Here is a 72,089-nt window from a genome sequence, read left to right as displayed (position 1 = left end):
AAAGGGTATCAGTATGCATTTGGCATAGCAGCCATAGACACTGAGAATATGAAACAGCTGTCGACTTTGCCTGGTCTCTCAGAGGACCTTTCTGTTGTAGGACTGCTGATGGTTGACGACCAACAGGTGCCAATTGCTACCATGACGGTGCATCACCGGCAATATCGCACAAATAGAGACTCTTTGATTCCTATCCAGAAGCTGATCCGTCAACTGGAAAGCCAGGGTGTGATCAGTAAGACTCGCTCACCTTTTAATAGCCCAATTTGGCCAGTGCGTAAGTCTAGTGACAAGTGGAGACTAACTGTAGACTATCGTGGCCTGAATGAAGTTATGCTCAAGTGGAAGAGAAGAGTATATAGATCATGGAAGGAGGGGCTGACCACTTGGGGAGAATATAAGGCTGTTGTCAGAGGGTGTAGGGAGGCAACTAGGAAAACTAAGGCCTCCTTAGAATTAAACCTTGTGAGAGGGGTCAAGGACAACGGGAAGAGCTTTTTCAAATACGTGGCAGATAAAACTAACACCAGAACCAATGTAGGTAAACTGATGAATGAGGTGGGTGCCCTGGTGACAGAAGATACAGAGAAGGCACAGTTACTGAATGCCTTCTTTGTCTCTGTCTACTCTGCCAGAGGCTGTCCTGAGGAGCCCCGTACTGCTGAGGCCCCAGAGGAAGTCAGGACAATGGAGGAGTTTGCCTCGTTTGATGAGGACTGGGTTAGGGAGCAGTTATGCAATCTGGACATCCATAAATCCATGGGTCCGGATGGGATGCATCCGTGGGTGCTGAGGGAGCTGGCTGAGGTCATTGCTGGACCGCTCTCCATCATCTTTGCTAGGTCTTGGGTAACAGGAGAGGTGCCTGAGGACTGCAGGAAAGCAGATGTCACTCCAGTGTTCAAAAAGGGCAAGAAGGAGGACCTGGGTAACTATAGACCAGTCAACCTCACCTCCATCCCTGGGAAACTGATGGAACTACTTATCCTTGGTATCATCTCAAAGCATATCAGAGATAATAGGGTCATTAGGGGCAGTCAACATGGCTTCAGCAAAGGGAAGTTGTGCTTGACCAACCTCATTGACTTTTATGAGGACCTAACAAGATGGATGGATGATGGCAGAGAGGTGGACGTGGTCTACCTTGACTGGAATAAGGCATTTGACACAGTCTCCCACAGTATCCTCACAGCTAAATTGAGGGAGTGCAGTCTGGATGATCGGGTAGTGAGGTGGACTGTGAAGTGGCTGAAGGGAAGAAGCCAGAGAGTCATGGTCAATGGGGTGGAGTCTAGTTGGAGGCCTGTATCTAGTGAAGTGCCTCAGGGGTCAGTACTGGGGCCTGTATTATTCAATATATTCATCAACGATTTGGAGGAGGGAATAGAGTGTACTATCAGCAAGTTTGCTGATGACACCAAGCTGGGAGGAGTCACTGACACACCAGAAGGCCGCACCGCCATCCAGCGAGACCTGGACAGGCTGGAGAGTTGGGCAGGGAAAAATTTAATGAAATATAACAAGAGCAAGTCTTGCATCTGGGTAGGAACAACCCAACTACATTCCATGTAGTTACCAATGATTTAACTTCTTTATCTCCATTGCTGAATTTATCCCATAATTTCTGCCCTATATCGTCCCAAAGTTCAAGTTTAAGTTTTGAGTCACTAAAGCTCATAACAGTCTTTTCAGATTTTAGTTGCTTCAGTGTAGTAATCATCAGTTTCCAGGAGGTTACAAGGCCGAGAATATCTTTTTCACTGCGACTAATTGCCTTCCACAACACAGTTCCCACTTTTTCCCAAATCTCTGTTTGAAAAGCTCCTAACTGATCAGCAGGAAACCCATTGCCTCTGCACCAGATTAATAGTCTTTTGAGGTTACTCTCCTCATACTTCACCCCTCTCTTAGAATATGCGAGAGGAGCCGCAGTATTTCTTCTTCTTCTTTAAAAATATTCTGCCCCATCTCCTCTCGCCCCCAGCTGTTCACCTCTTTGGGTGTCTGTTGCAATGATATCAGATCCTTTATCCCTCCTCTGTTGCTTCTGTAGCGATCAATCAGGAGTCACGCTGCCTGCAGACTGCGTCCCGGTCACAGTCCGGCCGCGCCGTTCCAGCTGGGGCTCTCTCCCCGCAGTGGTCATCCCCCTTCCGTAAATTCTCCTTATGGATCATGTTGGGGTCACCACTTGCGAGGGCGAAAAATCATGGACTCCACACAATCCAATATGAATTCAAGCGAAGCCATTTATTACAGAAACAAGCCTCCTTATATATGCAGTTATTTCCTGATCACGCGTCCACACTCCAAGCATGCATTAGTTGATTGGATATTGTCCATATTCACGAGCTGTCCATGCGCCCAAGTCACTGCTAATAGGTCTGTTGATTTACATCTTCTTGAGGCCCTGTTATTGTAGAACTGCCTCACTCCCACAGCAGGTCTTGTTTTCAGCTTTCGAGCTGACCTTGAAATTCCTTTGAGCCTGGTTAGTTCAGAAATAATTCTCCATCTAATAGAAACCCATCCACACAACAACCTCAAGAAAATCCCTCACATCTCTCACAGGTAATTGCTCCATAATACCATACACCATACTAACAGTATTCAGTAAGTACCTTTCAGGTCAATGAAGAATGAACTTCAACAAAACTGAAGAAAGCCCAGCAATCATGAAACCAGAGCTGTCTTCAACAACTGGCATCCAGCCACCTCCTCAGGGTTGACACCTTTGACCTGCAAACCACAGGCATGAACTACATCAGATACACAAGCTATGAGTTCCAGATGTAGCATGCCACAATGCAACACTCCAACATGGCACTCCATCTTTCTTGCCCCAGGAGACCATCTTGACAGACAGAATACAAAGTCACAGACTAAGTGGACTTAATGAACATTTTAGAGGGATGAGATGATGCTGTGGACTAAGGGAATAATATCTATGTGCACATATATATATAAAGTTGTAGTAATTAACTGAAATGTATTGGTAAGTCTAAGACCTGAGCATGACAGAAAAGGTATAGAATAAGGGGTGGAATATACTGAATCTCTCGCTGCCAGGAGTGTGACAGTCTGGGGCACTCTCGGTTCTCTCTGGACCACACGATTTGGTGCTATTGTGTTTAGGGAGTGAGCTGCTGTCCGGGACAGGGGGAGGTTTTGGCGCAGACTGTGGTCGGGAGGAGGCGAGCTGCAGCCACATGGTGAGAGATTGTGTTGTGTATCCATCGCTTTGTGTGTTCTTTCACTATTGTCATTGTTATTGTTGTGGGTTTTGTTTTGCTTTGTTTTGTTTTGTTTTCTCTGTTCCGTTAAACTGTCCTCATCCCATCCCACAAGTTTTGCCTTTTGTTTCCTGATTCTCCTCCTCATCCTACCAGGGCAGGGAAGGGGTGAGTAAGTGGCACATGGTTTTAGTTGCTGGCTGGGGGTGGAACTGGGGCTAAACTGCGACACTGCAAATTTTGTTTACCTGGACTTTAATAAAGCTTTTAACACTTTCCCACAGCATTCTCCTGGAGAAACTGTCTGGTCATGGCTTGGATGGGCATATTCTTCTCTGGATAAAAATCTGGTTGGATGGCTGGGCCCAATGAGTTGTGGTAAATGGAGTTAAATCCAGTTGGTGGCCAGTCACAAGTGGTAATCCCCAGGGCTCAATATTGGGGCCAGTTCTGTTTAATATCTTTATCAGTGATCTGGATGAGGGGATTGAGTGCACTCTAAGTAAGTTTGCAGACGCCACCAAGTTGGGTGGTGTCACATACATACCTTGACTCAGATTCGCTGATCCCCTTGGTTGGAATATACTCAATACCTGAAGTCCATAAACAAAGGCTTTTATTTTGTGGCTCAGCTCACATGGCAAATAATTTGCTAATAGAAAGATTTACAATGCTTGTGGGGTTTATACTTTACATGACTTATTACTTATTAAAAATAAAAGCAAAAGAATAAAGAGAGAGGGAGAAAAAGAGATATCACCACTCTCAGATCCCACAATGTGTATGATGGGTGAAATAGTCCTCTGGTTCTCAGATTCCACTATGAGAATGATGGGCAAAGTAGTCCTCCAGTGGTGGGTGCGCTGCCAGTGCTTGTATATGTCAAGTTCTTGCTTCCGGATTGCTTGCTTACATAATCCTTGATCTTCTGCACAGATGCCACTGTGGGTGTTGGTCGCAAAAAGTGGAAGGGTCAGTACTGTTGAGGGTGCACTTGGTCTCTTCATCCAGGTCACTGATGAACAAGTGGAACAGGACTGGACCCATTGCTATCATGGAGACGTGGTGGGACAGCTCACATGACTGGAATGTTGTCATGAAGGGCTATGTACTTTTCAGGAAAGACAGGCCAGCAAGGCGAGGTGGAGGAGTTGCACTTTATGTGAGAGAGCAACTTGAATGTCTTGAACTCTGCCTGAGGGGGGTTGACGAGTGAGTTGAATCCCTATGGGTAAAAATTAAGGGACAAGCTAATAAGGGTGATACTGTTGTGGGTGTTTACTACAAGCCACCTGATCAGGAAGAGGAAGTTTTCTACAGACAGCTGGAAGTAGCCTCACAAACACATGCCCTGGTTCTCATGTGTCCTGGTTTTGTTAAAAACAAGTTTCTCTTTTAGTGAATTTGCCTGTCAGCTAAAGCTTTCATATCAGCTGCATTTTCCTGGAAAACCAGATACATTTTTGGTAGACATAGCAATGGAATGCGAGGTTATTGATAAAGAACAGATTCACATCTCACGAGAGGGGCAATGAGAAACAGGTGACCAAGAAACTGACCAATGGAGTATAACATTCCATTCACGTGAATACTTCATATAAAAGTGGGAGATCACAAGGATCTCATCCCTTTTTCCTTATGGCCGGCATTAGGAGAGGACCTTGCTAGTCGTCCCTGCGAACTGAGGCCTAGTGACAGACTGAATCCAGTTCCGGTTGGCTGCAGAGTCCAATCCAGGAATTCAGGTGCCAAAGCAGTTGCTGGGACTCTCAAGATTGGTTTTGTGTAATTTGTACTATTTTTCTCTATTTTTATTAGTAGCATTAGTAAAACATTTTTAATTTTTCCAACTCTCTTCTCTCTGTCCTTTTTTCCCCTCCCAATCACCTGTACTTAGTGGGAAGGGGGGAGAGAGAGGGGCTGAAGGGAGAAGGGGGGGAGAGGGGGTTAACAATACATCTGCCACGGTTTTATTGCCACCCCGCAATCAAAACCTCAACATCATGGGAGACTTCAATCACCCTGACATCTGCTGGGTAGGCAACACAGCTAAGCATGCCCAGTCCAGGAGTTTCCTACAGATCCTGGTGGGATCAAACTCTGGCTGCCTGGGGGCAAGACCACCACCAGCAAGAAAGAAGATCAAGGGATTCCTGTCTCCTCCCCTTCCCTGACTGAAGAAGGCAGGTCAAGGGAAAGGGGTGAAGAGAAACAAGTCCACACTAAGGTTGGCAGGAGAAACATCCCCCTACCCAACCCACCTTCCCAGGTGCCTCTGTCCAACAGGCAAGAGGCTCAGGATGTGGAACGCAGCAACTTCAGGAACTAGGAGAAATGGCAGCAAGTTCCTGTCTGGTGCAGAATGAGGAGGGTTCCTACTGTGACCACCCCATCCTCCCAGGTTCTCTTGTAAAACAGGTATGAGGCCTTGTAAGTGGAACCAAACAACAACATCGAGGGAGTCAGTTCCACTGAGTTGGACGTGCTGCAGAGAATAAGTCACCCTGCATCCTCCATCAAAACAGCTCCCACAAAGAAAAAAAGGCAGGTTGTGGTTGTAGGAGACTCCCTTCTAAAGGGAACAAAAGGCTGTATATGCAGGCCAGACCCACTTCTTAGGGAAGTCTGATGCCTCCCTGGGGCCAGGGTTAAAGATGTTAGAAGGAAACTTCCTGTCCTGGTTAGGACCTCAGACTACTACCCACTAATAATTTTTCAGGTGGGCAATAATGAAAGTGAAAAGGGAAAGCTAAAGATGATCAAGAGAGACTTCAGGGCCTTGGGACAACTGGTCAAGGGATCAGGAGCACAAGTAGTGTTCTCCTCTATCCCCACAGCTGCATTGTATGATGAGGAAAGATGCAGGAAGACCCAGCAGATCAATACCTGGCTGCAGGACTGGTGTCACTGGCAGAATTTTGGGATTTTTGATCATGAATCAGCTTACATGGCACCTGGCCTGCTAGCAACAAATGGGATGCACCTGTCTCAAAAGCAGAAAAGGATCTTGGGGCAGGAGTTAGAAGGACTTATTGAGAGGACTGTAAACAAGATTTGAAGGGGGAGGAAACCAGGTGTGGCAGAGGCACACCCAAGGGTGACATGCCGGTATCTGAGGGTAGTACTAGCGAGGCCCTTCAGTGTGCCAACCCAGTGGAATCAATGACTCAGCTGAAGTGCATCAATACAAATGCATGCAGCATGAGCAACAAACAGAAGGAGCTGGAAGCCCTTGGGAGTCAGAAAAACTGTGATATAATTGCCATCACATGTGGAGAGTCTCTGGCTGTGTGCTGTGAACAAGCCAGGGCTTGATGCGGCTGTGCTACACGGAAGGATTTCCCTGAGACACCAGAGACAAAAGGAAAGTAAACAGAAGCTGCTCTGCCCTCGACCCAGGCTGCAGGAGGGGCGTTGCCGCTACGCATGAACAGTCTGTGAGCAGTGCCCTGCAGCCAATCGCCATAGTGGGGGGGGATGAGTGACTGTGAGTGTAACCAATTGTAGCCTGCACTTGCCGCATGGCCTTTTGGTATAGAGTATATAAGGCTTGGAAAAACGTGGTCTCGGGGACATTGATATTCAGTGTTGTTTAAGAGTTCATTAAAGAGTACGGATGGTAAATTCACATTGAATTAGACTCCTTACTCTCGCCCGGCCCGCCCGTTCGATCAAAGAGCTTATGCCGGCGTCTGGATTCGTCGAATTTACTACCACTACAATCACAGAAACATGGTGGGATGATTCTCATAATTGGAGCGCTGCAATGGATGGCTATAAACTCTTCAGAAGGGATAGGCAAGGAAGGAGAGGAGGTGGGGTAGCGATGTATGTTAGGGAGGTTTTTGATTGTCTGGAACTTGAGGAGGGTGGTGATAGGGTTGAGTGTCTGTGGGTGAGAATCAAGGGGAAGGGCAACAAGGCAGACATCCTGGTGGGGGTCTGTTACAGATCACTCAGCCAGGATGTAGAGGCAGATGAAATATTTTGCAGGCAGCATGGAGGACAACTTCCTAACACAGCTGGTTAGTGAGCCTACCAGGGAAGGAGTCCCACTGGATCTGATGTTTGTAAATAGAGAAGGACTCATGGGCAACGTGTCGGTTGGAGGTCGCCTTGGGTATAGTGATCATGAAATGATTGAGTTTACTATCCTTGGAGAAGTTAGAAGGGTGGTCAGCAGAACTGCTACTTTGGACTTCCAAAGGGCAGACTTTGATGTGTTCAGAAGGCTGGTTGGCAGAGTCCCTTGGGAGATAGTCCTGAAGGACAAAGGAGTCCAGAAAGGCTGGTCTCTCTTCAAGAAGGTAATCTTATGCGGCAATGAGGAACGACGCACACGGAGATGCAGACAAAGACACACACACAGGCAGAGGTTGTGTTCAGGAGGGAGCACAGAGCCAGGCAGAACAGAGAGAGCTGAGTCAGGCTAAGGCCCTCTTTATTAATCATCCACAATTTATAGGTTTACAGATATGGGCCTGGACTAAGAAGTTAGACAGGATGTTTTTTCAATAATTGTTATTCCAAACATACCACACTCGTGTTGCGTCTGTTTTCAGTCACGTTCCCACAAATTCACAGACCAGGCCCAACATCATTCACACGTCACATATACTTGGGGGTGGTTTTCCTGCCTGAGATACCATTCTCAAGAGCCTGGGCTATCACTCCTTACAATTATGAAAAACATACTTCAGTACAACTCGTCCAAGGCCCTTTATATTTTGACTAATTCCTGTGATTTATTCATGTTAGTATTATTTCTTTTTTGACCGTCTGGATGGTCATGTTAGTATCCATCTTCCTTTATCACACGTCTTGCTATTCCCACAATCTCAGAGGTGCAGGAGCAGGTTGTCCCTGTGTGCCAGAAGGCAAGCCGGCAGGGAAGAAGGCCAGCCTGACTGAATAGACAGCTGCAACTGGAACTTAGGAAGAAAAAGAATATTTATAACCTTTGGAAGGAGGGGCAGGCCACTCAAGAAGAATACAAGAATTCTGTGAGGTTATGCAGGGAGAAAATCAGAAGGGCCAAAGCCCAACTAGAGCTGAGCCTGGCTAGGACTGTGAAAGGCAAGAAGAAATGTTTCTATAAATACATTAGCAACAGGAGGAGGGCTAAGGAAAATCTCCATCCCCTGATAGATGCAGAGGGAAACATAGTGACAGAGGATGAGGGAAAGGCTGAGGTACTAAATGCCTTCTTCGCCTCAGTCTTTAATAGTCAGAACAGTTGTGCTCCAGGTACTCAGCCCCCTGAGCCAGAAGACAGGGATGGGGAGCAGAATGAAGCCCAAATAATCAAAGGGGAAATGGTTAGCGACCTGCTACACAACTTGGACACTCACAAGTCTATGGGGCCAGATGGGATACACCCAAGGGTGCTGAGGGAGCTGGCGGAGGTGATCACTGAGCCACTTTCCATTATCTATAAGCTAACTTTCAGCTATCTATCTATCTTGGCTAACTGGGGAGGTCCCAGTTGACTGGAAGTTGGCTAATGTGACATCCATCTACAAGAAGGACTGGAAGGAGGATCCAGGGAACTAAGACCTGTCAATCTAACCTTGGTGCCGGGCAAGGTAATGGAGTGAATGATCTTAAGTAACATCACACAGCACTTAGAAGAGAAACATTTGATCAGGCCCAGTCAACATGGGTTTATGAAAGGCAGGTCCTGTTTGACCAACTTGATCTCCTTCTGTGACAAGGTGATCCAACTAGTAGATGAGGGAAAGGCTGTGGATCACAGAATCACAGAATGATAGGGATTGGAAGGGACCTCAAAAGATCATCTAGTCCAATCCCCCTGCCACAGCAGGAACACCTAGATGAGGTTGCACAGGAAGGTGTCCAGGCGGGTTTTGAATGTCTCCAGAGAAGGAGACTCCACAACCTCCCTGGGCAGCCTGTTCCAGTTCTCTGTCACCCTCACTGAGAAGAAGTTTCTTCTCAAATTTAAATGGAACCTCCTGTGTTCCAGTTTATACCCATTGCCCCTTATCTTATCATTGGTTGTCACAGAGAAGAGCCTGGCTCCATCCTCGTGACACTCACCCTTTAGATATCTGTAAACATTAATGAGGTCACCCCTCAGTCTCCTCCAAGCTAGAGAGACCCAGCTCCCTCAGCCTTTCCTCATAAGGGAGATGCTCCACTCCCTTAATCATCTTTGTGGCTCTGCACTGGACTCTCTCCAGCAGTTCCCTGTCCTTCTTGAACTGAGGAGTCCAGAAATAGACACAATATTCCAGATGTGGTCTCACCAGGGCAGAGTAGAGGGGAAGGAGAACCTCTCTGGACCTACTAGCCACCCCCCTCTAATACATCCCAGGATGCCATTGGTCTTCTTGGCCACAAGGGCACAGTGCTGGCTCATGGTTATCCTGCTGTCTACCAGAGCCCCCAGGTCCCTTTCCCCTAAGCTGCTCTCTTAACAGGTCAGTCCCCAGCTTATACCCGAACCTGGGGTTGTTCCTGCTCAGATTCAATACTCTACACTTTCCCTTGCTATATTTCATTAAATTTTTCCCCGCTCAACTCTCCAGCCTGTTATGTACTTAGACTTCATTAAAGCCTTTGACACCGTATCCCACAGCATTCTCCTGGAGAAGCTGGCAGCTCATGGCCTGGATGGGAGTACTCGGTGATGGATAAAGAACTGGCTGGAGGGCCAGGCCCAAAGAGTCGTGGTGAACTGAACCAAATTCAGTCGGCCACAAGTGGTGTTCCCCAGGGCTCAGTATTGGAGCCAGTTCTGTTTAATCTCTTTATCAATGATCTGGATGAGGGGATTGAGCGCACCCTCAGTAAGTTTGCAGATGACACCAAACTGGGTAGCAGTGTTGATCTGCTGGAGGGTAGGAAGGCCATACAGAGGGATCTGGACCAGCTGGATTGTTGGGCTGAAGCCAATTGTATATAGTTCAACAAGGCCAAAGGCTGGGTCCTGCACTTGAGTCATAACAACCCCAGGCAGCACTACAGGCTCAGGGAAGAGTGGCTGGAAAGCTGCCTGGCAGAAAAGGATCTGGGGGTGTTGATTGACAGCCGGCTGAATGTGAGCTAGCAGTGTGCCCAGGTGGCCAAAAAGGCCAACAGCATCCCGGCTTGTATCAGGAATAGTGTGGCCAGCAGAACTAGAGAAGCGATTGTGCCACTATACTCAGCAATGCTGAGGCCCTACCTTGAGTATTGTGTTCTCTTTTGGGCCCCTCATCATAAGAAGGACATTGAGGTACTAGAGAGAGTGCAGAGGAGGGCGAAGAAGCTGGTGAGGGGCCTGGAGCATAGGTGATATGAGGAGCAGTTGAGGGAACTGGGGCTGTTTAACCTTGAGAAAAGGAGGCTGAGGGGAGACCTTGTCGCTGTCTACAACTACCTGAAAGGAAGTTGTAGTATGGAGGGTGTTAGTCTCTTCTCCCAAGTAGCAAGTGATAGGATAAGAGGAAATGGCCTCAAGTTGCACTGGAGGAGGTTTTATTGGATATTAGGAAAAAATTCTTCACGGAAAGGGTTGTGAAGCATTGGAACAGGCTGCCCAGGGAAGTGGTGGAGTCACCATCCCTGGAGGTGTTTAAATGGCATATAGATGAGGTTTTTAGGGACATGGTTTAGTGCTAGAGTTAGGTTATGGTTGGACTCAGTGATCCTGAGGGTCTCTTCCAACATAAATGATTCTGTGATTCTATGATTCTATGATCATTGGTGACAACCTTTTGACACAGATGGTGGAGGAGGCAACGAGGAGAGGTGTGCTGCTGGACCTTGTCCTGACAAACCAAGAAGAAATGGTTGGAGATGTCACGGTTGGGGGCAGCCTCAGCTGCAGCAATGATGAGATGGTGGAGTTCAGGATCCTGCGTGGATGTCAAGGTTTAAGGCACTGGCAACAATAAACCATGGCAGACACTCTCTGTTACCTCCTCACCCTCCATCCACCCTCTCCTTTAGATCGGAAAGATAATAAGGAAGATAAGAAGGAAGGAAGAGAGATTTAGACTTCAAGTTGGAAGGTTTTAAAGGGTTTTAGTAATGCTACTAATAAATAGAAAATATATACAAAATATACAAAACCAGTCTTGAATGCTTGATATGGAGTTGGCGTCACTCCTGCAGTGGTTGAGCTGGGTGGGTGTAGCTGATGTGGCTCCAGCAGCTGTAGGGCAGGCACCCGGAAGTCATGGGTGGAACTTCACAGCAAACTGGAAACTGGATTTCAGGGATGCAGGTCCTGAGGCCTTCCAGATTGCAGGCAGACAGACAGGGTGCTCTTCAGATGCCGACCATGGTCGAAGAGCACTAGACCCTTGTGATCACTCTCTTATATAGGGGTATGACGATTATGGGATGGAATACTCAGTTGGTCAGTTTTAGTCACCTGTTCCGTCTGCCCCTCCTTCCAAATATGTCCTGTTAGCAGTTAACCTTGGTTACCATAGTAATATATCTAAACACGAGCTTTTTCAGCATTCCATTGGTCCTCTTATCAGCACCAAGCACAGTATCCAAGAAAAATATGCAGGCACTTAGAAGGCACTTAGCTGAGAGGAAATTCACTAAAAGAGAACTGGTCTTGCTTTTAACAAAACCAGGATGGTGGAGGAAGCAGTAAAATAAGTAGGACTAAAACCTTGGACTTCAGCAGGGCGAACTTTGGTGTCTTCAAGGTTCTACTTGGAAGAATACCATGGGATAGGGCTATAGAAGGTCAGGGGGTACAAGAAAGCTGGCTAAATAGTCAAACATTGCTTCCTCCAAGGCCAATACTGATGCATCCCTATACGGAAAAATCAAGTAAAGGGAGTAAAAAGCCAGCATGGATGAGTAAGGAACTCCAGTCAAAATTCAGGTGGAAGAAGGATGTTTATGACATGTGGAGAAAGGGACAGACCACCTGGGAGGAAGACAAAGAAGATGTTAGAGTATGCAGGGATGCAGTGAGGAAGGCCAAGCTCCACTTGGAAGCAAATCTGACCAGGGAGGTCAAAGACAACAAGAAGGGCTTCTTCAAGTATATCAGCAGCAAAAGGAAGGTTAGAGAAAATGTAGGTCTGCAGCTGAATGAGGAGGATGTACTGGTGATGGATAATACAGAGAAGGCAAAGTTACTGAATGCCTCCTTCGCTTCCTTCTTTACTGCTAAAACTGGCCCTCAGGTATTCCAGACCCTAGAGACAGAAGAGCAAGTCAGGCAAAAGGAAGACTTTTCCTTGATTGAGGAAGAACAGGTTAGAGATTGTCTACACAAACTGGACATCCCCAAATCCATGGGCCCCGATTGGTTGCACCCATGAGTGCTGAGAGAGTTGGCAGATGTTACTGCAAAGCCACTTTTCATCATCTTTGAAAGGTCTTGGAGAACAGGAGAGGTGCCTGAGGACTGTAGGAAAGCCAATGTCACTCCAGTCTTCAAAAACAGCAAGAAGGATGACTGAGAAAACTACAGGCCAGTCAGCCTCACGTCCATCCCTGGAAAGGTGATGGAACAGCTCATTCTGGATGTCATCTCCAAGCTCGTGGAGGAAAAGAAGGTTATCAGGAGTAGTCAGTATGGGTTCACCAAAGGGAAATCATGTTTGACCAACCTGATAGCCTGTGAAATGGATCACGAACTGGCTGGATGGCAGAGCTCAGAGGGTTGTGATCAGTGGTGGACTCTATACTTGCCCTTGTTATATTTCATTAAATTTTTCCTTGCCCAACTCTCCAGCCTGTACAGGTCTCCCTGGATAGCAGCACAGTCTTCTGGCATGTCAGCCACTCCTCCCAGTTTGGTGTCATTGGCAAACTTGCTGACAGTGTACTCTATTCCCTCATCCAAGTCATTGACAAATATATTGAATAGTACTGGTCCCGGTACTGACCCTTGAGGCACTCCACTAGATACAGTCCTCCAACTAGACTCTGTCCCACAGACCACGACTCTCTGGCTTCTTTCCTTCAGCTAGTTCACAGTCCACCTCAGTACCTGATTGTCCAGACCACACTTCCTCAGTTTAGCAGCAAGGATGCTGTGGAAGACTGTGTCAAATGCTTTACTAAAATCAAGGTAGACCACATCCACAGCTTTGCCATCATCTATCCACCTCGTTATGTCCTCATAAAAGGCTATGAGTTTGGTTAAGCATGACTTGCCCTTGGTGTAGCCATGCTGACTGCCCCTAATGACACTCTTATCCTTGATATGCCTTGAGATGGCACCAAGGATAAGTTGTTCCATTGCCTTCCCAAGGATGGAGGTGAGGCTGACTGGTCTGTAGTTTCCTGGGTCCTCCTTCTTGCCCTTTTTGAAGACTGGAGTGACATTTGCTTTCCTCCAGTCTTCAAGCACCTCTCCTGTCTCCCATGACTTAGCAAAGATGACGGAGAGTGGCCTAGCAATAACTTCAGCCAGCTCCCTCAGTATCCACTGGTGCATCCCATCCGGACCCATGGATTTATGGATATCCAGATTGCTTAATTGCTCCCTAACCCAGTCCTCATCAATCAAGGTAGACTCCTCCATTGTCCTGCCTTCCTCTGGGGCCTCAGGGGTACGGGGCTCCTCAGGACAGCCTCTGGCAGAGTAGACAGAGACAAAGAAGGCATTCAGTAACTCTGCCTTCTCTGTATCTTCTGTCACCAGGGCAACCACTCCATTCATCAGTGGGCCTACATTGCCTCTGGTGTTAGTTTTATCTGCCACGTATTTGAAAAAGATCTTTCTGCTGTCCTTGACCCCTCTCACAAGGTTTAATTCTAAGGAGGCCTCAGTTTTCCTAGTTGCCTCCCTACATCCTCTGACAACAGCCTTATATTCTTCCCAAGTGGCCAGCCCCTCCTTCCATGATCTGTAAACTCTCCTCTTTCACTTGAGCTTGCCCAACAGTTCCCTGTTTAACCATGCAGGTCTTCTGGCTCCCTTCCTTGACTTCCTATGTGTCGGGATGCTCTGCTCTTGAGCTTGGAAGAAGCAGCCCCTGATTGCTAGCCCACTATCTTGGGCCCCTTTACCTTCAAGTACCCTTGCCCACAGGATTTCCCCTAGCAATTGTTTTAAAAGGCCAAAGTTGGCCCTGCTGAAATCCAGGGTTGCAATTCTGCTTGGTATTCTGTTCCTGCCACACAAGATCCTGAACTCCATCATCTCATGCTTGCTGCAACCAAGGCAGCCCTCAACCTTTACTGCTTCAACCAGACCCTCCTTGTTAGTGAGGATGAGATCCAGCAGTGCTCCTCTCCTAGTGTGCTCATCCACCATTTGCATCAGGAAGTTATCGTCAATGCACTGGAGGAACTTCCTGCGCTGTGGATGTCTGGCTGAGTAGTCCTTCCAGCAAACAGCAGGGTAGTTAAAATCCCCCACAACAACCATGGCCTGTGACTGTGGGGCTGCTCCCAGCTGCCTGTAGAAGGCCTTGTCAATTTCTTCACCCTGATCTGGTGGCCTATAATAGACACCCACAACAGTATCACCCCTGCCAGCCTGCCCCTTAATTCTCACCCACGGACTCTCAACTTGCTCCTCATCTGCCCCTGGACAGTACTCAATACATTGTAGTTGCTCTCTCACGTAAAGAGCAACTCTACCACCTTGCCTGGCTGTCCTGTCTTTCCTGGGGAGGACATAACCATCCATGACCATATTCCAGTCATGTGAGCTGTCCCACCATGTCCCTGTGATTGCCACCAGATCATAATCTCCTGCCCGAACACAGGTTTCTAACTCCTCCTACTTATTTCCCATGCTGTGTGTATTGGTGCACAGGCATTTCAGGGAGTGAGCTGAGTACACCGATTTCACCCAAGGGGAGTGGGAGGCCTCCCGGTCTTTATCAATACTAGAGTGCTGCCCCACTGGTGCAAGCCCAGCTACAACCCCATCCTCCTTCGAATCTAGTTTAAAGCTCTCCAAATGAGCCCTGTTAATTCCTTTCCCAGCATCCTTTTGCCCCTGTGAGATAAACCTATCCCACGTATCACTGTCTGGACTGGTGTCTTATAAAACCAGCCATTATCAAAGAATCCAAAGCCTTGCCTGTAGCACCAGTCTTGTAGCAAATAATTTATGGACTGAATTTTTCTATTCCATCGCATGTCATCACCCAAAAATGGAAGGAGGAAAGAGAAAAATCACTTGTGCCCCAGACGCTTTCACCAACCTTCCCAAGGTCTTGAAATCTTTCTTCATTCCCCTCAGACTACGGGATGCAGCTTCCTCCCCACCTGTCTGGAAGATCAGCAGTGGTTAGTAGTCTGGTGGGTGCATCAGGTTGGGGAGTGTCCTGGTGATATCCCCGATTCGGGCACCAGGTAGACGACAGACTTCCCTATGATGAGGGTCAACTACGCATATTGGGCCCTCTGTTCCTCTCAGAAGGGAATCGCCTACTACAATTACCCTTCTTTCTTTCTTATCAGAGGCAATCTTGAGGCGTGGAGTCAACCACCTCTTCCTATGTGACCTCGTAGGCAGGCCTTGCACCACATCCTCACATACCTCTTCTTCAAGATCCAGGGCCCTATTACAGAGGGGCACCTGGGGAAGCAAAGCAGGTAGGGAGGGGGGTTGCCTGCGGCGCCTAACTGGAACTAGCTTCCAACCCTCCTCATCTTTTTGGTCCCCTGCCTCTGCCCAAGAGCAACAGGGCAGGGGCTGTCTTGGGTCTTCCCCCCTCTGCCCGACAGGGCATGGGTCCATCACCTTTTGGGGGGTATCTCTCTGGGACCTTTCTGACTAGAATGCCAGGGATTTACTCCACCAGTCGATCTCCTTTTCACACTCCCTGATGGTCCTCAGTGTGTTAAACCTCCTCCTTAAGTTTCACCACCATGCTGAGCAGATCTTCTACCTGCTCACACCTCACGTAGGTGGAATGCTGGCCTCTCTCCCCCAGCAGCAGCAGGCTCTGGCACTCCCTGCGGCTGAACACCTGTAGAGACACGGTTTGGGGCAGACCCTCTGTATGGGTTGCCACAGTCTTTTTGTGACAAGCTCTCTGTCTGGAAGAGACCATGATCAGCAGTAGTCTGGGACACTGGCAATAGGTGAGATGGTCTAACAAGCAAGGAGGGACAAAACCTCTGTACCCCGCTGCACGAGCTACCACACCCACTGCTACAGCACATTGTGGGTGGTACTCACACGCTTCACACGCTCGTCACCCCTCCCAGTACCTGGTGGACAGTGACGGGTCACTGCCCTCTCTGAGGCTTTTTCAAGGCGAGGGGTGGGGGTGTGATCGCCATCACCGTGGTAATGCCCACGCCATGTCAGCCGCTCTTGCAAGAGTTGCCAGGTGCTTCTGGGTTGCAAAATCAAAACCCAAAAACCAAAAATCTCCCTGTACCACGGGATCTGCCGACATGGCTCCAGCTGAGTTGGCTCCAATCAGCCGACATCGGGGACTGAGTGCTAGTTTTGAGTTTCAACCGATTTTAAATCTCTGGCTGTCACCGTGGTAACACCCACGCCACATCAGCCGCTCTCACAAGGGCTGCCAGATGCTTCCAGGTCGCAAAATCAAAACCTAAAAACTGAAAAAACCCCTGTACCACGGGATCTGCCAACGTAGCTCCGGCTGATCTGTCTCTGATCAGCTGACCTCAGGGACTGAGTCTGTAATCTGTTTGTTCTTTCCACTCTCCCTTTATCTTAAGGGATAGTAGGGGACGTGAAATATTCCTTTGCCTTTTGCCAATTCCTGAACCACCCTGACAGTGAAGTGGATACCGTTATCTGATTGGATGGATTGGGGTTTTGGCAGATAACTAAACCATAGCTTCAAGCCTTTCACTGTGTTATCCCCAGTTACTCTCACAGTGGCTGCAGCTTGGGTAACTCCTGACACCACTTCCACCCCAACAAGAACGTACTGCTTCCCATCTGTCACCATTTATTGCAAGGCAACAATAAACCCTGGACGATGCTCTCTGTAAACTCCCCGCCCTCCCCACTCAGAAGGGTAATAGGAGGAAAAGGGAGAGAGACTTATGAGCTGGAAAAGTTTAAAAAGATTTACTAATGCTACTAATAAATAGAGAAAATAATACAAAATAATCAAAACCAATCTTGAATTCCCCGGTGTAGTGCAGCAGCGGCCCATGGCAGAGCTGGTGTTGCTCCAGCAGCTGCAGGGCAGGCACCCAGAAGTCCTGGGCCGGACTCCACAGTAAACCGGAACTGGATTCAGGGATGTAGGGCCTGGAATTAGGCCTCGGATCACAAGCAGAACTGGCAGGGTCCTCTTCAGAGGGCTTCAGTAAGGCTTTTGACACTGACTCTCACAACCTACTCATAGGCAAGCTCAAGAAGTGTGGATTGGATGAATGCATGGTGATATGGTGTTGTGTATTGATGAGGATCATGGTTGATAACATTGTGGTGAAACCAGTTCAGCCAGGAGATGACACATTCAGAGCAAGGGGAACTGTGATCTACATATCAACGAGGAGCTAACGAGCCACAGATCAGGCTAGCTGACCGCCCAGAGATGGAGGATGTGCTAGAGGGCACATAGCCCCATCTCCTGATATGCCCAGCTCTGCAAACAAAGGGGAAAAGTTGAGACCCTTTTAACGTGGCCCAGGACTTGTCCAGACTTGTCCCTCTTTCGCAATCACCACTTCCCCCCCTCCCCACCCCCCCCACCCCCCCCCCCCCCCGACTTTCCTCTACTCTGGGAGCTATAAAAAGCTCATCTAAAACATCACAGGTAGGGCCTACCAGTCTCACCGAAGGGAATACCAGCTTGGCCTCACCAAGAGAATACCAGCACCCTGAGGACCCTCACTCTGAACCAGACATAGGAGGATGTTGCGCTCCTGACCCCAGCATCCTCGCCATGGAACATCGAGGCTACACAACATCGTACAAGTCCTGTCATCCACGCTGTGGGGCTGTAAGAGACTGGATCCCTCTCTTTCTTTCTTTCTTTCTTTCTTTCTTTCTTTCTTTCTTTCGCTCCTTTTTTCTATACCCCCATTTCTTTGTCTCTCCTTCAGTATATATATTACTCTCTTTCTCTCTCCTTTATACCTTAGTTTTCCTTCCCTCTCTACCACTCTCTTTCTCCCTTTCCCTTTTGAACATATAAGGATAACACCATCTTTAAGCTCTGCTGTTGATTTCTGGTTAAATTTCATATTATAGCTACTGATGGTTGCCAATATATCGCTCGTAGTAGGATTTTTGCTGTTAATGTGTTGATAAGTTCTGTTATACTTTTGCCAAGTCACCATTCACTGTAACCAATATTCCAACAAGTACTTTTAGTAAAACTCACAATTGAATTGGACCCTGGAGGTGATTGTCTGTCATTCACTTCACATAACTGCACAGAATTAACCCAGAGTTAACTCACACCTGGTCTCATCTCTTGAGTCAGGGCGCGTGTCACGTCTAGAGTTAACTCATCCCTCATCCCATCTGTTGGGGCGGGACAGATGGATCATGAACTGGTTGGATGGCAGAGCTCAGAGGGTTGTGATCAATGGCGCAGAGCCTGGTTGGAGGCCTCTAGTTAGTGAGGTTCCCCAGGGGTCAGTGTTAGGTCCAGTCCTATTCAACCTTTTCATCAGTGACCTGGATGAAAAGACTGAGTGCACCCTCAACAAGTTTGCTGATGAAAAAAACTGGGAGGAAGGGTTGACACACCAGAAGGCTGTGCTGCCATTCAGCGAGACCTGGACAGACTGGAGGACTGGGCAGGGAAGAACCTAATGAAATTCACCAAGGGCAAGTGTAGGGTCCTGCACCTGGGGAGGAATAACCCCAGGCATCAGTGTAGGTTAGGGGTGCACCTGCTGGAAAACAACACTGCAGATAAGAACAACAACAGGTTGACCATGAGTCAACAATGTGCCCTTGTGGCCAAGAAGGCAAATGGTATCCTGGGGTGCATTAAAAAGAGTGTGACCATCAGGTCAGGGAGATAATCCTACCCCTCTACTCTGCCTTATTTAGGCTACAGGGAAGGAGACTCCACAACCTCCCTGGGCAGCCTGTTCCAGTGCTCTGTAACCCTCACTGAGAAGAAGATTCTTCTCAAATTTAAGTGGAACCTCTTGTGTTCCATCTTGATCCCATTACTCCTTGTCCTATCATTGTTTGCCACTGAGAAGAGCCTGGCTCCATCCTCATGGCACTCACCCTTTATATATTTATAAACATTATTAAGGTCACCCCTCAGTCTCCTCTTCTCCAAACTAAAGAGACCCAGCTCCCTCAGCCTTTCTTCATAAGTACTACCTCTATGCAACCCACAGCTTCAATTTCCAAACCACCAATCTGTTTGGTGTTGCCACTCATATGACTTAGCCAGGTCTCATCAGTTTGGTCACCTGCTTTTTTATTTTAAAAAGTTTTCTTTTTCCAAGGGGCAGCTTTCTACAGATCACAACACACCTGAAATTCCCAAATGAAGCTCTGGTAACTGCTGCGAAACTCAAAAACTGCTCCACTTGGTACCTTTACAGTCCCACATGTTTCAGAACTGGGAAAAACAGCACTGTCACCACACAAGACAAAACCAGAAAGCTAGATGCTTATGCCACAGCTGAATTTGAAAGTTTAATTCAGCAGAGAAGAGGAACCAGGAAGAAAAGATGGAAAGTTAAGGAAGGCAATAAAAAAAGAAGCCCTACAGCAGTAGTACAAGAGATTTCTTTGCTGCTGCTGAGACTGCAAGCACTGGAGATGGGTTCATCAAATAATCACCTGTTGTCCTGGTTACGTTAAAAAAAAAGTTTCTCTTTTAGTGAATGCCCTGGTTTTGTTAAAAAACAAGTTTCTCTTTTAGTGAATTTGCCTGTCCGCTAAAGCCTTCATATTAGCTGCATTTTCCTGGAGAACCAGATACATGTTTTGGTAAACATAGCCATGGAATGCAAAGTTATTGATAAGCACGGATGGACATCTCGCGAAAGGGGCAATGAGAAACAGGTGACCAAGAAACTGACCAACTGAGTATAACATTCCATTCACGTGAATACTTCATATAAAAGTGGGAGATCACGAGGATCTCGTCCCTTTTCCCTTTTCCTTTTTCCCATCTGCTTATGGCCGACATTAGGAGAGGACCTTGCTAGTCGTCCCTGTGAACTGAGGCCTAGTGAGAGGCTGAATCCAGCTCCAGGTTGGCTACAGAGTGTAATCCAGGACTTTGGGTGCTGGTTCTGCAGTTGCTGAGACTTTCAAGATTGGTTTTGTATATTTTGTATTATTTTCTCTATTCTTATTAGTAGCATTAGTAAAACATTTTTAATTTTTCCAACTCTCTTCTCTCTGTCCTTCTTTCCCTCCCAATCGCCTGTCCTTAGTGGGAAGGGGGGAGAGGGAGGGGCAAAAGGGGGAAGTTGGGGGGGGAGAGGAGGTTAACAATACCTCTGCCAGGGTTTTATTGTCACCCCACAATCTTAACCCTCGACAGTGAATTTGGCCTGTCAGCTAAAGCCTTCATATTAGCTGCATTTTCCTGGAGAACCAGATACATGTTTTGGTAAACATAGCAATGGAATGCAAGGTTGTTGATAAGGACAGATTCACATCTCACGAGAGGGGCAACGAGAAACAGGTGACCAAGAAACCAACCGAGTATAACATTCCATTCACGTGAATACTTCATATAAAAGTGGGAGATCACAAGGATCTCGTCCCTTTTGCTTATGGCCGACATTAGGAGAGGACCTTGTGAATCGTCCCTCCGAATTGAGGCCTAGTGAGAGACTGAATCCAGCTCCGGTTGGCTGCAGGGTCCAATCCAGGACTTTGGGTGCCGGCTCTGCAGTTGCTGAGACTTTCAAGATTGGTTTTGTATATTTTATATTATTTTCTCTATTCTTATTAATAGCATTAGTAAAACATTTTTAATTTTTCCAACTCTCTTCTCTCTGTCCTTAGTGGGAAGGGGGGAGAGGGAGGGGTTGAAGGGGGAAGGGGGGGAGAGGGGGTTAACAATACGTCTGCCACAGTTTTATTGTCACCCCGCAATCAGAACCCTCGACACCTGTAAAATGTGTATTTTTCATAAAAGATGCTGAACCTGACAGCTGGAAATGGACACTTCTCAGGAAGGGCCTAAGATGAGAAAGCACTCTCCACCCCCAGGAGAATCAGACAAGACCACACACTCAGTGGACACGGAGGCTTTGGGTGACTTCTTATGATGCGGAGTCACTCCCTGTGAACCAATATAGGAAGCTCCCATCTTCTCATTTTTCTTCACTGACTATTTTGAACATAGTAATGATGAGGGAAGAGGCAGTGTGCAAAGGCTGGGCCATAGAAAATGCTGACACAGAAGTCTGCCTCTTTCTCCCTCTAGGTACTGCTCATCCCTTTGACTGCCAGCTCTGAAGGCAGGGATCACACTGATAAGTAAGCAAGCTGCTACACAGAGAGAGTTCCTTCCATAAATGTAGGAAACAATGACATTGTCTGAATGTTGCCCTGTGAGACTGTCACCCTGGTGTAACTAGATATCCTGCTTCAACAGCCAGTTTGGCTTCATTTTCTGCCAGTAGCCTTGTTGCTGAGGGCTCACCTGAGAGCATCTATAATTGCATACTTTTTTCTTGTCTCTCTCTTGGGGGCATAAAACCAGAATTATTATCTCAGTTTCAGTCCTGAAATAGTGATGGCACAAAGCACCCTTAAGGGAGTACCTCAGGCAGGGAAGTCACCAGTGGTTGAGCTGGCACCATTGCCCCACAAACCAGCCATAACTATACCTGGCTGCTCAGAGGGAGGGCTGTTCCAGACAGCACTGCCACCACAAGGTTTCATGTGCAAAAAGGGGCCCACTGGCATGGGCTGCCATACCTGCTGGTGCAGGTGGACAAGGCTGATAACAGGTTGGTAAAAGTGATCACAAACTCCAGCACCTCCCCTGCCAGGAACACAGGCCCACGGTCCATCTTGGCCAACACCTCAGTCATGGCTTGGACAGCTCTGCTTGCACACCTGCCAAAAAAAAACCCAACAGTGGGCATGGAGAGAGGACTGAGTGCTGTGACAGTAGGGGAATGGCAACATCCAGGCGGGGCACATGCGCTCTCTTTAGGGCTCTGCTTGGCAGCACTCAGTCTGATGCCCTGGAGATTGTGGGCTGCGGCAGGTGTTGGGGCTGGCAGGGCAGGAGGAGAGGTGCAGACAGGTTTCCACAGAGGTGGCTGGTGCGCCCTGGGAGGGTGTTACAGCACAAATCCAGAATGTCTGGGTGATGTTTGGACAGGTTTTAATTCTGCTGCCAATTTGAAGGGAAAAAAATGCCCTCTGGCCCTGGCAGGGCTTTTAGTGTTGCAGAACACAAAGACTTTCTCCTGGTTATTTTGCAGCCTTGGGAAAGCTGTTAATAGCCAGCAATTGGACATCGAGCATCTTCTCCTCTTGGCCTGTGCCATGTGGGGAGAAGCTGTCAGGGGAAGTTTGCTATTGAGACAGCAAAAGAGCTCGAGCAGTGACTATAAATCTCAAACCTCTCCTGCTGTGTGCTCCTGGAATAAATGCTTTTTTAAATCCCTCCGTCTGATACCTAAAATCAGCAATTAGTAATAAAATAAGTCTATACAAATAAGGGTTGTAGATTTTACTAAGTTAATAAGAATAAGGTTCACAGATGTTAGGTGTTAGGCATCAAGTCACAAGAATGGTATTTGTTAAGATAAGCAGGGGAAGGTTAGGAGACAATGCCCTTGCTCTCAGAAGATAAGGTGGTGACACCAGTGCAAGCAGGTTACAAGCCAAATAACAAAGGCATGTAATACATATGCAAAGGATTTCCAAGAAATGTAATGAATATGTATGATCTGGATGGATATAACCTGTGCCTGGAACTTCTTCTGCCCCCCTCCCCGAGGATGGATCCCCTGGAGTTGGCGGCACGCCAATAAAGGATGCTTGCTTTTAAACCCACAAATTTTGGTTTTAGAAGTTTTTTTACGTGGCCGATTTGCAGTATCAATCATGTCCTTTCCAAGGAGCCAGGATGCCCTGCTGGCCTGTGCTGCAGCTGCTCTGCCTGGGTATCTTTTTTCTCTGATACTAGGTTTAAAGAAAATAATAAAAATATCATTTCCTTGAGACAGAGAGCAAGCATGCTGCCATAAACCTCGCCTCAGCAGTGTAAAGCCGGGGCTGTCTCAGCTAGGAGAAGAACACTTGCAGCAGATGTAGCTTGAAGATAGCAGCAGGCCCTGATTCAGGGCGGTCATGCAGGACAAGCAGGTTCTCTTTATGCCCTGGACCTCTGCAGGCAAAATGTCCTTAAACAGTCAAACATGAAGGTGAGTACATAGGAACAGAGAGCAGTCTGCAGTTGTGTCCTATGACTGCATCCCAGAAAATATCATCCCAAGAGGGCTTCGGAGACCTTAAAAGTTGGTGAATAAAGTGAATGTCTGGTTATCACACAGCCAAAAAGGTAAGAGTGGGTTGTTTTTGCTGGGGAAGTGTGTGTAGGAGCAGGGCTTGTTGTGGAAGAGTCTCTCCCCTTTGATGCCCCCATCCCCATTAAACTAGGGCTACATGTCCTGAGGTAATAGTACTCACTGCCCACTGCCTGGCCTTTGCATCCTGTGAGCTGCTGGAGCAGAACAGGCTGTGGGCTCCCAGCTGGGGTGGCTTTCTCCTCTCAGTGATATAGCATTAGTGCTCACGGGTAGCTCAGGGATGTTCCCCACCACAGGAGCTCATGTGCCCACCTGGCACTGTGGAGCCATCACTTGGGTCTTGCCTGTTTGTTTGCTCAGGGGAGTTCAGCAGCTACTTCTAATCTGGTAGCTGGTTTCTGTATGCTAATTGTCTCCAGATGGAAGATTTAACTTGGGGTGGTTCATTAGCAAAAGCCAGTCCCTTATGAGTGCTGACCTGGGACCTCAGCCTTGCTCCTCTTGCCTGGAGTGGTGCTGGCACACCCAGGTGTGGGTGTGCCCCTGTTTGAGTGTCTCTTGATTCTGAGGCCTTTGGGTGAGAAATTATCTGATGGGCAGTGCCTGGCTGCACAGCTGGTGTGAAAGCAGAGGTGAGTCTCTGGGATCCTGCCAGCTGCAGACAGCAGGCATCACTTCCTACAGGGCAAGGCTGCCCCGTGTGATCTTCTCCTGGGGATGTAGCACTGGGATGTGGCAGGGCTGTGTGTGGCAATGGAGACATGGAGGTGGAAGAGCAAGGCTCACATCCCCAGAGCAGTGTATGGCTTCTCCCAGCTTGTGCCTCCGTTCTGAGACTTACCTTAGCAGGATGTGCCCTACCAGGCATGGTGGTGGGGATACCGCAAAATTGGCAAATTGAAGAAACTTCTAAAACCAGGGTTTAAGGTTTAAAAAGCAAGCATTCCATTTAATGACTGACGTGCGTCACTCAGGCACTCTCACAGGATAGCTCTGTCTAGTGAGGGCCCCGAACAATTCCCTGACACAGGTTTTATCCACATGGAACATACATATTCATTACATTTCCAGGAAATCCTTTGCATATGCATTATATTCCTTTGTTATTCGGCTTGTAACCGCAAAACCAGTATGAACCGATCCTTATGCTGGTCTCACCACCTTATCTTCTGAGAACAAGGGCATTGTCTCCTAACCTTCTCCTGCTTACCTCAACAAATTCCATCCTTGTGACTTAACACCTAATAAGTGCTTAAAACCTAGCATCTGTGAAGCTTATTCTTATTAAACTTCATAAGTGCCTAAAATCTATGACCCTGTCGTGGTTTAACAAGCCAAAATTGGAAGGTCCCAACTTCCCTTAAGTCTGAAGCATGACGCTAATGGGATGGAATACTCTTATTGATCAGTCTGGATGTCAGTCAAGCTCTGCCCCATCTCTGCCCCTCTTCCTCGCTGTCTCACACCTGTAAGCAAGGCACTCAGAATGTCCTTGGCTCTCAGACCAGAGCAATTACAAACATTATCTCTGTGCTGGGGTGTTATCTGCTTGTTCTCAAACTGAGTTTAAATAATGAGCATTCTAGCTATGAAAAAGAAAGATTTCTAATTGCACGGAGAAAATTAACCCATTTTCAGTCAAACCAGCATAGACCCTTATTCTTATTAACTTATTTTATTACTAATTGCTGATTTTAGGTCCTTGTGTGTGTGTGTTGCTGCTTCTCAGTGGGGGTGGCTGGGAAAGCTCCCTGCATGAGCTGGGAGTCCTGCTCTTGGGTATTGGAGTGCTCTGTTTTCACACTGTGCCCTTGCAAGCAGCCCTGTGCTGCCTGAGCTGTGCCTACTCACGTCTTCTGATACACACTGCAGATGGATAGCAGGGGATGTCACCCCTCACACCCTGGGACATAGGTCACTTTTGTACATTTATACAAGAGGGGCAGCTGCAATGTGTGCCAGTCAGACCCTGCTGTGCAGTGATGCCAGCTTCTGTCATCTTTCATACCTCTCCTTCCCTTGCTTGCAGATACTTCAGGTGGTGGTACAAGAAGACCCACAAAGAGAAGAAATCTGCCTTCATTGACCTCTTATGTGCTGTTCCTCTAAAGCAAATTTACAGTCAGCCTCCATTTTGGGCACTGGGGTGATGCAGAAGGCAATGCCAGCATATGCTGGCTGGTAAGGGATTTATGTGGGGCCATCAAGGTGCTAGAGGGGGAGACTGGATCGAGTTACTTCTGGGGGGCAGGTGTGAGGGTGAAAAATCATGGACTCCACACAATCCAACGTGAATTCAAGAAAGGCCATTTATTACAGAAACAAGCCTCCTTATATATGCAGTTATTTCCTGATCACGCGTCCACGCTCCAAGCATGCATTAGCTGATTGGATATTGTCTATGTTCAAGAGTTGTCCACGCGCCCAAGTCTCACTGCTAATAGATGTGTTGACTGACGTCGTGTTTTCAGCTTTCCGACGTGGCCTTGAAATTCCTTAGGGCCTGACAAGTTTAATAACAAATCGCCATCTAATAGAAACCCATCCACACATTAACTTCAAGAAAATCCCTCAAATCTCCCACAATTCCCCCTTTTTGTTTTTGAACCAGCCAGGCCTTGTTTACAACACGCTGAATCATCTTTGAAATACACTGCAGCATACAATCACATGATTAACAACATAATTACAATTACATACAATGCAGTTGAGCATAATTTAACAAGATCAAACAACTACCCACCTATTCCCAAGCTTTTAAACCATTTGTCAAACCCTAATTCTACTATGACAATCTTAGTAACATGCTGTTTTAGTTTGTCTAAAGTACTATGAATAGATTCAGAAGGATCAGACAAGTTAATACAACACATTCCAATTCTTCACAACCATGATCTAGTGTTAAAAGTAAAAGATCTATAACTGTGTGATTTTGTAGAGTAGCATGCCTAATACCATCAACATCTACTATTAATTGAGTTAGTATCTCAGAAGTTAGATTAGCCTGTTTAAAAGACCAATAACTTAACTTTGATATGTCTCCTAAAGCTTTACCAGCTGCTAGACTAGGGAGAAGGAGTGCAGTAGATACTATGGTAGGAATGTCTCATAATTCTACCTCATTTTTGCATTGACTATCCAAGCGTAATATCGCCCTTTCGGCTCTCCTGCTGTTTGTTCAAATTGCCGTTCTCCACAGAAGGTACACCACCTGCTTGCTAATAGGCTTCTAGACCACCAGGTCTGTGAGCATCTATAACACTGAATTAGGATCCATGATTTACATCTGAAACAGTCCTCACAACTTATCTCCCTCCTGTCCATCGGCATCCGTTGAATCTTTGTTGAATTCACTTCAATCCTCGGCCTGTAATGACACAAGCATAACCTTTTCCCCAGGTTATCAATTGATGTGGCCTTTTCCATTTACCATTAACTAGTGATTTGACCATAACTAATGCAGGTTCTTTCTGATTTAGCATGTTTTTGGGTCATACTTGCAAAGTGTTTCATCACAGGGCAAATTTGGGCTGCACCACTTAGATATAAGTGATTCATCACATACAATGCTTTTGACAACTGGGTTTGTGGTGTTTTCCTTACTTCTCCCCCTTTTCGTTTAAAAAAAAATACAGTTCAGAATCAGATACGTGCGTTGGATCTTGACTACGTACTCAAAATCACAAATCAAATTTAGAGGTTCCTCCTTAAAAAGCTCTAAGTAATGTAAAGTTGTGCCAAGTTCTGCTAATTGGGTTGAACCTTCAATAATTTTTACAGAATGATGACAATTGTTATCTTCACGCCAGACCACTTCAGCTTTATGAAACTTCCCAGAACCATCAACAAAAACTGTGCAAGCATGTAGGATCAGACCAAATACAAGGATGGTCTGTGACCTGATGTTAAAGACTTGCACGTTCTGCAGTAATTTACATTTAGGCATGCCAAAAGCTGTGCTGTTAAGAAAATCAGCTAGTGCAATTTACAAGGACATAGACTGCAAAAATAAAAAAATCAAAATTAGATTTCACAAATGGTACATATATGACAAAAGGATCATGGCCTATTAAGACTTAAATTCATTCCCTGCATTTCTTGATCAGAGTAACAATTGGTATATCAGTGTGTTAGCAATATCATCATACTGTCTCACAATAGCCACAGGTTGTTTCTATGTTGTACCTATAAATAGACAGATCTGCAAGTCCAATCAAATGCAGTTACCTTGTAAGGTTGTCATAAATTTATTCCTCAAAGTTTCTAACTCCATTTTGGCTGTCATATTTATTGGATATTGTTTTCCCTTACCGGATCGAAGTCCTGTTTCAGTTCTATCAGTGTAGTATTTGATTTATCGAAACATTGGCTGTTAATACTAGTGGAAATACAGCATTCGAAATTTCCTTGGAGATTTCTCACTTGAAGCAAGCAGATCTGCACCGTCCAAGCAGCTTCTTGTAGGACATGCAACTAAACAGAATTCTCAGAAAACGTTATTTGAGCTTACAATTTACTTAACAAATCTTGACCCAAGAGAGGTATAGGGCTTTCCGGCAAATACAAGAATTCATATGGTACAACTTTGTTCCAAATTTAACATTCCATTGGTCTCAAAAAACGGCCTTTCTTTCATTCTCTCCCACGACCTCAAAAACTAGCACGGTGAATTTACTAAGAAGTCTCTTCCAACTAGTTACCACACAATAAGTCTATTAAAATAAAATTTTGGTTTAATTTCCCAGCTTCATTAGAACTATGGATCCACTGGCTTAATTTACATTTAAAATTTACAGATGTCAAAAAACAGTGTATTAAACATCAATCCATTATTCAATTTTCCTAGATCCAAATCAGTTCATATTCTAGCAACTTTTAAATGCAACTTCATACAATACCAAGTTCACATCCATCATAGCATTTAGGTGTTTTGGTTTTTTTGTTGTTTGTTTTATTTTGTTTTGTTTTTTTCAATGCGAATTAGAGTTTAACAACTTAAATTCTTTTCTGGTCTCAAAATTACTAGATAAAAATATAAGCAATTACTCTAATGCGTAAGGATGCATCCTAAGGGAGAGCAAGGTGGAATTTTAGCAGTGGAACCGGTTCCCATTTTGTAATTATCTCCCCAAACAAAATTATTTTGGTACCAAACATAAATATGCAAATTAAAATACTGAGCTCAGATATGAAAATCAAAGACCAAGTTCAAATATGCAGATAGATCACAGTTACACTTATTCGAGACAATATTTCAGTTTTTGCATAGTACCTTTGGACTGGTTACTGCTCAGCCAGGCAGAGGTACCGCTGGGTATCCCTGAAAAAACAGGTCAGTGCCTGCTGGAGCCCCATCGGCACCTGCCCCCCCGCCCCCGCAGCAAGCTGGACTGGGCAAGGCTTTTAATAGTGTCTCATCTGGGGTGCTACAACTGTTATCCCAAAACCAGGATTCTTTACATGATGTGCATACAAAAGAGCCAAATACAGCACATCGAGATGAGACACAGCCTATCACAGAGTTGCACAAGTCTGGATATTGGAATAAAGCTAGAATGCTAGAAAGAAAAGTAACAGCTACTACACACAAAATTTTACCATCACATTCACACAGTAAAGAACTAAATTACTCATGATCTTCTGTAATATCACAAAATGCACATTTTGAGTCCATGAATTCTCATGGACTATAAACTTACTGTACCATGTAACAGACAAAGACCTATTAAACTGTAATATGCTTAAACAGATACCTACAAAGAAAACAGGTTAATAAGGAAAGCATCTTGCAGACTTCAAGTTTTCTGACCTGTGCGTTGTCAGTTAATTCTCAGCTTGTTCAAGTTCAAACCGTTCTGCCTGTAAAACTGTCTGAAATGGTTTAATGATCTCTTGTAGAGATTTATTTTGTCCTGCTCTTCTCACCTTAAAAACAACATTAATTGCAACAAGGTGTTATACTTCAAGATTCTGTTCTCTGGACACTTTTCCCAATAATTTAACTTATACCACAGCCACCATTAATTACAATATTTCACAAGATCTTCCTTCCTCATATTTCCAAGTGCTTTCCTATGTTTTAAAACACCTCCCAATACCAATTTCTTAGGAACACGACTGAAAACAGTCATTCCTGACCCCATCTCGAAAGTAAAAACCATGAGAAGAGGGAGGGGGGGCGGGGAAAGCACAGGGCTGCTTGCAGCATGAGTGGGAAAAGTGGGGAGAAAGTTTTACGATGTACTTATACCACAAAGAAACAATTCTAACAACAATCAGTAAAACAATTAACTCACATTCCTGACAAACTGCTTGATTTTCAGAGAGGCAATACACAGAAGCACGTAATATGTACTGTAAAACTCGCAGATAACACCTTGATAGCAAACAGTAGCGTTCTCTATTGCTAATTTCAACACCAGCGCTTCCTTAGCTTCTAAGTTTTCAACTTGCTTATTGATGGCCTCTTGAAGATGGTCAATAAATTGCATGTAATTCTCATTGGGATCCTGATAACAGTTGTAAATTATTTGGCTGCTTTGTTGGTTTCAGGCACCTCTATCATAGCTTGATATGCAAGGTCTGTTGACTGCCTCAGGATTTCAGAAACTAATAGTGCCTGTAAATTGTGGTGTGTCAATTAGTGTCTGTTCCAAGAGTTGTGGAATACCCGCCCCTTTCAAGGAGTCCCCATCATTCCATCCTGAATGATCTATAGCAATTACATTGCATAGGTCAAATTTTGCTTGAGTCTTTCATGGTTTTTATCTGATCTCGGGGCAACATGTACACATACTGCTTTTCCTTTTAACGTTTCAAGAAAATGCTGCAAACCCTCATCTTCATCCAAGTCATCAAATAATGTGGACTTGAACAGTGCTGCAGAATCATTAGTAACAGAGGGGTTTGGAACAGTACACATTCTCACCAATACTTTCTAGCATCATAATTATTCGTATTACCTGAGTCCCCAGGAGCACCCCCTTTCCTGTCACAATCAGCATGACTGCATTGCCGACTGTTGGATTCACTCGCTATTAGCTGATCTAATTTGTCACACAGTTCTTTTGTGCATTTTTTATGCAGTGACTCCTGCTCTCTCATCGAAGTTGGAGGGTTACAAGGCAGTAAAGGCAGATACAAATTGGTAAAAGGACTGAGAGTACACTTGTTGACGACCTTAGCATTCTCAGCTTTCACAGGTTCTTTGGGCAAGTTGTCTGACTCCAGTCCTCTGGACTTGTTTTTCTCACCAGGGTTGAGCAATGGTACAGGAGGCCACCCGCTCGGCATTTTTCCTCCCCCCGCCCCAGACTGCTGAGCTATCGGGGGTGCCAAAGCTACAGCAGGGGATGGAATAGGGAGGGTATCAAAGACACGAACCGGGTAAACTTCATAGCGACTTTCAGGATACTTATCAGGCTGCAACGCTGCAAAAATTCTGGCAGCAGCAGACTGTTCAGCCTTAAGATCTTTTAAGGTGGTAATTATAAGCTTCCATGTAGTTGCTAATGATTTAGCTTCTTTATCTCCATTGCTGAATTTATCCCATAATTTCTGCCCTATATCGTCCCAAAGTTCAATTTAAGTTTTGAGTCACTAATGCTCATAACAGTCTTTTCAGGTTTTAATTGCTTCAGTGTAGTAATCATCAGTTTCCAGGAGGTTACAAGGCCGAGAATATCTTTTTCACTGCGACTAATTGCCTTCCACAACACAGTTCCCACTTTTTCCCAAGTCTCTGTTTGAAAAACTCCTAACAGATCAGCAGGAAACTCATTGCCTCTGCACCAGATTAATAGTCTTTTGAGGTTACTCTCCTCATACTTCACCCCTCTCTTAGAGAGAATATGGGGGGGAACCGCAGTATTTCTTCTTCTTTAAAAATATTCCACCCCATCTCCTCTCGCCCCCAGCTGTTCACCTCTTTGGGTGTCTGTTGCAACAATATCAGATCCTTTATCCCTCCTCTGTTGCTTCTGTAGCGATCAGTCAGGAGTCATGCAGCCCGCAGACTACTGTCTGCCGGTTGCTGAAATCTTAAGCTGTTTGTTGTAAAGTTCTGCTCATATTCCTCAAACTTGTATCTACTTAATGAAAACAAAAGAAGCTACAGACCATCATGGACACCTGCAAGATAAGGCCTGTTTTGCAGTTTTTGCTGGGAAGAAATAAGATTCATTCAGACAAAATAACACCTTCAAGGCTGACACGAAGCGGCTATGGACTAGAAACAACGTCTTCAGCTAAACAATACAAAAGCCTCTCTGAACTCCTTGAAAGGATCCAACAAGAAGCAAAAAGATCCCAGATTCAAATATTGCTATTGGAGTGAATCATGGTGTGAGGGGCAGGTAAATAGTCTGTAAGGGTATAATTACCCAGGGATTTCAATGCTTGTCTGGGACCTCTGCGAAGGCACCCAGCTCGAGCCAACCCTGCTGCTGTACTACTCCATTAAATTATTTATTTATGCAAACTTTGACGCCTGAGAGCTTGCTTCAAGTCACACTTTAAGTGATCTAAACACTGCTCTGTGGCAAACAGGACCCTACATCACTCATCCATGACACTACTAAGAAGAAAAGATTCTAATTGCATGGAAAATTACCTTAATTTCAGCTAACCCAGCACAATGGTCTTCACCATGGGCTGCAGGGGAATTTCTGCTCTGGCACCTGGGGCACCTCCCCCCCCTCCTTCTTCACTGACTGCAGGGTTGTTTTTCTCACATATTCTCACTCCTTTCTCCCAGCAGTTTTTACCCTTAAATGTTATCACAGAGGTGCTACCACCACTGCTGATCGACTCAGCTTTGGCCAGCAGAGGGTCCATCTTGGAGCTGGCTGGCACTGGCTGTGTCGAACATGAGGGAAGCTTCTGGTATCTTCTCACAGAAGCCACACCTACAGCCTCCTCACTAGTAAAACCTTGCCATGCAAACTCACTACACTCATTAGGAAAGAAAACAAACAGACATGTCAAACAAGGGCTCAATGCCCTTTGCATGGACTCCTCTAACGTGAACTCACTAATTCGTCACTTCATCAACTCACAAAGCTTCTAACTCACAAGTTCCTTAATCCCGAACTCACATCTCCTAACTTTGGTGCCCATAAGCACCCCAGGCAGGCACCCATGTGTGCAGGGAGAGGCACAAAGGGCTTCAAGTGGGTGCTGCCTGGGGGCTGCAGGGCTGCCAGAGGAAGAGGCTGTCGGATGGGGCAGGGATTTTGGGGTAGCAAGCACACAGTGCCCTGGGCAAGTGTCAGGGCTTGTCCACCATTCTCTTCCTCTTGCAGGGTGCCCCTACCTGCCCTTCCCCAGTCTTCCTCTCTCTCCTTTCCTGCTGGGCTCTGGGGCTGCTCTCAGGCCTTCCAGCTCCTGAGGAGTGCATAGACCAGAACCTGTCCAGTGTATGCCCCAACTGGCTGAGGTGTCTGGTGGTTCAGCTTTTGATCAAAAGCCACCCCTCCACTCTCATCCTCATCCCCACATCCTCATTCTCACCACTGCACCCTCATCCTGCACCCTCACCCCTGAATCCTCAGGACTCGTTCTCAACCTCACCCTCCCCAAACGCTTGCTGTGGCTGTCACCAGTAGCATGAGTGAGTCCCCACCTCAGCGCTTCCCTTGAAAACCACTTCTCCAAACGGTCTATGAAGTTAAAGCCTCGAGAGCCCAGTGGGAGCAGGAGGATGAGGCTGGGAACCCTGGCAGGGGAGTTCACAGGGGATGAAGGGCTACTGAGAATCATGGGATCTTGGCATGGGGTAATGCTCATATAGGGGATCAGTCAGCCACTCTCCGGATGGAGAAGGAGTGTCTGTTGCAGGGGTTCTTGCAGCAGCTCCAGCAGGGTCAGATGAGACTCCCCGAAACACTCCGTGTTCAGCTCTTGTCCGGCTGTTGGCCATGCTCCAGTGCAGGCATGATCCATCATTACTGCTTGTCTCAGCTACATGGGAAACAGAACTTACATGTCTTAACTTCATGCAGAAGACTGTCCTACATGACCAATTCTGCAATGACTGTTCCTAGCAACTGTTTACAAATGTCTCAACACTGAACATCTCAGTGCCCGGTGTCTCAGTGCTCAATATCTGTCTCAATCCAGCTGTTGTCTCACCTAAGCAGATGGAGCTGGAGAGTTCCCAGGTCACCCAGGGACTCCATGGCTGGTTGGCACCATCACACTGCATTGATGACAGAAGAATAAATCTGATTTTTCAAGGATGTAACTTCACTTATAAATGAAGTCACGTAGTTCCTGCCCCCTCTGCTATGTCTGCATGGTCATCACTCCCACCAGCCCCCTGGTCAGGACCACACACCCTGCTCTGCTCCTCTGCCTCTCTCCTTGGCCCAGCTCTGGCTGCAGCCTTGTCAAGCATGGACCATCATGCTGTGAGGATGGAGGAGCTCCTCAGCCAGGTCCCCAGACATTCCTGGGACTGACCGGGAGCCGGGACACCCTCCCACAAAGCCAGGCAGTAGCCATTTTGGCAGCAAGCTTCCACTCCTGAGGATAATGGGCAGGCTTAGCATCACTCTCCTCACCCTGACCACAGTCTCCCTCAGTGTTGCATTGCAACCATAGGTAAGCTTTGGTGCCAGGTCTGGGCTGACACATTGCATGGAGGCAGACAGCAGGGACGTAGCTCCCAGGGGTGCCTGCTCCTGCTGCCCTGCCTGCAGGACAGGTGCTTTTCCTTTCCCAGCCTTCCTGTGATGTCCCCAGAGCTCCACAGCCTTCCCTGTGGTGTCCTTGATGCTCCCCCATCACCAACCCCAGATTTGTATGGCTGGTGGCTCCTCCCAACTTCTGGATCTTGTCTGAGCAGGTTCTGCCCACGATGAGGTGAGGTAGAGCTGGATGCAGGCTCAGTTGGGCTCATCCCCCCATACCCTGCATATCCCATGCCCATCCAATGCTGCATCCCTAGTCCCAGTGAGGCAGGAAGCTAATGGATGATCACAAGTGGTGTTTCCCAGGGCTCAGTGTTGGGGCCAGTTCTGTTTATATCTTTATCAGTGATATGGACAACGGATTGAGTGCACCCTCAGTAAATTTGCAGATGACACCAAGTTGAGTGGGAGTGCTGAACTGGTTGAGGATAGGAAGGCTCTACAGAAGGATCTGGACCAGCTAGATCATTGGGCTGAGAGTGACTGTATGAGGTTCAACAAGGCCAAGTGCCGGGTCCTGCACTTGGGTCACAACAACCCCATACAATGCTACAGGTTTGAGGAAGAGTGTCTGGAAAGCTACCTGTCAGAAAAGGATCTGAGGGTGTTGATTGACAGCCAGCTGAACATGAACCAGCAGTGTGCTCAGGTGGCCAAAAAGACCAACAGCATCCTGGATTGTATCAGGTATAGTGCAGCTAGCAGGACTAGGGAAGTGATTGTCCCTCTGTATTCAGTGCTGGTGAGGCCCCACCTTGAATATTGTGTTCTATTTTGGGCCCCTCACTACAGGAAAGACATTGAGGTGCTAGAGAGAGTTCAGAGAAGGGCAATGAAGCTGGTGAGGGGTCTAGAGAAAATGTCTTATGAGGAGCGGCTGAGGGAACTGGGGCTGTTTAGTCTGGAGAAAAGGAGGCTGAGGGGAGACCTTATTGCTCTCTGCAACTATCTGAAAGGAGGTTGTAGCATGGAGGGTGTTGGTCTCTTCTCCCAAGTAGCAAGTGATAGGTTGAGAGGAAATGGCCTCAAGTTGTGCCAGGGGAGGTTCAGGTTGGATATTAGGAAAAATTTCTTTAAGAAAGGGGTTGTGAAGCACTGGAACAGGCTTCCGTTTAGCCAGCACTGCTGATAAATAATTGATAAACTGATAAATAATTATGCTATATCCTGGAACCTGTGCAATTAGTTGAGTCGTGTTTAACATATATCTTGAGATTGTTAGATAAAGTGTCCTTTAGTTGAACTTTGCTCATTATAAGCTCATTACAATACTAAAAATCACACCCCAAGGAGGAAAAACACAGACTGCTTTTCCCAACATACTCTTCATTCACATCACAGGGACTTTATCCCCCTCCACAGTGTGTGGAGGCTTCAACTGGGCAGGATCAGCTCGATTGGTAGATCCCTTGGTGTTAACCAACCAAGTGACTTTCGCCAAATTTGAATCCCAATTTCTAAAAGTTCCACCACCCATTGCTCTTAGTGTAGTTTTTAACAGTCCATTGTACTGTTTGATTTTTCCAGCAGCTGGTACATGGTAGGGGTTGTGATATATCCACTGAATGCCGTGCTCTTTGGCCCAAGTGTCTATGAGTTTGTTCCAGAAATGAGTTCTGTTGTCTGACTCAGTTCTCTTTGGGGTGCCATATTGCCATAGGACATGCTTTTCAAGGCCCAGGATGGTGTTCTGGGCAGTGGCATGGGGCGCGGTGTATGTTTCCAGCCATCTAGTGGTTGCTTCCACCATCATAAGCACATAACGCTTGCCATGTCGGGTTTGTGGGAGTGTAATACAGTCAATCTGCCAGGCTGTGGCAGTTACACATTCCCCTGAGATTCAGAGCCTTCAATGGGGCAGCTGATGGCTCTTTTAGCACCTTTTGTGCCCCACTGTGCCTGCCTCCACATACACACCTAGGGTGGCACAAAGGTGCTGATAGTCACATCCTCCCCTACTCCGGGGCAGGGTGACTTCACTTCCACCAGCTGGTGGGACAGGAGGGGTGGGACTCTCTGTCAATTGACAGGCTCCTTAATGGGACCCTGAGTCAATTGACAGGGTTGTTAGCAGAGGAAGTGCCCAGAGTAGCTGCAAAGCTTCTGGACTATGTTGTAATGCCCACAGCCAGATCTGACCAGACTATAAAAATGGGGTTCCCACCAAAGGCCCCTTTTGGAGTGGTCTTCTCGGAGCAGTGGGTCTGTGAACTAGAGCCCTCTCCTTAGACTGGAACACTGTTTAAGGAGACTTCCCAGGACTGAGAGTACCTCACCTCATTGTTTGGGTGAGTGGTTATTTACTGGGTTTATCCTTGAATGAGTCTTTGCCTAACCAGGCAAGTGAGAGTCCTCACCTAGCCCAGGCAAGTGATTATTTCTTGTGGGTACTCTTGAGTCAGAGGGCTCTGGTTTTGTTTCTTGTGAGTGTGTGCATGCATGCTATGGATCCTCATTATTCTTATTTTGCTGTACCCCAATAATCTACTCAACTGATATCCGAACCTGTATTTTACGTTGTCGGAGTGCTAACTAATTGTATAAACCCTGTTTCTGGTTAGCTGATTGGTTGCACTTTTCCGGCTAGAATAAAGTCTGTTTTGGAACTTGTTCCCTGCCTAAAACTGATTTTGGGGTGCCTCTGTGACACAGGCTTCCCCATATTTATACTTCAGCCATTGCCCCCGAACCACATAGGCTTTAACTGCTTGGCTTGCTTGATTGTAGAGCATGTTTCACAATTGTGAATAATCTGCACAATAGTGTCCATGGTCATTCTACCCCTCAATCATGAGCCTACCTATATATTGTGTCTCTTCCCTGATGACCTGAGGCATCATGGGCCCACTGAGCTATGAATAATTAACCTTTGTGTTGCCAGTCCAGATCTACCTGAGACACCTTAATCTTGGCAACTCAATCCATCTGATGGTTGTTTTGATGTTGTTCAGTGAACCGACTTCTAGGCACATGGCTGTCTATGTGGTACACTTTTACAGGCAGGTTCTCTAGCCGGGCAGCAATATCTCACCACAATTCAGCAGCCCAGATGAGTTTGCCTCTGCGCTGTCAGTTGTTCCTCTTCCATTGCTGCAACCACCTCCACAGGACATTTGCCCCCATCCATGAATCAGCATAGAGATAAAGCACTGGCCACTTTACTCATTCAGCAATGCCCAAAGCCAGCTGTATTGCTTTTACCTCTGCAAACTGACTCGATTCACCTTGTCCCTTAGTGGCCTCTGCAACTTGCCGCATGAGACTCCACACAGCAGATTTCCACATCTGATGCTTTCCCACAATAAGACATGACCCATCAGTAAACAAGGCATAACGCTACTCATCCTCGAGTAGCTTATTATATGATGGGGCCTCTTCAGCACATGTCACCTTCCCTTCTGGCAATACTCCAAAATCCTTACCCTCTGGCCAGTCCATGATCACCTCTAAGATCCCCGGGTGATCAAGGTTCCCCATTTAAGCCCATTGCGTGATCAATGAAACTCACTTACTCCATGTGGCGTCAGTTGCATGATGAGTAGAGGAGACTTTTCCTGTGAACATCCAGCCCTATACTGGCAATCGAGGTGCCAGGAGGAGCTGTGCTTCAGTGCCAATCACTTCATAAGCAGCTCGAACCCCTTTGCATGCTGCTAACATCTCCTTTTCAGTTGGAGTGTAGCGGGCCTTGGAACCTCTGTATCCCTCCGACTCCAAAATCCCAGGGGTCAACCTCGAGTCTCCTCTGGTGCTTTCTGCCAAAGGCTCCAGGTGGGGCCATTCTCCCCAGCTGCAGTGTAGAGCACATTTTTAACATTTTGTCCTGCCCGAACTGGCCCAAGAGCCATGGCATGGGCTATCTCCCGCTTAATTTGTTCAAAGGTCTGCTGCTGCTTAGGGCCCTACTCAAAGCCATTCTTCTTCCAGGTTACCTGATAGAGAGGGCTTATGATCTGACTGTATTTTGGAATGTGCGTTTTCCAAAATCCCACAACCCCCATGAAAGTCTGTGTTTCCTTTTTACTAGTCGGTGCAGAAATAGAAGCTATTTTGTTGACCATATCCATTGGAATTTGATGACGTCCGTACTGCCATCTTACTCCTAAAAACTGGATCTCCCATGCAGGTCACTTGACCTTACTTTGTTTTATAGCAAAACCAGCTTGCAGGAGAATCTGAATTATCCTCTCACCTTTCTCAAAAACCTCTGCTGCTGTGTCACCCCACATGATGATGTCATCAATGTACTGCAGGTGTTCCGGAGCTTTGCCCTGCTCCAGTGCAGCCTGGATCAGTTCATGGCAAATGGTGAAGTTGTGCTTCCACCCCTGGGGCAGTCGAATCCAGGTGTACCGGATGCCTCTCCAGGTGAAGGCAAACTGTGGCCTGCACTCTGCTGCCAGAGGAATAGAGAAAAATGCATTAACAGTGTCAATTGTAGCATACCATTTGACTGCCTTCAACTCCATATTGTAGCTCTAGCATGTCCAGCACAGCAGCACTCAATGGTGGCATGACTTCATTCAGGCCACTATAGTCCACTGTTAGTCTCTACTCTCCACTGGGCTTCCTCACTGTCCATATGGGACTGTTAAAGGGTGAGTGAGTCTTACTGATCACTCTTTGGCTCTCCAGTTGACGAATCAGGTTATGGACAGGAATCAAAGAATCTCGGTCAGTGCTATATTGCTGCCAGTGCACTGTCATGGTAGCAATTGGCACCCGCTGGTCATCAACCTTCAGCAATCCTACAACAGAAGGGTCCTCTGAGAGAGGCCAGGCAAGGTAGACAGCTGTCTAATGTCCTCTGTCTCCACAGAGGCTATGCTAAAAACCCACCTGTACCCCTTCAGGTTCTTAAAATACACTCTTCTGAGGTAGTCTATACCAAGAATGCATGGAACATCTGGGCCAGTCACAATGGGGTGCTTTTGCCAGTCCTTTCCAGTCATGCTCACCTCAGCATCTCATACAGTTAGCTGTTGGTATCCCCCAGTCACCCCAGAAATGCTGATGGGTTCTATCCCTTCATAGTTTGATGGAATCAGAGTACATTGGGCCCCGGTGTCCACCAGAGCCCTGTACTCCTGTGGTTCTGATGTTCCAGGCCACTGAATCCACACAGTCCAATAAACTCTGTTATCACTCTCCTCCACTTGGCTGGAGGCCGCGTCCCCTAGTCCCAGTCATGGTACTCATTGCTTCCTCCTTGTAAGAATGAATCAGAAGTGCCTTTCAAGAGGGTCAGAGGCAAGGTCAGCTCTTCTAGTCTGTCTGGGGAACTGCCTGCTGGAAACTGGGGCAGCATTTTTCCTGGCGTAATGTCCTCTTGTGGTTGTCTCCCCTTTTAACTCATGTACCCATGCCTCTAGGACTGAGGTAGGTTGTCCATCCCACCTCCTCACGTCCTCTACGTTGTCGCGCAGTAAAAACCACAGGGTGCCCCATTTTGAATACCCTCTGTATTCTCTCTCTTAATTGGAGAAACGCTCATTCTGAGTAGCTGAAACCCAAGGCCATGCAGGTGGGGAGCGAAACTTGTCTTCAAAATGCTGGAACTCTTGGGACAATTTTTCAGCTAGCACATTGGGCAGTTTCTCCACAGACAAGATGGAAGCCTGTAGGGAGGAGGATAGACTTCCCTCATACTGCTGGAGCTGACCAGCCAACTGATACACCGTTTGTCCCTCGCCTTCTTTCCATGACATTACTGCCAATGAGCTGGCATGGGATGATGGTGTACTTCACAGAAACCTCCACCACATGGGTTGCATGCACTGGATCTCATCGGTATCAGTGAGTGGATCGTCATTATTGGTGTTATTATAAATCACCTCCAGAACAGCTAGCTCCCTCAGGTACTGGATACCTTTCTCCATGGTGGTCCACTTGCCTGGGTGACAGGTAACATCTTCCTTGAAGGGATACCTTTCCTTCACACCTGACAGAAGTCACCTCCAGAGGCTGAGGGTTTGTGTCTTCCTTCCAATCGCCTTGTCAATGCCCTAGACAGGGATCCTAATTGCTTAGCTTCCCTGCCTTCTAATTACATGCTACTTGCCCCATTATCCCTGCATCGGAGCAACCAAGCAACAACGTGTTCACCATCCCAGCAGTTGAAATCCTTTCACATATCTCGCAACTCACCCAGGGATAGCAATTGGGTGACTATCTCTGGTTCTGCCTCCTCCTCCTTTTCCTGTTCTTGTGATGGGCCTGGGTCATCAATTTCCCTCACTAAGCAAACTGATTTCTTTGTGTAGTTCTTCTTCTGGAGAGGACCAACAGGTTGGTTCTCTGATTCAGTTGCAGCACCTGCCACATGGGTCTGAGTAGCCACAGTGCCCGTTGCCTGGCTTTGAGTAGCCACAGTGCCTGTCACTGGCGTCTGAGCAGCCACAGCATCTGGCACAAGGGCAGGAGCAGACGCAGTGCCTGTGGGTTTGTTACCACCCCCTTTGCCCTGGGGGCACTGCATGATGTTGAGCAGTGTTTAATAGATAATGGCCAGGGCCCAATACAGCACAGTAAGTTGTGCCTCTTTAGAATAACTAGAGCATCTCCCTTTTACATATTCTGTCACCTCACCAAGGTCCTGCAGTTGTTCAGGAGTGAAACTCCAGACTGTCAAAGGTGAGAAATTCTCCAGATATCTGCCCATGTTTTCCCACACACCATTCCACCCATGCTCATCCGCCCTTGGGGCAAATCTATGGGTGATATTCCCAGTATATCCTTTTGTAACCCTGTATATGACCTGGCACACATTCAGAAGACATTACAGGAAGATCAGGCTATCTTGAGTATCCCCAGGGTGTCCAAAATCCTCAGAAACTGTTGGACCCAAGCTGGAGGAGAAAAAAGAAGTGAAGAGATGAGGGAAGATTTCACCTCCCTCCGTCTTCTCCATAGACTGGGTGCAATTACTAATCAATTCTGAGAGGTGGCACCTGAGATATGGAAAAATCAAAAATATCTTATAAAAATACCAATATAGCTGTGTAAGGAAGGAAATCACAATCTCATAGGTTGATATCATACAGGACAGCGTTATGATAAACCAAATCCTTTTGTCAGATGTTACCAACAGCACTCCAGGGAACATACGGGGCATGTAGGAATTCAAGTGGCACAGCCACGTGGACAAACAAAGAAACATCATGACCACTTAACTAATAGTGTGAGCTCTAACACACTCCAGTCAGCTCTGTGTTTTTTGGGTTTTTTTGGTGTTTTTTTGTTTGTTGTAGGAAACAATTATTTTGCAAATATAATAGGCTCAGGCAGGATCTCTCAGCAAAGCAATCTTTTTAATAACGATATTGCAAGACGGGATGTTCTACCTGAAGGTAGGCACACATAATAGGGCAAAAAACCCCTGCTTATATCCCCCCAAAATCCCAACCACAATTTCCCTCCCCTGTTCCCCATTGGTTGGGTACTTCATTGTTTACAGACTACCCCGAGGCTTGCCTCAGTTTACATACAATACCCTTCCCCCTAAATTAACTTGTAAATACAGGTATCAGTATGTATACAGGTATCAGTATATATTCCGGGAAGAGACTGTGTTTTACATTAAGGATTCATAGTCTGATGTCTCTCGGTCCTTCTCCCCTGCTGGGGTCAGGTGCCAGGTCCTCAGTTATGTAAAAACAACAGTTCTTCATTAAATGTTCCTTACATTTGTTTTTGGATTTTTTTGTTTTGGTTTGGTTTTGTTGTTTTTTGGGTTTTTTTAATCCCAAACTTTTTTATTCTTTCTCCTGCCTGGCTCGCCAAAAAGGACTGTTGTAGGTTAGCCCCACCTCCCCCTCAGCCGGCAGCTGCTAAAACTACGTGCCACTTCCTCCCCCGCCTCCAGTGGGATGGAGAGGAGAATTAAAAGGAAAAAAAAAAATTAAAAAAAGGCAAAAACTCATGGGTTAGGATAAAAAACAATTTAATGGGGCAGCAAGGAGAAAACAAGGGAGGACAAACAAACAGTAACAGCAGTGACAAAGGAACCTACAAAGACGGTGGGCACACAGTGCTGCGTGACCACCCTCCCCCACTGTATACGCCTTTCCCACCTGGCTGCTCACCACTGTAACAGTCAGCGCTGAAACCACCACTGCTTTCCCCCTCCCTTGTCCCCAATCCCCATTTGCATCCTGAATACCAAGAGAGAGACACGTGGTCCCCGCTGGAACTACGTGATCCCTGCTGGAGCTCTGCCACTCCCTGGCTCACCCCCTCCCCGAAACAGAACCCCCCCAAGAGACAGAGACCGGATATGGTATAGAATACCCAGATATCCTGGCAGCGTGGAAATTAACTCCATCCTGACTGACCCTGCACAAAAGGTAATATCATTGTAAGTTTTGCTGCTAAAGTCTTGTTAAATTTTGTGATATAATAATATACTTTTGCCAAGTCACTAATCACTGTAATTTGAATCCTACCATGGGTCATGTCCGCAGGTCATCTCATAGGAACTCTGCTTCCCCCAGAGGGTGGGCAGAAATGTCTTCACATGCAAATGCACCCTGAAAGATTCTGCCGATCTAGTCTCCATCCTGTGAGGATGCAGCTTTGCCCACCTTGTAATGGTGTGCTTTGTCTGCAAGCTGCCCCAGCAAGGCAAGCAAAATCACCCACTCACATAAAAAAAAAAAAAAAATCATGTCAGCTGTGGTTGTCTTTTTTAAAAAACTGCTCTCACTCCCCCTCTGCAGCAGCTTCTATCCCCACAGGTCCCCCTGCAGAGAGGAGGACTCATTGCTATCTACTGACCACAACTTCCCTTCCCCAGGGACATGTGGATACCCCCCCAATTACCCTCGTTCAGCTCCCTGGGCTCACTTCCCACTTTATCCTAATCCAAACTTCCATCCTGTACCATTGCTCCACACCTGCCCACCGGTGGCAGAGGTGACATCGGCATCCCAAATCCAGCTTCCTGCCCTGTGGTGCCTTCATACCCATCCCCACCAGATGCCTTTCCAGCCCCAGGACTCCCTGTAGAGTTAGGTGATGGAGGCAATGGCATCGATAGATGTGAGATGTTGGTAAAGCACTTCCTTCGTGCTGTACAACATGCTAAGTAAAACATGCAGTCAAAGCCCCCATCCCATCCATTCCATCTCTCTGGGTTACAATCAGGGATTCTATGCTTCTCTGCCACTGCATTTTGGCAGTGCTTCTCAATCTGCTTCTGTGGACATCTGTCAAGCTTGTGCTTTTGACACAAGGTTTTTGGCAGGTCCATGGGTGAACCCAAAGCCTCTTGCAGAAGCATTATAAATATAACCCAGCACCAGGGGTGCCAACACACAAGCCATACAGTCTATCCAGCCTGGCCCAGCCTCAGTGAGGCCAGTGCATGCCACCATGTGTGACATGGAACAGTGTCTGCCACATCCCTGGCACCTCAAACAGGGCAGATTGTCCCTGCCAAACAGTGCAGAAAGGCAGGGGCTGGTGTTAGGCCAAAAGGATGGAGCATGACATCCAGGGCAAGGGCAAGAGAGCCCTAAGGGCAGAATTCTCAGGTCACTGTGAAAAGCTTGTGAGTTTGGGACTGTGTAAAAGGCAACAAGGAGAAGTAATGTGTTACAAGAGGAGTGGTTTCTGCTCACCCCAGCCTTCAGGGCCACCTGGACTGGAGGGAGAGGCACTGAGCAGCAGCAGCAGTGGGGCCCTGGGGTGTGCTGGGGCTCATTACAGGTGCTGAGTGGCACGGGCAGTGGTACTTAACACCCTGATGTGGGGCTCCACCACACTTAGTACACAGACCACAGCCTTGGTGCCATCCAGTGCCCCAGACACTGACATCCCAGAGATGGCATGTATTTAGGCACTTGAATTCCACCTGAATTTTCAGTAGCCCACAGCCCCATGCCTGCTCTAGGCACTGCAGGGAGCAGAACAACAGCTCAGGCACACAGTGACAGTGCACTCCCTGTTGTGTACATCCAAAGCCCCCAAGAGCAGTGATGCAAACACAAGGAAGGCTAGTGTAACGTGCGGAAACAACTTTACGACCTATAAGGCCATAAAACTTTACAACCTGCAGGGTTATAAAGATGGTATGTTTATTCAGCACCGGGCACAAGAGGAATATTTCCTCTAATCTCGCGTGCCTTCTAACAATATGAGGTGTGTTTAAATACAGCAAGGCATTACATATTCATGGTAACCCCAGGAACGCCTATACATATTGTCACGGAGGCACCCCAAGATTAGTTTAAGGGACAACAGGGTCCAAAACACTTTTATTAAACTGGTCAGAAACAGGGTTTTAGCACTCCAAAAGCTGACAGGCAAATTCACTAAAAGAGAAACTTGTTTTTAACAAAACCAGGACATTCCACCCCTTATACCATGCCATTCACGACATACTTAGACCTTTTCAATACAATATAATTAATCACTACTACTATATATACACACACATGTACATATATACACAGAAGTAATCCATCATTCTCTTAGTCTGTGGACCATCCTCTGAAAAGTTCATTAAGTTTATTTATCACAACAGTCTCCCAGGGCAGGAAAAATGGTACATCTAGTGCATCTCATGACCACTGCTTGTGGGTCAAAGACATCAACTTTGAAAAACTTGTCAGGCGCCACTCGAAGAAACTAGCTCTGGTGTCATCACCACTGTCTTGATCTGAAAGACACTTATTAAACACTGTTAGTAGGGCAATTCACATCATGCAGTCCAGTATTGAATATTTTCACCTAAAATCAAATCCCCTTGAGGAACTTCTCCATCCTTAAGCATCACTCACCAGATGCTGCCAGGTCCCTGGGCAAAAACAGTCCCACAAATGGGCTTGCCTTTGTCTGAGGCAGGAGTAAACCAGACTGCCTTTCCTAACATATTTTTAATGTGTACTACAGGGTCTTTATCTCCTTCTACAGTACATAGAATTTCTGATTGAGCAGGTCCAGCTCGATTAGTTGATCCTCTAGTGTTGACCAACCAAGTAACTTTTGCTAAATGTGAATCCCAGTTTTTAAAGGTTCTACCACCCAATGCCTTGGTGTAGTTTTTAACAGACCATTGTGCCTTTCAATTTTCCCAGAGGCTGGTGCATGATATGGACTATGACATACCCATTCAATACCATGTTCTTTGGCCCGATTGTCTATAATACTTTTTTTAAAATGAGTGCCACTGTCTGATTCAATTCTTTCTGGTGTACCATGTCGCCAAAGGACTTGCTTTTCAAGGCCCAAGATAGTATTTTGGGCTATAGCATGAGGTACGGCATACATTTCCAACCATCCAGTGGTTGCTTCCACCATTGTAAGTACATAGCGCTTACCTTGACGTGTTTGTGGAAGTACAATATAATCAATCTGCCAAGCCTCTCCATACTTATACTTTAACCATCGCCCCCATACCATACAGGCTTTAACCGTTTAGCTCGTTTGATTTCGGTGCAATAGTGTCCATAGTTAAGTCCATCCCACGATCGCGAGACCATTTATATATTGCATCTCTGCCTTGATGCCCTGAAGTATCATGGGCCCACTGAAATAGGAAAAGTTCACCTTTATGTTGCCAGTCCAAGTCCACCTCAGCTATTTTAATCTTGGCAGCTTGATCCACTTGTTGGTTGTTGCGATGTTCCTCGGTGGCTCGACTTTTAGGCACATGAGCATCTACATGATGAACTTTTACAGACAGGCTCTCTAACCGGGCAGCAATGTCTTGCCACAGTGTGGAAGCCCAAATGGGTTTGCCTCTGCACTGCTAGCCACTTTTCTTCCATTGCTGCAGCCACCTCCACAAGGCATTTACTACCACCCACGAGTCAGTATAGAGAGAAAGTATTGGCCACTTCTCTAGTTCAGCCATGTCCAAAGCCAGCTGGATGGCTTTCACTTCTGCAAACTGACTGGATTCACCTTGTCCTTCAGGGGCTTCTGTAACTCGTCGTGTGGGACTCCACACAGCAGCTTTCCACCTTTTATGTTTTCCTACAAGACAACAGGACCCATCTATGAACAGTGCATACTGCTTATGAGTTTCTGAAAAGTATTATACGGTGGTGTTGGAACGATAAAGGACTCAGCACTCCGATTCAATGTGAATCACGCAAAAGCCATTTATTACAGAAGCATGTCTCCTTATATACGCAACTGTTCTCTAATCACGAATCCACGCTCCAAGCATGGATTCGCTAAATGAGTATCATGGGCAGTCCACACGCTGGAGCCCCACCGATGATAGGTCCGATGACTCACGCCATGCTGAGGCCCTGTTAATGAAGAAACGCCCCTCTCTCTTTCTCACAGCAGATTCTGTTCTCAGCTTCTCGAAGTGGCCTTGAGATTCCTTTGGGCCTGACTAATTCAACAACATATCTCCTTCTAACGAAACCCCTTCACACGGTGGTGCTTCTTCAGCACGTGTTACTTCCTCTTCATCTGGCGACATCCCAAAGTCTTTACTTTTCGACCAATCTGTAATCACTTATAAGATCCCTGGGCGATTGAGACTTCCAAATAGAGTTTGTTGCATGATCAATGCAATTCACTTACTCCACGCAGCATCGGTTGCATGATGCATAGAGGGAACTGTCCCTTTGAAAATCCAGCTCAGCAACAGTAGTCGAGGTGCTAGGAGGAGCTGTGCTTCAGTACCGATCACTTCTGAAGCAGCTTGACCTCCTTCATATGCTGCTAGTATCTCTTTTTCCATTGGAGTATACTTGGCCCCAGATCCTTTGTATCCTCGACTCCAAAAACCTAAGGGTCGGCCACGGGTTTCTCCTGGTGCTTTCTGCCAGAGGGTCCAGATAGGACCATTATCTCCGGCTGCAGTGTAGAGCCCATTTTTAACAGCTAGTCCAGTCCGAACTGATCCGAGGGCCACCACATGAGTTATCTCACGCTTAATTTGTTCAAAGGCTTGTCGTTGTTCTGGGCCCCACTCAAACTGTTTCTTTTTACGAGTCACTCGATAGAGAGGGCTCACAATGTGGCTGTAGTCAGGAATATGCATTCTCCAAAAACCTACAACGCCCAAGAAAGTCTGTGTCTCCTTTTTATTAGTAGGTGGAGACATTGCTGCAATTTTGTTGATCACATCCATTGGGATCTGACGACGGCCATCTTGCCATTTTATTCCTAAAAACTGGATCTCTCGTGCAGGTCCCTTGACCCTGCTTCATTTTATGGCAAAACCAGCATCCAAAAGAATCTGAATTATTCTCTCACCTTTCTCGAAAACTTCTTTCGCTGTGTCGCCCCATATGATGATGTCATCAATATATTGCAAGTGTTCTGGAGCTTTACGTTGTTCCAGCGTGTTCTGGATCAGTCCACAGCAGGTGGTAGGACTGTGTTTCCACCCCTGGGGTAAGCGATTCCACGTGTACTGGATGCCCCTCCAGGTGAAAGCAAACTGTGGCTTGCACTCTGCTGCTAAAGGAATAGAGAAAAATGCATTAGCAATGTCAATTGTAGCATACCACTTGGCTGCCTTTGACTCCAGTTCAAATTGCACTTCTAGTATGTCAGGCATGGAAGCACTCAATGGTGGCATAACTTCATTCAGGCCATGATAGTCTACAGTTAGTCTCCACTCGTCACTAGACTGGCCAGATTGGGCCATTAAAAGGTGAGCGAGTCTTACTGATCACACCCTGGCTTTCCAGTTGACGGATCAACCTCTGGATAGGAATCAAAGAATCTCGATTGGTGCGATATTGCCTGCGATGCACCGTCGTGGTAGCAATTGGCACCTGCTGATCATCAACCATCAGCAGTCCTACAACAGAAGGGTCATCTGAAAGACCAGGCAAATCAGACAGCTGTTCAATTTTCTCAGTGTCCACAGCTGCTATACCAAATGCCCACCTATACCCTTTTGGGTCCTTAAAATACCCTCTCCTGAGGTAGTCTATGCCAAGGATGCACGGAGCATCTGGACCAGTCATAAGGGGATGCTTTTGCCAGTTTTTTCCAGTTAGGCTCATTTCAGCCTCTACAACAGTCAGTTCCTGGGATCCCCCAGTCACTCCAACAATATTAATGGATTGCGTTCCTGTGGCAGAATGCAAACTCCCCTCTCTCCCCCTCCCTCCTTTGATATGGAAGGAGTAGACACATCTCCCTCTCTCTCTGCTGTTTGAGGCTAACAGCTTCTTTTGTTTGGCCCCAGAGCACCCTGGCCAGGGCCGTTAGGAGAAGGGAGTGCTGAGGTGCCAGAGAGCCGCTAGGCGCCTGCGACCAGTGTGGGGGATGTTTGGAGGCTTCAGGGGCACTCCACAGACAGGGTGGGGGTGCAGAGAAGCTTCTGTAATGCCCACAGTCAGATCTGATCAGGTTATAAAAAACGGGACTCTCGTCGAGATGTGTGGTCTTGCGCACGATCTCTTGGAGTTACGAGCTTAGCCACTGCCGCTAGGAGCCACGGCCCCCCCTCCCCGGGACAGAGACTCTGCTGACCTTGCCACCAAGTGTGTAAGTAAAATTAACCCTCACAGGATTGTGAGTGTATCTACTTTCTGCGCACATTTGCACGTGTATTTATACTTTCTGTGCACATTTGCACACGTACTTTCCATGCTCAATACGAGCACGTGTATAAATTAATGCTCGCATAATCGCGAGTGTATTTTCCTCCCGTGCTTCCACATAAGCACGTGTAATATTCCGTGCACATTTGCACGTGCATTTCTCCTCACAGGATTGCGAGTGTACTATAAATTTACCCTTGCCGAATCGCGAGTGTACACTTCCCATACTCCATACGAGTATGTGTATCCCTTTAAAATAATCCCACACCATGTTCAGGCAAATGTGTAGTCTTCCTGGACTCAGGAGTGGCTCCGGCATTGTTTTTGGTGAAGCCATGTGTATGGACACTGTGGACCTCCTGTTGTATTAGTTGCTGCCCCTTAATAATTTTCCTCAACTAATATCTGAACCTGTATTTAAGTCACCTTTGGAGTGCTAAAACCCTGTTTCTCACCAGTTTAATAAAAGCTGTTTTGGACCCTCTTGTCCCTTAAACTAACCTCGGGGTGCCTCCGTGACAGTTCCTTTATAATTAGAAGGAATGATTGTGCACTGAGCACCAGTGTCCACTAAAGCTTTGTACTCCTGGGGGTGTGTTGTACCAGGCCATCGTATTTGTACAGTCCAATAAACTCTGTTATCCCTTTCCTTCACCTGGTTGGAGGCAGGGCACTGCAAGGGCGAAAAATCATGGACTCCACACAATCCAATACGAATTCAAGTGAAGCCCTTTATTACAGAAACAAACCTCCTTATATATGCAGTTATTTCCTGATCACATGTCCATGCTCCAAGCATGCATTAGCTAATTGGATATTGTCTATGTTCATGAGCTGTCCACACGCCCGAGTCTCACTGCTAATAGGTCTGTTGATTTACATCTTGTTGAGGCTCTGTTATTGTAGAACTGCCTCACTCCCACAACAGGTCCTGTTTTCAGCTTTCCTTGAAATTCCTTTAGACCTGGCTAGTTCAGTAACAAATCTCCATCTAATAGAAATCTATACACACATTAACTTCAAGAAAATCCCTCAAACCTCCCCCTTTTTGTTTTTGAACCAACCAGGCCTTGTTTACAATGCACTGAATCATCTTTGAAATACACTGCAGCATAGAATAGATGATTAACAACAATGATTACAGTTACATATAACGTAGCTAAGCCTTATATAATAAGATCAAACAACTACCCACCTATTTCCAAGCTTTTAAACCATTTGTCAAACCCTACTTCTACTATGACAATCTTATTAATGTGCTGTTTTAGTTTGTCTAAAATACTATGAACAGATTCAGAAGGATCAGACAAGTTAATACAACACATTCCCCAAAAGGTGATGAACCCCTTGCCCTGTCGGGCAAAGGGAGAAGACCTGAGACAGTCCCTGCCCTGTCACTGTCAGGCAGAGGTAGGGGACAGAAAAGATGATGAGGGTTGGAAGCTAGTTCCAGTTAGGGGCTGTGGGCAACCCCCCTCCCTACCTGCTTTGCTTCCCCAGGTGCCCCTCTGTAATAGGTTTGAGGCCCTGGATCTTGAAGAGGAGATATGTGAGGATGTGGTGCAAGGCTCATTTGAGGTCACATCGAAAGAGACAGTTGACCCCACACCTCAAGACCGCCTCAGATAAGAAAGAAAGAAGGGTAACTGTAGTAGGCAATGCCCTTCTGAGAGGGACAGAGGGCCCAATCTGCAGAGTTGACCCTCATCGTAGGGAAGTGTGCAGTCTACCTGGAGCCCAGATCAGGGACATCACCAGGATGCTCCCCAACCTGGTGCACCCGACAGACTACTACCCACTGCTGATCTTCCAGACAGATGGGGAGGAAGCTGCATTCTGCAGTCTGAGGGGAATGAAAAAAAGATTTCAAGGCCTTGGGACAGATGGTAAAAGAATTTGGGGCTCGAGTGATTTTCTCTGCCCTCCTTCCAGTTTTGGGTGATGATGTGGTCGGGAATAGAAAAATCCAGTCTCTAAACAATTGGCTACAGGACTGATGTTTGCTGGAAGGACTACTCAGCTGGCCAGCCACAGTCTAGGAGGTTCCTCCAGTGCCTTGATGATAACTTTCTGATGCAAAGGGTGGAGGAGCCAACAAGAAGAGGTGCATTGCTGGACCTTATCATCACTAACAAGGAGGGTCTGGTTGAAGCGGTAAAGGTTGAGGGCTGCCTTGGTTGCAGCGACCATGAGATGGTGGAATTCAGGATCTCATGTGACAGGAGCAGGATAGCAAGCAGAACTGCAACCTTGGATTTCAGAAAGGTAAACTTTGGCCTTTTCAGGCAATCGCTAAGGGAAATCCCATGGGCAAGGCTGCTTGAAAGTAAAGGGGACCAAGACAGTTGGTTAGCGTTCAGGGACTGTTTCTACCGGGCACAAGATCAGAGCATCCCGACACATACGAAGTCAAGGAAGGGAGCCAGTAGACCTGCGTGGTTAAACAGGGAGCTGCTGGGTAAGCTCAAGTGGAAGAGAAGAGTTTACAGATCGTGGAAGGAGGGGCTGGCCACTTGGGGAGAATATAAGGCTGTTGTCAGAGGGTGTAGGGAGGTAACTAGGAAAGCTAAGGCCTCCTTAGAATTCCACCTGGTGAGAGGGGTCAAGGACAACAGGAAGAGTTTTTTCAAATACGTGACAGATAAAACTAACACCAGAGGCAATGTAGGCCCACTGATGAATGAGGTGGGTGCCCTGGTGACAGAAGACACAGAGAAGGCAGAATTACTGAATGCCTTCTTTCTCTCTGTCTACTCTACTGGAGGCTGTCCTGGGGAGCCCTGTACCCCTGAGACCCCAGGTGAAGCCAGGTCAGTGGAGGAGTTTGCTTTAGTCGATGAGGACTGGGTTAGGGAGCTATTAAATAGTCTGGACATCCATAAATCCATGGGTCCAGATGGGATGCATCTGCGGGTACTGAGGGAGCTGGCTGAAGTCATTGCTGGACCGCTCTCCATCATCTTTGCCAAGTCTTGGGAAACGGGAGAGGTGCCCGAGGATTGGAGGAAAGCAAATGTCACTCCAGTCTTCAAAAAGGGCAAGAAGGAGGACCCGGGTAATTATAGACCGGTCAGCCTCACCTCTGTCCCTGGGAAAGTAATGGAACAGCTTGTCCTTGATGTCATCTCAAGGCATATCAGGGATAAGAGGGTCATTAGGGGCAGTCAGCATGGCTTTACCAAGGGTAAGTCATGCTTGACCAACCTCATAGCCTTTTATGAGAATGTAACAAGGTGGATGGATGATGGCAGGGCGGTGGATGTGGTCTACCTTGACTTCAGTAAAGCCTTTGACACAGTCTCCCATAGCATCCTCACAGCTAAATTGAGGAGGTGTGGTCTGGACAATAGAGTAGTGAGGTGGGTTGCAAACTGGCTTAAGGAGAGAAGCCAGAGAGTGGTGGTCAATGGTGCGGAGTCTAGTTGGAGGCCAGTATCTAGTGGAGTGCCTCAGGGGTCAGTACTGGGGCCAATATTATTCAATATATTCATTAACGATTTGCACGAGGGAATTGAGTGTACTATCAGCAAGTTTGCTGATGACACTAAGCTGGGAGGAGTGGCTGACACGCGAGAAGGCTGTGCTGCCATCCAGTGGGACCTGGACAGGCTGGAGAGTTGGGCGGGGAATAACCTGGTGAAATTTAGCAAGGGAAAGTGTAGAGTCCTGCATCTGGGCAGGAACAACCCCAGGTTCCAGTATAGGTTGGGAAATTACATATTAGAGAGCAGTGTAGGGGAAAGGGACCTGGGCGTCCTGGTGGACAGCAGGATGACCATGAGCCAGCACTGTGCCCTTGTGGCCAGGAAGGCCAATGGCATCCTGGGGTGTATTAGAAGGGGAGTGGTTAATAGGTCCAGAGAGGTTCTCCTTCCCCTCTACTCTGCCCTGGTGAGACCCCGTCTGGAATACTGTGTCCAGTTTTGGGCCCCTCAGTTCAAGAAGGACAGGGGACTGCTGGAGAGAGTCTAGTGCAGGGCAACAAAATGATCAAGGGAGTGGAGCATCTCCCTTATGAGGAAAGGCTGAGGGAGCTGGGTCTCTTCAGCTTGGAGAAGAGGAGACTGAGGGGTGACCTTATTAATGTTTACAAATATATAAAGGGTGAGTGTCACAAGGATGGAGCCAGGCTCTTCTCTGTGACATCCAGCGGTAGGACAAGGGGTAAGTGGTTCAAACTGGAACACAAGAGGTTCCACTTAAATTTGAGAAGAAACTTCTTCCCAGTGAGGGTAACAGAACACTGGAATAGGCTGCCCAGGAGGGTTGTGGAGTCTCCTACTCTGGAGGCATTCTAAACCTGCCTGGACGCCTTCCTGTGTAACCTCAAATAGGTGTTCCTGCTCCGGCAGGGGGATTGGACTAGATGATCTTTCGAGGTCCCTTCCAATCCCTAACATTCTGTGTGATTCTGTGTTAACTAGTTGCAAAGGACTTCTTAGAAAATTTACCGTGCTAGTTCTTGGGGTCATGGGAAAAAAAAGAAAGGCCATTTTTAAAATCCAATGGAATGCCAATTTTGGAACAAAGTTTTAACAGATGTATTTGTGTGTTTGCCAGAAAGCCCTATACCTCTCTTGGGTCAAGATTTGTTAAGTAAACTGTAAGCTCAAATAATGTTTTCTGAGAAGAAATGTTGAAGAGAAGAAATGTTCTGACAATTCTGTTTAGTTGCATGTCCCATAAGAAGGTGCTTGGAAGGTACAGATCTGCTTGCTGCAAGCAAGAAATCTCCAAGGAAATTTTGGATGCTGTATTTCCACTAGTATTGGCAGCTGAAGTATTGATAAAACCAATACTACACTGAGACAGAACTGAAAGAGGACTTTGAGCCGTTAAGGAAAAACAATGTCCAGTAAATACAAAACCCAAAATGGGGTTAGAGACTTTGATGAACAAGTTTATGACCACCTTACAGGCTGACTGCATTTGATTACACTTGCAGATTTGTCTATTTATAGCTACAACACAGAGGCAACCTGTGGCTATTGTAGGACAATATGATGAGAAAGCAAACAGATTGATATACTTGGAATGTGGGTTTTTTTGCCCAATTGTTTCTGTAAAACTATTATTCAGCCTCTAGAATTGATTATTACTCTGATCCATATGCGTGTCTGTATGCGTTGTTCTCATCACCGCATACAATAATGCTTTAAATCAGGTGTTCCATTTCTCTTGTCAAGGAATTAAACAAGTCATTCAGCCAGGCATTATCACTAGATTGTTTCCCTTGATGCATTAGTACCGAATATGTTATATGTCATCTTCTATTCTGGCTAGTTTATCAGCTATGCTAAAGCAGCACATGCCTTCAAAATTGAAGCAGCTTTTACAACCATTACCTACTCAGAAAAAACAGCAATAAGAAACATTAATATCAAAATCCCTTAGCATAGTATAATTCTGTAATACAGCTACCAGGGTTGACATGCTAATAAAACACATTTTTAAAATATCTGCAGCCATTAGTCTTCCCTTAATATAAAAGGCAGATGAGTTATTTACAGTAGAGACCAACCAAATCTAAGTATTTACATATTGGTCTTGCAGAAACATATCCAGGGCATATGCTTTTAGTACAAGATAGCAAAGCACGATGAGCCAACCTGTGGTAGGTGAAGAAAACAGGGGTGTCATCACCTTCCAGTAATACATATATGTTGTTCCAGCTTCTGCAGCTAATGTTACTCTGGGTCTGATAACCTGACATGAGGTGATTATCCACACAGTTTGGAGACATCTGGCTTGTACTTTTTCAAATTGAACTTCAATACAATATGTCTTGTTCTCAACATCAATAACACTGTTCCAATGCTGTCTCCTTGAGATAAGGTACAGGTATTCATCGTAGATACCCCAAATAAAAGAACTCGAAAATCTGATATTAGCAAAGGATGTAAAATAAGAGGAGAAGTCAGGGTACAGAACCATACAGCATTGTCTGGAGTTATTATATGAATTTTTACATCTAGATTAATAGGCTGCAGTCCCATGAGGGGTTCAGAAGGATCCACCATAGCCGTACATACCCTTGAGTCTTCTGGTTCTCATCTTGGGAGGCCGCTAAGGAATATTTGTTGCTGCTGTGGTTGGCCTGGCTTGTTCCCTAGTTGGATGTGATGGCATGAGCATTACCACTTAGGACCCCACTCCGCAAGCTCTTCAGTTTAAAGCCCTCCTCACCAAGTTGGCCAGCTTACTGCCTAAGATTCCCTTGCCTCTTTCAGACAGATGGATTCCATCCCTCCCTAACAGGTTATAGTCATAAAAGAATGTCCCATTGTCATAAAAGTCAAAACCCTCACAAGGGCACCAGCCTCAAAGCCAGGAGTTAATGTGCATTATGCATTTATTTCTGGCTACCCCCTTTCATCCAACTACAGAATGGAGGAAAAGGTAACTTGGGCACCAATATTTTTCACTTGTGCCCCTAGGGCTTTATAGTCTTCCTTGATTCTGCCCAGGCTCTGGCTTGCAGTGTCATTTGTCCCCCCATGAAAGAGCAGCAGTGGATAGCAGTCTGTGCTCTTGACAAGTTGTGGAACCCTCTCAGCAACATCTTGGATCTTAGCTCCCAGAAGGCAGTATACCTCTTGTGACTCCCGGTCAGGATGGCAGATGTGCGCTTCAGTGCCCTTTAACAGAGTCACCCACCACAAACACTCTTAGTTTCTTTTTATGGTATCCACTGTGTGCTACCGGTACAGTTTCTTCTTGCAGACCTTGCTCATTGATGCCTATAGCTGTTAAAGCTTCATATCTGTTTTCAGTTGTGATGCTGGAGGGTGGAGACTGAGATGGAGCCCTGCTTTAGTGGGTCACCAGGGTCCAAGGTGCCTCATTCTCAGTGATGTCCACTACATTCTCAGTGATGTCTGCTACAGGAGCATGGTTCTGTAACCACCTATCTATCACCATCTCACCTCCTCTAATACTGCACAGCCTTTTAACTGTTTGTTGCAACTCAACCACCTGACATAGCAGATCATCAGCCTGTGCACACCTTGTGCAGGTATTTACCTTTTCTCCAGGAATAGGGTCTGGGTACTCATTGCAACATACCACCTGTACTGAAGTCTCCTTCCTTACTGGTTCTGTCTGGGTGGAAGCATGAGACATCTCAGGGGCTTTCCCTGCAAGCGCACTGTTTTTAACTCTGAGGCGAGTGCACACCATTATGGCAGAGACCTAGAGCACAAGTACTACCTTGGGTTGTGGACCTACAAGTAGCCTGCAGCGCACTTCCTGCATGCCCTGACTGCAAACCCCCACACCCCTGTTTGCTTGCCCTGATCGCTTGTGCTCCTTAGAACCATTTAAATCTCTCACGGTTGCTCCACTTGCTTGCACGAATGCCACCACAGACTTCTCCTCAGAACTTTTCCCGTGTGACCATGGAGAAGTCATGAGGAGATGGGATGGAAAACCTACCTCAGTCCTAGAGGCACGTGTACATGAGTTGCAAGGAAAGACAACCACAAGAAGGGATTCTGCCAGGAAAAATGCTACTCCAGTTTCCAGTGGGCAGTCCCCCAGAGTAGAAGGGCTGATCTTACTTCTGAACCTCTTGAAGGGGCTTCTGATTCATTCTTGCAAAAAGGAAGCAGTGAGTACCATGACCAGGACTAGAGGGGCCCTGCCTCCAGCCAGGTGGAGGAGAGGGACAAGCTGTGTGGATTCAATGTCCTGGAACGTCAGACTCACAAGAGTACAAGGCTCAAGTGAACACCAGGACCCAATGTACTCTAATTCCATCAACCAATGAAGGGACAGAACCCATCAGTATTTCTGGAGTGACTGGAGGATGCCAACAGGTGACTGTACTGGAGGCTGAAGTGAGTCTAACTGGGAAGGACTGGCAAAAACACTCCATTGTGACTGGTTCAGTTGCTCCGTGTATTCTTGGTATAGACTACCTCAGAAGAGGATATTTTAAGGACCCAAAAGGGTACCGGTGGGCCTTTGGAATAGCAGCCGTGGAGACAGGACATGAAACAGCTATCTACCTTGCCCTGTCTCTCGGAAGACCCTTGTCTTGTAGGATTGCTGAGGGTCAAAGAACAGCAGGTGCCAATTGCTACCATGATGGTGCACCAGTGCCAGTATCACACTAACCAAGACTCTCTGATTCCCATCCATAAGTGGATTTGTTAACTAGAGAGCCAAGGAGTGATCAGTAAGACTCACACAGTCTTCAACAGTCTCATATGGCCAGTGCAAAAGTCCAATGGAGAGTGGAGACTAACGGTAGACTATCATGGCCTGAATTAATTCACGCCACCATTAAGTGCTGCTGTGCTAGAGCTGCAATATGAACTGGAGTCAAAGGCAACCAAGTGGTATGCCACAATTGACATTGCTAATGCATTTTTCTCTATTCCTTTGGCAGCAGAGTGCAGGCCAGTTTGCTTTCAGTTGGAGGGGCGTCCAGGACACCTGGAATCAACTGCTCCAGGAGTAGAAGCACAGCCCTACCATTTGTCATGGACTGATCCAGACTGCACTGGAACAGGGCAAAGCTCTGGAACACCTGCAATACATTGACAATGTCATCGTGTGGGGCAACACAGCAGAAGAATTTTTTGAGAAAGGGGAAAGAATGATCCAAATTTTTCTGAAAACCAGTTTTGCTATAAAGCAAAGTAAGGTCAATGATCTGGATGGGAGATCCAGTTTTTAGGAGTAAGATGGCAAGATTGACGTCATCAGATCCAAATGGATGTGATCAACAGCTATGTCTCCACCAACTAACAAAAAGGATAGACAGACTTCCTTGGGGGTTATGGGTTTTTGGATAATGCAAATTCCAGACTACGGTCAGATCGTTAGCACTCTTTATCAAGTGACCTGGAAGAAGAATGATTTTGAGTGGGACCCTGAGCAACAGCAAGCCTTTGAACAAATTAAGTGGGAGACAGTCCATGCTGTGGCTCTTGGGCCAGTCCAGGCAGGACAAGATGTTAAAAATATGCTCTTCACTTGGTGTGCATACAAAAGAGCCAAATCTAGCACATAGAGATGAGACAGAGCCTATCACAGAGTTGTGCAAGTCTGGATATTGGAATAAAGCTAGCATGCTAGAAAGAAAAGTAACAACTGTCACACACAAAATCTTATCATCACATTCACGCAGTAAAGAACTCAGGGTCTTCTGTATAATCACAAAATGCACATATTGAGTCAATGGATTCTCATGATTTAGCAGTCTGTGAACTTACTGTACCATGTAACAGACACTTATTTAAACTGTAATGTGCTTAAACAGATACCTACAAAAAAACAGGTTAATAAGGAACAGTATCTCGCAGAGTTCAGCAAGTTTTCTATGACTTGTGTGTTATCAGTTAATTCTCTCTCAGCTTGTTGAAGTTTAAACCATTCTGCCTGTAAAACTGTCTGAAATGATTCAATGATCTCTTGTAGAGTTTTATTTTTGTCCTGCTTTTCTCACTTTAGAAACAACAAAGTGTTATACTTAAAGATTCTATTCTCCGGACACTTTCCCAATCCCCACAATCTTAACCCTCGACAGTCAGTTTCTTGGTCACCTGTTTCTCGTTGCCCCTCTCGCCAGATGTGAATCTGTCCTTATCAATAACCTCGTATTCTATTGCTATGTTTACCAAAACATGTATCTAGTTCCCCAGTGTCGAGGGTTTAGACTGCGGGGTGACAATAAAACCCTGGCAGATGTATTGTTAACCTCCTCTCCTCCCCCGACTTCCCCCTTTTGCCCCTCCTCCTCCCCCCTTCCCACTAAGGACAGGTGATCGGGAGGAAAAGAAGGACAGAGAGAGAAGAGTTGGAAAAAATTAAAAATGTTTTACTAATGTTACTAATAAGAATAGAGAAAATAATACAAAATATACAAAACCAATCTTGAAAGTCTCAGCAACTGCAGAGCCAGCACCCAAAGTCCTGGATTGGACTCTGCAGCCAACCGGAGCTGGATTCAGTCTCACTAGGCCTCAGTTTGCAGGGACAACTAGCAAGGTCCTCTCCTAATGTCAGCCATAAGTAGAAGGGACAAAAAAGGCAAAAAGGGAAAGGGACGAGATCCTCATGATCTCCCACTTCTATATGAAGTATTCACATGAATGGAATGTTATACACAGTTGGTCAGTTTCTTGGTCACCAGTTTCTCGTTGCCCCTCTCACGAGATGTCCATCCATGCTTATCAATAACTTTGCATTCCATGGCTATGTTTACCAAAACATGTATCTGGTTCTCCAGGAAAATGCAGCTAATATGAAGGCTTTAGGGGACAGGCAAATTCACTAAAAGAGAAACTTGTTTTTAACAAAACCAGGACATTCTACCCCTTATAATATGCCATTCACGGAAATACTTAAACCTCATTAATACAATCTATCAATACAATCTAATGAATCACTACTACTATATATATATATATATATATATATACACGCAAATGTACATATATACACAGGAGTAATTAATCTTAATCAGTGAAACATCCTTTGAAAAGTTCATTAAGCTCATTTTGTCACAAAAGTCTCCCAGGGAAGGAAAGATGGTACAAGTGCATCTCATGACCACTGTTTGTGGGTTAAAGACATCAACTTCGAAAAACTTGTCAGGCGCCACTCGAAGAAGGTAGCTCTGGTTTCATCACCATTGTCTTGATCTGAAAGACACTTATTAAACATTGTTAGTGCGGTAATTCACATCATACAGTTCAGCATTGCATATTTTCACCTAAAATCAAATCCCCTTGAGGTACACACCGAACTTCTCCATCCTTAAGCATCACCCACCAGGTGCTGCCAGGTCCCTGGGCAAAAACAATCCCACGAATGGGCTTGCCTTTGCCTGAGGCAGGAGTAACCCAGACTGCCTTTCCTAACATATTTTTAATGTGTACTACAGGGACTTTCTCTCCTTCCAGAGTACGAAGAATTTCTGATTGAGCAGGCCCGGCTCGATTGGTTTATCCTCTAGTGTTGACCAACCAAGTGGCTTTTGCTAAATGTGAATCCCAGTTTTTAAAGGTTCCACCACCAAGAAGTGCCTTTAGTGTAGTTTTTAACAAACCATTGTACCTTTCAATTTTCCTAGAGGCTGGTGCATGATATGGAATCTGATATACCCACTCAATACCATGTTCTTTGGCCCAATTGTCTATAATACTGTTTTTGAAATGAGTACCATTGTCTGATTCAATTCTTTCTGGCGTACCATGACACCAAAAGACTTGCTTTTCAAGGCCCAAGATAGTATTTTGGGCTGTAGCATGAGGTACGGCATATGTTTCCAACCATCCAGTGGCTGCTTCCACCATTGTAAGTACATAACGCTTACCTTGACGTGTTTGTGGAAGTGTAATATAATCAATCTGCCAAGCTTCTCCATACTTATACTTTAACCATCACCTCCCATACCATACAGGCTTTAACCGTTTCACTTGTTTGATTTCAGCACAAGTTTCACATTCATGAATAACCTGTGAAATAGTGTCCATAGTTAAGTCCACCCCACCATCACGCTCCCATTTCTGTGTTGCATCTCTACCTTGATGCCCTGAAGCATCATGGGCCCATCGAGCTAAGAAAAGTTCACCTTTACGTTGCCAGTCCAAGTCCACCTCAGTTACTTGAATCTTGGCAGTTTGATCTGCTTGTTGGTTGTTTAGATGTTCCTCAGTGGCTCGACTTTAGGCACATGAGCATCTACATGACGAACTTTGGCAGGCAGGCTCTCTAGCTGAGCAGCAATGTCTTGCCACAGTGTGGCAGTCCAAATGGGTTTACCTCTGCGCTGCCAGTTGCTTTTCTTCCATTGCTGTAGCCACCCCCACAAGGCATTTGCTACCATCCATGAGTCAGTATAGAGATGAAGTACTGGCCACTTCTCTCGTTCAGCAATGTCCAAAGCCAGCTGGATGGCTTTCACTTCTGCAAATTGACTAGATTCACCTTGTCCTTCAGTGGCTTCTGTAACTTGTCGTGTGGGACTCCACATAGCAGCTTTCCACCTTCGATGTTTTCCTACAAGACGACAGGATCCATCTGTGAACAGTGCATACTGCTTATCAGTCTCTGAAAGTGTATTATATGGTGGTGCTTCTCCAGCACATGTTACTTCCTCCTCATCTGGAGACATCCCAAAGTCTTTGCTTTCTGGCCAGTCTGTAATCACTTCTAAGATCCCTGGGCGATTGGGATTTCCAGTTCAAGCTCGTTGCGTGATCAGTGCAATCCATTTACTCCATGTAACTTCGGTTGCATGATGTGTAGACGGAACCGTCCCTTTGAACATCCAGCTCAGCACCGGCAGTTGAATTGCTAGGAGTTGTGCTTCAGTACCGATAACTTCTGAAGCAGCTCGAACTCCTTCATATGCTGCTAGTATCTCTTTTCCAGTTGGAGTATAGCTGGCCTCAGATCCTTTGTATCCTCGACTCCAAAAACTTAAGGGTCGGCCTCGTGTTTCTCCTGGTGCTTTCTGCCAGAGGTTCCAGGTAGGACCATTATCTCCGGCTGCGGTGTAGAGCACATTTTTAACATCTAGTCCAGTCCGAACTGGTCCAAGGGCCACCGCATGAGTTATCTCACACTTAATTTGTTCAAAGGCTTGTAGTTTTTCCTGGCCCCACTCAAATTGGAGGGCTCACAATGTGACTGTAGTCAGGAATATGCATTCTCCAAAAACCTACAATGCCCAGGAAAGTCTGTGTCTCCTTTTTATTAGTAGGTGGAGACATTGCTGCAATTTTGTTGATCACATCCATTGGGATCTGACGACGGCCATCTTGCCATTTTATTCCTAAAAACTGGATCTCTCGTGCAGGTCCCTTGACCTTGCTTCGTTTTATGGCAAAACCAGCATCCAAAAGAATCTGAATTATTCTCTCACCTTTCTCGAAGACTTCTTTCGCTGTGTTGCCCCATGCAATGATGTCATCAATATATTGCAAGTGTTCTGGAGCTTTACCTTGTTCCAGCGTGTTCTGGATCAGACCATGGCAGATGGTAGGACTGTGTTTCCACCCCTGGGGCAAGCAATTCCATGTATACTGGATGCCCCTCCAGGTGAAAGCAAACTGCGGCCTGCACTCTGCTGCTACAGGAATAGAGAAAAATGCATTAGCAATGTCAATTGTAGCATACCATTTAGCTGCCTTTGACTCCAGTTCAAATTGCAGTTCTAGCATGTCAGGCACAGAAGCACTCAGTGGTGGCGTAACTTCATTCAGGCCACGACAGTCTACAGTTAGTCTCCACTCATCACTAGATTTACGCACTGGCCAAATTGGGCTGTTAAAAGATGAGCGAGTCTTACTGATCACACCCTGGCTTTCCAATTGATGTATCAACCTCTGGATAGGAATCTCGATTGGTGCGATACTGCCTGCAATGCACCGTCGTGGTAGCAATTGGCACCTGCTGATCGTCAACCATCAGCAGTCCTACAACAGAAGGGTCATCTGAAAGACCAGGCAAATCAGACAGCTGTTCAATTTTCTCAGTGTCCACAGCTGCTATACCAAATGCCCACCTATACCTTTTTGAGTCCTTAAAATACCCTCTCCTGAGGTAGTCTATACCAAGGATGCACGGAGCATCTGGACCAGTCACAATGGGATGCTTTTGCCAGTTTTTCCAGTTTAGGCTCATTTCAGCCTCTACAACAGTCAGTTCCTGGGATCCCTCAGTCACTCCAACAATATTGATGGATTGCGTTCCTTTATAATTAGAAGGAATTATTGTGCACTGAGAACTAATGTCCACTAAAGCTTTGTACTCCTGGGGGTGTGTTATACCAGGCCAGCGTATTTGTACAGTTCAATAGACTCTGTTATCCCTTTCTTCCACCTGGTTGGAGGCAGGGCACCTCTAATTCCTGTTTTGCACAGTCTCTGGGTGTGAATTAGAGGTCCCTTCAAGAGCATCAGAATCTTTTCTGCCCCTTTTTGTAAACTGGAGCAGCCATTTTCCTAGGAGTTTTTCCTTTTAACTGATGTACTCGTTCTTGAATTTCTGAGGTAGGCCTTCTATGCCACCTACTCATGTTTTCTCCCTGCTCACGTAGGAAGAACCACAGTGAACCTCTTTTTGTGGACTGCCTCTGTCTTCTCTCTTGAGATTGAAAAGTCCTTCTCCTAATAGTTGAAACATAGGTTCATACAAGTCATTAATGGCACCTGTCTTCTCTGAGTTCTTTGATCTCTTGCAACAGCTTTTCAAACCGGTCATCAAATTTTTCACACAATTTCTCCACAGCAGAGACACAAGCCCATAGAGAACCAGCAAGGTTGTTCCCAAAGTCCCAGAGCTACTCAATCACATGAGAAATCCTTTGATTACCTTCAGCTGACCAGAGCATTGCTGCCAATGACTTAGCATATGCAGGTGGTGCACTTTGTACAAATCTGCGCCACAGAGGTCTTGTACAAATAATTCTATCTGGGTCTGTCCCATCTTTGGTCCAAAAGAGATGATCTCTCACACAGCTAATTCTCTCAGGAACTGGATACCTCCCTCCATAGTGTTCCATTTCCCTAATGTGCATATACAATCTTCCTTGTAGGGAAATCTTACTTTCATAGCTGCCAGGAGTCGGGTCCAGAGGGTAGTGGCGTTAGGCTCTCTTGAAATTGCCCTATCAATGGTGGAATCTTTTGACAGACATCCCAGCTGCCTAGCTTCACCACCTTCCAATTCAATTGTTTCTTCCGCATTATCCCAGCATCGGAGCAGCCAGGTTACAATATTCTCGCTTTCACGATGACTGAAGTCTTTCGCAGATCTCTAAGCTCACCTGGAGAAAAGGACCAAGTGGTGGTCACTTCATCTCCTCCCTGCGCTGGTGATGCCCCTTGGGTTGATGTTGGCCCTGTGGCCCCTGTGCCATCACCTGCTGCACAAGGAGTCTTTCTAGTGACTTTCTTACAACTGGCAACTGATGCTGATATGGGCTCACCATCATCTGATTCATTTCCAGAGTATGAATGACTGTCACTGGCATGGGCATAATCATAGTGATTGTTATGGTTACAGCAGCAACAGTGCCCAGTGTGTGAGGAAGGAGGGGCTGCCTTGTTAGGCTTTGAGGCTGGAGAAGTAACATTATCTGCAGCGATCTTGGCAGAGGAGCTATGCGGATGAGATGGAGCTTGGGCCTGCGAAGCAGCAGTGTCTGTGATGGGGGGGAGCAGTGGCTGCAGCAGCAGCTTTCACTGTTTTGTTTTTTCTCCAGTGGCTAGGAGTGTTTTTTGCTAAAGCTTCCGAAGACACACCGCATATCTCAGGACTAAAAAGAGACGCAAAACTCCTATTGAACCTCATTTCTCTTAACAGTAACACAAACTGACACACATTCAGCAAACCAAATAACACCATCACAGTTCTATCAAAGCTCCAAGGATATTCAAAGCTCTCTAAAACATTTGTAAACTCTCCTAGCAAGAAAGCAAAAGTATTGTTAGTCAGCATTTCTAAAGATTCGCTTGACCAATTAGCAAACACATAGCTGTTTTTTGCTTTATCTCTCCTGGAGGTTTTTCAAGGTAAAGCAGAAACGAGTAGAAATTCATTAGCGGTTGCGGTATAATGAAATAAACCAGTGCCAAACCACACAGTATCATCATAACTATCGTCCAGTTTCTTGTTGTTATATAATTAATACTTCGATTCAGAAAGAATGCCCAGCACAAGTATGGTATCACCGAACACAATGTAGAAAATAACTGATATATCTTATTCCACAACGTTTTTAAACCAGTGTAATTCACTCTGCCTTAATACCACTAGATAATGTCTGAAGCACACAGACTCGCGAGTCTCACAACTCTCTGAGTTAGCACCATGCCAAGAAAATTGAAAGGTATGTCAGAGCAGTAGAAAAGCCAAAAATCTCCAAATTTACCCCTTTCTCTTGCCCCATGTTGGGCACCAATTATCTGTTGAGGGTTTAGATTGCGGGATGACAATAAAACTCTGGGAGAGGTATTGTTAACCTACTCTCCTCCCCCCACTTCCCCCTTTCTCCCCTCCCTCTCCCCCCTTCCCACTAAGGACAGGTGATCGGGAGGAAAAGAAGGACAGAGAGAAGAGAGTTGGAAAAATTAAAGATGTTTTACTAATGCTACTAATAAGAATAGAGAAAATAATACAAAATATACAAAACCAATCTTGAAAGTCTCAGCAACTGCAGAGTCGGCACCCAAAGTCCTGGATTGGACTCTGTTGGATTCAGTCTCTCACTAGGCCTCAGTTCGCAGGGACAACTAGCAAGGTCCTCTTCTGATGTCGGCTATAAGGAAAAAGGAAAAGAAGGAAAAAAAGACGTGATCCTCGTGATCTCCCACTTTTTTATGAAATATTCACGTGAATGGGATGTTATACACCGTTGGTCAGTTCCTTGGTCACCTGTTTCTCGTTGCCCCTCTCGCGAGATATGCATCAGTTGTTATCATAACTTTGCATTCCATTGCTATGTTTACCAAAATATGTATCTGGTTTTCCAGGAAACTGCAGCTGATATGAAGGCTTTAGCTGACAGGCAAATTCACTAAAAGGAAACTTGTTTTTTAACTAAACCAGGACAAGTATGCCGAGATGAGACACAGCTCAGCACAGAGTTGCGCAAGTCTGGATGCTGGAATAAAGCTAGCATGCTAGAAAGAAAAGTAATAGCTATCACACGCAAAATCTTATCATCACATTCACGCAGCAAAGAGCTAAATTATGCATAGTCTTCTGTATTATCACAAAATGTACATTTTGAGTCCATGGATTCTCTTGATTTAACAGTCTATGAACTTACTGTACCATATAACAGGCAAAGAATTATGAAACTGTAATACATTTAAATAGATACCTACATAGAAAGCAGGTACATAATGAAAAGCATCTTGCAGACTTCTGCATCTTTTCTGTAACTCCTGTGTTATCAAACTCTCTCTCAGCTTGTTGAAGTTCAAACCGTTCCACCTGTAAAACTGTCTGAAATGATTCAATGATCTCTTGTAAAGATTTATTTTTGTCTTGTTCTTCTCTCTTTAAGAACAATATTAATTGCAACGAAGTGTTGTACTTCAAGATTCCATTCTCCAGACACTTTTCCCAATCATCTAACTTATACAGCAGCCACCATTAATTACATTAATTTCACAAGATCTTCCTTCCTCATATTTCCAAGTGCTTTCCTATGTTTTAAAACACCTCCCAATACCGATTTCTTAGGAACACAACTGAAAACAGTCATTTCCGACCCCATCTCATAAGTAAAAACCATGAGAAGAGGGAGGGAGGAGGGGGAAATACAGAGCTGCTTGCAGCGCAAGTGGGAAAAGCGGGGAGAAGGTTTATGGTGCACTTACAGAAACCATACCACAAAGAAAGAAATGTAACAACATCCAGTAAAACAATAAACTCACATTCCTGACAACCTGCTTGATTTTCAGAGAGGCAATACACAGCAGCATGTAATATGTACTGTAAAACTCACAGATAACACATTGATAGCAAACATTAGTGTTCTCTACTGCTAATTTGAACACTAGTGCGTCCTTAGCTTCTAAGTTTTCAACCTGCTTATTGATGGCCTCTTGAAGATGGTCAATAAATTGCATGTAATTCTCATTGGGACCCTGATTAATAGTTGTAAATTATTTGGCTGCTATGTTGGTTTCAGGCACCTCTATCATAGCTTGATATGCAAGGTCTGTTGACTGCCTCAGGATTTCAGAAACTAATAGCGCCTGTAATTCTGGTGTGCCAATTAGTGTATCTTCTAAGAGTTGGGGGATACCCGCCCATTTCAATGAATCCCCATCGTTCCGTCCTAAATGATCTATAGCTGTTACATTGCATACGTCAAATTTTGCTTTGAGTCTTTCATGGTTTTTATCTGATCTCGGGGAAACACGTACATATACTCCTTTTCCTTTTAACTTTTAAAGCAAATGCTGCAGACCCTCATCCTCATCCGAGTCATCAGATAACGCGGACTTGAACGGTGCTGGAGAATCATCAGTAACAGGGGGGTTCAGGGTTTGGAACAGTGCACTTTTTTTTTTTTCCAAATCTAGTCCAGGGAAGCCACCCCTCTCTACTGTCTCTGCGTGTTCCTGTTGCTCTTTTAATCCTCTCAAAGTCTCCAGCAACAAGTGCCATGTTGTTAACAGTTCAGTTGTTTCTTTGGATCTTTCAGTACTGCTTTGCCCCATAGTAACATCCTTCGTAAAGTCAATTCCAGAAGGCTAATACCCTGCTTCTTCAGAAGCAATTTCCATGTAGATAATATAATACCCTCTTCTTTAGATAAGTTCCACCCCCTCCCCATTCCCGGTAGCTCACCAGCTCTTGGCGTGGTGTCTTTTCAAGGATCTGGATCTTCAGCTGTACCGGGCTCTGTCTCCCCAGTTTGTCTTTGGCTGTCACAGCTTCACCGTTGTCTCTTCTTCATGCGAAATCCTCTTCATGCAGGATCACGTTGGGGTCACCATATGTCTTGGTTGAGACGGACAAATGACATAGACCAAGTTCTTCCAGGATGAAAGTAGTAGATACCATTTATTGCCACAAGTGCATTTTCATGCAATTTTAACAATTCGTGTGTCTCTTCACTATTGGTTACAAGTTACAGCAGTAACATCTCATTGACTAATTTTGCTATCATCAATGTTACTCTTTTACTCCCTTCTCTCTCACAGGTACATCCTTAACATCTCCAGATATTCCTTTACTCCCATCTTTCTCACGGGTAGGCCTTCATATCTTCAAGGCTAATTTCTGTTCCCATGCCCTCCGTCAGGGAATCCATGGACCCACCGTAGTCCCCAACTTTGTTACCTCACTATCAAAAAATTTATTGTTGCTTCTCTCTTACGAGTGAAGTGCATCCCTCTCACTCCATCCACAATAGTCATCTCTCTTGAGCAGGGTAACCAGAGCTAACAAAATTACTACTGGGTGGAGTATCCCGTAGTGGTTGGTGACCACCCAAAAAAGTTTCCCACCATTAGGGTTCTCCATCCTTTTTTACCCTTTCTGTGATGCGATGTATTTCTTCCACATCATGATGGATGGTAATTAGGGTCTTTTGTACATTGTTTCAGACATTTTCTAACAGTTGATACAAGTCATTATGTCTTTGTAGTTTCCTCACCAATGCAGGATTCATTCTAATGGGGATAGGAAGTAGGAACTAAGGTATAATTGGACTGTAACAGTTGATAAGACATAATGGAAACTGGATAACTGAAACCACATCCTACAATGTCAGCAAAGCCACAAGCACAAGTATTTTAATGATTATTTGTCTCTACAGTGATGTTATCTATGGATAAAAAATCGCAAAGGGTTCTTATACAAACACATCCCTTTCCAATATATAGGAGTAGAGTTCCAGGGGGTTTTCAGGAGTTTAGATACCTGCCCCATAAAAATCTATGAACTACCTCCCCTTTAGTCCTGTTAACTTTGTACTACAGTGGGTTACCCATCGATTTTATACTTAGTCATGCTGCAGTGGTCATCATGGTTAAAAGCACCAAGAGTAGTGAGATTTACCACTTAGTCTTTTCAGTGTATGGATTCTTCCAAATATAGTCATTCGTTAGCTGGTTGGCTATTCATGACCTGCTTGACATGAGAATGGTGTATCCAATTTTCTCTTCCTAAAACTTAAAATAAGAAAACAACAACAAAATAAGAACATAGTAGGACAATATATGGCCACTCCCTTCGAGGTTATAATTTGGATTTTTGTGAAAACACCTTAATTAACACTTCTTCCCCAGGCTTTCTGCCACGTAACTATATTTCAAGTGGTGTGGGTTGATACCACTGAGCATACTTCTTTTTCCTTCAACGTCTTGTTGCATATATAAAACATACTGGATCAACCATTCATTTAAGAGTTTAGTCCTAGTGGGACAAAAGTCCCAGATACAGCTAAATGTCTGCTAAACACTGTTTCTGCTAGTGACAACCCTAGAGGTTGTTGAGGGGTATTTCTAATATCACAGTATCACAGTATCACAGTATGTTTGGGATTGGAAGGGACCTCGAAAGATCATATAGTCCAATCCCCCTGCTGGAGCAGGAACGCCTAGGTGAGGTCGCACAGGAACATGTCCAGGCGGGCCTTGAATGTCTTCTCAAATTTAAGTGGAACTTCTTGTGTTCCAGCTTGATCCCATTACTCCTTGTCCTATCATTGTTTGCCACTGAGAAGAGCCTGGCTCCATTCTCACGGCACTCACCCTTTATATATTTATAAACATTAATAAAGTCACCCCTCAGTCTCCTCTTCTCCAAACTAAAGAGACCCAGCTCTCTCAGCCTTTCTTCATAAGGGAGGTGCTCCACTCCCTTAATCATCTTTGTTGCCCTACGCTGGACCCTCTCCAGCAGTTCCCTGTCCTTCTTGAACTGAGGGGCCCAGAACTGGACACAATATTCCAGATGGGGTCTCACCAGGGCGGAGTAGAGGGGAAGGAGGACCTCTCTCGATCTACTGACCACTCCCCTTGTAATACACCCCAGGATGCCATTGGCCTTCCTGGCCACAAGGGCACAGTGCTGGCTCATGGTCATCCTGCTGTCCACCAGGACCCCCAGGTCCCTTTCCCCTACACTGCTCTCTAATATGTAATTTCCCAACCTATACTGGAACCTGGACTTGTTCCTGCCCAGATGCAGGACTCTACACTTTCCCTTGTTAAATTTCATCAGGTTATTCCCCGCCCAACTCTCCAGCCTGTCCAGATCCCGCTGGATGGCAGCACAGCCTTCTGGCGTGTCAGCCACTCCTCCCAGCTTAGTGTCATCAGCAAACTTGCTGATAGTACACTCAATTCCCTCGTCCAAATCGTTAATGAATATATTGAATAATATTGGCCCCAGTACTGACCCCTGAGGCACTCCACTAGATACTGGCCTCCAACTAGACTCCGCACCATTGACCACCACTCTCTGGCTTCTCTCTTTAAGCCAGTTTGCAACCCACCTCACTACTCTAGTGTCTAGACCACACCTCCTCAATTTAGCTGTGAGGATGCTGTGAGAGACTGTGTCAAAGGCTTTACTGAAGTCAGGGTAGACCACATCCACCGCTCTGCCATCATCCATCCACCTTGTTACATTCTCATAAAAGGCTATGAGGTTGGTCAAGCATGACCTACCCTTGGTAAAGCCGTGCTGACTGCCCCTAATGACCCTCTTATCCCTGATATGCCTTGAGATGACACCAAGGACAAGCTGTTCCATTACTTTCCCAGGGACAGAGGTGAGGCTGACCGGTCTATAATTACCCGGGTCCTCCTTCTTGCCCTTTTTGAAGACTGGAGTGACACTTGCTTTCCTCCAATCCTCGGGCACCTCACCCGTTTCCCAAGACTTGGCAAAAATGATGGAGAGCGGTCCAGCAATTACTTCAGCCAGCTCCCTCAGCACCCGCGGATGCATCCCATCTGGACCCATGGATTTATGGATGTCCAGACTATTTAATTGCTCCCTAACCCAGTCCTCATCGACTAAAGCAAACTCCTCCATTGACCTGGCTTCATCCGGGGTCTCAGGGGTACAGGGTCCCCCACGACAGCCTCCAGCGGAGTAGACAGAGACAAAGAAGGCATTCAGTAATTCTGCCTTCTCTGTATCTTCTGCCACCAGGGCACCCACTCCATTCATCAGTGGGCCTACATTGTCTCTGGTATTAGTTTTATCTGCTATGTATTTGAAAAAGTTCTTTTTGCTGTTCTTGACCCCTCTCGCCAGCTGTAATTCTAAGGAGGCCTTGGCTATCCTAGCTGTCTTCCTACGTCCTCTAACAGCGGCCTTTATTCCCATAGCACTATTTTTAAAAACTTTATCTATTTCAAACCCACTTGGCTACATGTTCAAGCCATTTTATTTTTAGGAGTCCTGTTCATTCTTTCTACCTGTTCTGAGGACTGCAGATGATATGGAACATGTAACTGTCACTGTATATCTAAAATTTTATAAGTGTTGTTTAGTACAGTATACTGCTGTGATTTCCCTTGAAAGCTTAATAGCTTCAAACAACATTTGGATTCCAGTTCCTTCAGAAATATTTATTTTCTGCTGTGTTAAGGAATCCTATTCTTTCCATAGCATACTTGTTGCATGACACAATCTGAAGGCATATTTAAAGTCGGTATAAATACTTACCCGCTGATTGGGCACTCACTGGGAGTTGTAGAGGTTCTTCTTCAAGTACTTTCTCACCATTGCATAGCCCGTGTGTCATTTTCCAATCACATAGTATGAAAATCCATTAGTGAAAACGGTTAGATTCAAGTTCTCTAGAGGTTGATCCTATAGATCATAAAATCATAGAATAGTTTAGATTGGAAAGGACCATCAAAGGTCATCTAGTCCAACCCTACTGCAAGAACATCTTCAACTAGATCAAGTTACTCAGAGCCCTGTCCAGCCCAGCCTTGAATGTCTCCAGGGATGGGGCACCTACCGCCTCTCTGGGTAACCCGTTCCAGTGTTTTACCACCCCCATTGTAAAAAAATTCTTCCTCATGTCTAGCCTGAATCTCCCCTTCTTTAGTTTAAAACCATTACCCTTTGTCTTATTGTAACAGGCCGCTTTTAAGTACTGAAAGGCCTCAATAAGGTCTCCCTGGAGCCTTCTCTTTTCGAGGCTGAACAACCCCATCTCTCTCAACCTGTTCTCATAGGAGAGGTGTTCCATCCCTCTGATCATTTTTGTGGCCCTCCTCTGGACCCTCTCCAACAGGTCCATATCTTTCCTGTAATAAGTAATGATGCAGTACTTGAGGTGGGGTCTCACCAGAGCAGAGGGACAGAATCATCTCCCTCAACCTGCTGGCCACGCTTCTTTTGATGCAGTCCAAGATACAATAGCCCTTCTGGGCTGCAAGTGCACATTGCTGGCTCATGTCCAATCTTTCATCCACCAGTACCCCCAAGTCCTTCTCTGCAGGGCTGCTCTCAATCCCTTCATTCATCAACCTGTATTGATACCGGGGGTTGCCCTGACCCAGGTACATGACCTTGCACTTAGCCTTGTTGAACCTCATGAGGTTTGCATGGGCCCACTTCTGAAGCTTGCCCAGGTCCCTGTAGATGGCATCCCATCCCTCAGGTGTGTCAACGGCACCACTCAGCTTGGTGTACTCCACAAACTTGCCGAGGCTGCATGCAATCCCGCTGTCTATGTCACTGATGAAGATATTAAATAGTACTGGTCCCAGTACAGACTTGTAACCAGTGTCCATCCAGACACTGAGCCATTA

This window comes from Patagioenas fasciata, chromosome W, assembly GCF_037038585.1.
Source record: "Patagioenas fasciata isolate bPatFas1 chromosome W, bPatFas1.hap1, whole genome shotgun sequence".
In the NCBI taxonomy this organism is placed as follows: Eukaryota; Metazoa; Chordata; class Aves; order Columbiformes; family Columbidae; genus Patagioenas; species Patagioenas fasciata.
This window is presented reverse-complemented; position numbering follows the sequence as displayed.